This window comes from Lytechinus pictus, chromosome 14 (assembly GCF_037042905.1).
Source record: "Lytechinus pictus isolate F3 Inbred chromosome 14, Lp3.0, whole genome shotgun sequence".
NCBI classification, from domain to species: Eukaryota; Metazoa; Echinodermata; class Echinoidea; order Temnopleuroida; family Toxopneustidae; genus Lytechinus; species Lytechinus pictus.
Window position 1 is genome coordinate 11,624,877 of NC_087258.1, and position 72,089 is coordinate 11,696,965.

At 36.0% G+C, this 72,089-nt stretch overlaps 3 protein-coding genes and 1 long non-coding RNA gene across 10 annotated transcripts in view; 1 reads left to right on the forward strand and 3 right to left on the reverse strand.

Annotated features, from left to right (window-relative positions):
• LOC135156661 (uncharacterized) overlaps positions 1 to 2,155 on the reverse strand; it is a 14,681-nt gene extending 12,526 nt beyond the window's left edge. Inside the window, exon 1 of the long non-coding RNA XR_010295717.1 lies at positions 1,997 to 2,155. This is a non-coding gene — a long non-coding RNA (uncharacterized LOC135156661). The remainder of the gene's footprint in view (positions 1 to 1,996) is intronic.
• Positions 2,156 to 7,552: 5,397 nt separating this feature from the next.
• Positions 7,553 to 27,221, reverse strand: LOC135156677 (phospholipid scramblase 1-like). Of its 7 annotated transcripts, XR_010295729.1 has the most exons (13): positions 26,802 to 26,956; positions 24,781 to 24,851; positions 19,417 to 19,597; positions 18,826 to 18,903; positions 17,993 to 18,069; positions 17,341 to 17,477; positions 16,830 to 16,950; positions 16,514 to 16,616; positions 15,971 to 16,029; positions 15,184 to 15,232; positions 13,194 to 13,236; positions 12,532 to 12,580; positions 7,553 to 11,431 (listed from the first exon to the last, which is right to left on the reverse strand). XR_010295729.1 is itself a non-coding variant. In XM_064109628.1 (11 exons), exons 2-10 carry the CDS (start codon positions 24,784 to 24,786, stop codon positions 12,536 to 12,538), a joined length of 807 nt encoding a protein of 268 aa, XP_063965698.1. In that variant the 5' UTR covers positions 24,787 to 24,851; positions 26,802 to 26,995; the 3' UTR covers positions 7,553 to 11,431; positions 12,532 to 12,535. The 7 variants fall into 7 exon arrangements, 3 of the variants coding, with proteins under 3 accessions (XP_063965698.1, XP_063965699.1, XP_063965697.1); XR_010295728.1 differs by lacking the exon at positions 13,194 to 13,236 and having other exon boundaries at positions 26,802 to 27,221; XR_010295730.1 differs by lacking the exon at positions 12,532 to 12,580 and having other exon boundaries at positions 26,802 to 26,992.
• Positions 27,222 to 32,277: 5,056 nt separating this feature from the next.
• LOC135156728 (transcription initiation factor TFIID subunit 10-like) lies at positions 32,278 to 46,268 on the forward strand. The gene is made up of 5 exons (XM_064109782.1): positions 32,278 to 32,465; positions 35,567 to 35,718; positions 39,226 to 39,290; positions 42,337 to 42,448; positions 43,879 to 46,268. Exons 1-5 carry the CDS (start codon positions 32,432 to 32,434, stop codon positions 43,966 to 43,968), a joined length of 453 nt encoding a protein of 150 aa, XP_063965852.1. The 5' UTR covers positions 32,278 to 32,431; the 3' UTR covers positions 43,969 to 46,268.
• A 1,469-nt stretch (positions 46,269 to 47,737) lies between these two features.
• Positions 47,738 to 60,043, reverse strand: LOC135156729 (gamma-aminobutyric acid receptor-associated protein). Its single transcript, XM_064109783.1, has 4 exons — positions 59,648 to 60,043; positions 54,716 to 54,794; positions 51,107 to 51,225; positions 47,738 to 50,139 (listed from the first exon to the last, which is right to left on the reverse strand). The coding sequence occupies exons 1-4, from the start codon at positions 59,735 to 59,737 to the stop codon at positions 50,074 to 50,076; spliced, it is 354 nt and encodes a 117-aa protein (XP_063965853.1). The 5' UTR covers positions 59,738 to 60,043; the 3' UTR covers positions 47,738 to 50,073.
• Between the last annotated feature and the right edge of the window lie 12,046 nt (positions 60,044 to 72,089).

Sequence of the window (72,089 nt, forward strand, 5' to 3'; positions counted from 1 at the left end):
CAACATCTAAAATTCATGTTTGTTCAAAATATTTTCTACACAAAAATATGATGTATATTCTTGCATCCATCATTTCTTCAAGATTCAGTGTGCTTCTTTCTGTTTACAAAGGACATTTTGCTCATTTCCAGTAGAAAAAAATTATGACATCGATGGATTTCAATATAGTTGAGATTGATCAGCTGGGCCTCGTCTTGCAAAGAGTTACGATTCATCCAATCAATCATAACTATGGAAATCCACCAGTGTCATATTTTTTTCTACAGGAAATTTGTCTTTTGTAAACAAAAAGAGGCACAGTGAATTTTCAAGAAAACAATGAATGATGCATGATTATAGTTAGAAAATATTTTGAACAAACATGCATAATAGATATTGACGTAGCTGGCCGCAATAGTTGTGATTGATCGGATCAATCGCAACTCTTTGTAACTGAAGACGGGACCCAGTCCTATTTTACCTGACATTTTCCATAGTAACCATGCCTACCTCTTTAGCCAATAAAAATCGAGAAAAGTTGTCAGATCTTGTCGGTCATAAATGTTGATGAAATTCTCCCAACATGCCCAAGGGCGTCAAGTTGTCTCTAGCCAATCTTGTAAAAATCTCTATATACAGCAAATCTTTTATTCATCTATTTATTATGCAGGGAACGCCTTTTTGTAGTAAGGTTTCCTAATTTCATCGGAAAATAATGATTTTTAATCAGCTATTGGATTTTGGACCAAGAATCAGTGGGCCTATAATTTCTTTAAATAAAGAACGAGTGGGGCAAAAAAGGGTGTCTAATAAAAAAAAATCAAGCTGCACTAAAAAGAACCCTATCCCTAAAAATCCTAAAATTTAATAGGTATCTTTTCTTTCTTTCCAAATAGCTGCATGTGATTCTAGGACCCTTCCCAAAGCCCGTAAGGCTAGGGGTCACAAACCTAACTCATTCCCATAGTGTAGATTATCCTATAAAACTGGAATATTTTACCTATTTAACCATGGAGCTATTAATTATATATGGTCATATACACAAGACAGAGTCCACCATGGTTTCACATTCTTTTTATAGTTTATCAGTGTATACCAAATGAAATTATTAGCTTAATATTATTTGTTGCCAATAAATAATATTAAGCTAATACTTTCATTTGGTTCAGTGTAAACCCACATGTTCGCGTATTATAGCCAGATCAAGCGAATTAATGCAAATATAGAAATTTTAAGTATGATAATAACGTATGCGATCTCCTGTTCACAATGCAAGGCAGGCTATATCTGGTATGGGAATGGAAATGGCGGAACTTTGAAACAAGACTACCGTATTTAATTATGGAAAACCGGTGGAAAACACAATAATAAATACATTTGAGAAAAAGAATAGATGAACCCCGAGAAACGAAATCAAATGACTATAAATTTGTTATAGCCTGATCGAGTCTTTGCCTAGCTAGCCTTGTTGCATGGTATCGCAGTATTTTACAATAGTTCCATGATTTTACAATCGAAGCAATCATTTTGTATTATAAATTTATATTGCATTCTTATACTAGTTAAACCATAGAGCTAGAGCTATCTCTTAATAGCTCCATGGTTAAACCACTTCTTCTTCATGTTCTTTCATACTTCTCCAGCTCGATCTAGTATAGGCATGCATGATAGGGTGATATTATGATCTACATGTCGCACTTAATTTTCTCATGTTTCACTATATCTCCCTGCATTTTGCATGATAATTTCACTGATTCATCCGTGAAATACATCACTTCTGACCCCCCCCCCCCTCCCCATACTGGCCTTGGTCATTCTGAGCTAGGTCCATGGCGACATATGTCGTTATATATATATCTTTGTACATGTATCACTCAGATGAGATTAGTTTCACACGCAGTCAACCTTCGCAGTCATTCCTCTAGCTCTCAAAAATCAAAACGAATAATTTGAAGCGATTATGTTAAAATACAATAACAGCTTTATAATTATTAATACCAAATAATATTCGACTCACCTTTTCCATACACAGCTGTATAAATTATGACCTCTGGTTTGCTGTATTACACCCTGACCCACATCATCAGCATCTCAATACTAGTATATAATTTTACCATTCCCCGTTGACGACGTGCGTATTTAATATGTTCCCAGCCTTTTTCATTTCATATCAGTCAGGGAAAGCAAGGAGCTTGGGGAAAGCGAGATATCAACGCATAAAATGCATGTGACCAGCAGCTCTATTGATAGTCTACCGTTTCAGACTGTTAAATCGTGTTTATTGCTATTCATCCGTACGATTTGTATGACACTCTGATCCTTTCATTTCAAATATCCGATTGTATTTTGACATAAGAAACAAAACTGAAAAATTAGTTAAAGAATTTAAGAGACATAATAGTGCTAATCTTTTTTTTACCATGGACGCGTGATGCAGACTGTTTCGAGGATCAGCAATTTGCATGCAATAATGTCAACATATCGCATTACTGCCATAATGGTTATATATAGCAATGACGAATCGAGATCGTACACAGGCAGGCACTTCGAAGTGGAAGAGAAAGCTATTACGTAACCAAGGAACGCGTTTATTCAAAGAGCTGATCGTGCTTAGTCTTAAAATATAAACCGTAGTCGTGTGTTGGGTACTGAAAATATTCGATCCAAATACAACCAACCGATGCAAATGAAAGTAATCCAGAGCAGGGGCCGCGGAACGGTTTTCAAAGTGAGGGGGCTGACCATGCAGAAAATCACTATCGTATGGTCATTCTTACGTTTTTGTACATGGTTTTGGAAAAAAGTGTGGGGGCGCGGGGGCGGCCCCTGCAGTGTACTTGTGAATGGTGCAGGCCCTATAGGCATGATAGGCGTGTGTGTCATTTGCAATTCTCGGCTCCATATGAGGCCAAGTTTTTACCCCAAAAGAAATTTGCTTTAATTTATTTTTTGGCCGGAACTGATCTGATATATCAAGGTTACACACTCACTAATGTGGGCACCGGCCCCCGCCCCCGCTAAATAATCTTTATGTTAGACCATAGGTCCATGGTTAGACAGAATAAAATTACTTTATGAATGGATTGATCAAGAATGAAATAATGGACGAATCATTAAAATTTAAAACCCCAAAAAAAGCATGAAATAAAAGGGCAGTGCCATATTGAAGGGGGGAAGGGGAGGGGCTGGGGTCATACCCCTGTCAAACAAACCCGCCTCGATGTGTGTCGCACTGGCCCATGGCGATGTACCTCTAGATTATCGGGCCCAAAGCAATGGAAGCTTTAAAATGTCATAACTTATTCAAAGGTCAAGTCCACCCCAGAAAAATTTCCTCAAAATCGGATGTAAAATAAGAAAGTTGTGACATTTTAAGTTTTCGCTTATTTTTCACAAAACAGTTATATGCACATCTCAGTGGAATGCATGGAAACAAGATGCATGGAAACAAGAGTTTGTAGAATCTTGTGATAGAAATGCTCCAGTAGTAACTATGAGAGTAAGAGGGCAAAAAACACCTTGGGTAAACGATGAGTATATCCAATTATCATATAAACGGGATAGGCTAAAAAGAAGGGCAGAAGTTAGTGGACTGAGTATCCATTGGCAACAGTATCGCTTTTGTAGGAATCATATCAATAATTATAGACATGTCTTAAAGAAGGATTACTATGTAACTAATATAATTGAGCATAAACGAAACCCCGCTCAACTGTGGAAAATCTTGAAAGGTCTCAGTGGCAGTAATGTCCAATCTTCCATTGAATGTCTAAGAGTAAATGATGAGTACATTCATGAACCACTCGAGATAGCAAACGTACTAAACCATTCATTTGCAAATTTTGGTGTTATATCTGAGGGTGCCCCACAACATTATGATGACGGTAACTTGCATCGAGTTGTTTGTAACCATAATTTTGCATTCACGGACATCAACTCTCATCAGCGTGTACTAGAGATTCTGAAAGCACTGGACATTAAAAAGGCAACAGGAATAGATGGTTTGGACCCTAAATTGCTCAAAGAAGCTGCCCCAATTATATCTGAACAATTGACTCAGATTTTCAATGTCTCTCTCCAGACCGGTCTAATACCAAATGAATGGAAGACTGCTAAAGTCACACCTATATACAAAAATGGTGATAAACAGGATCCAAATAATTATCGTCCGATATCTATTATTCCCATCACCCGGGGGGGCCACTTACATTGACGAGTGGATACCATGCGCGACCAAAAAAACACGTAAAAAGGATGTCCTTTTCACGATAGGGCACGTTACGTACGTAACGTGATAAGGGTGTCAAAAACACAAAAATAATGAAAAAAGGGTGTCTATTTCGCTAGGAAAATTACGTGTTTAGGGTCGAATTTGCGGGAATGATAAAACAAAATTAAAATGTATTATAAAGGATGTCCATTTTGCCCCAACACTTCGTGTTTAGAGTCCGATTTGCACGAGGTGTAGAAGGTGGGGTCGTACTAAACCAAATAAGGTAAAGCCGACGACCGAAGGGCCCGTAACAATAAAACATTCCTGTACTTGTTTAGGGGTTCATTTCAGGGAATATTTGCCAAGATTATCGTTTTGTTTCCAATACTTGTTAAGGGTAGGGTTTCACACGCCAATACTTGTTAAGGGGTGCATTTTCAGAATATTGAAATTACGTGTTTAGGGTGCTTTTCGAGACCACATGGTCGCGCATGGTATCCACTCGTCAATGGAAGTGGCCCCCCCGGGTCCCATCATAATGAAGGTTCTTGAAAGAGTGGTTCATGATCAACTCCATGCCCATTTTAGTGATAATGATCTGTTTGTAAAACAGCAATCTGGTTTTAGGAAAAACCATTCAACGAATACTGTACTTACCTATTTCTCTGATTATCTTCTGAAGCAAATAGACCATGGCCGTCTAATAGGTGTCGTATATCTTGACCTAAAAAAGGCCTTTGATTCTGTCAGTCATGAATTGTTGCTAAAGAAACTTCCCTTCTATGGTGTTAAAGGCAGAGAGCTTACCTGGATTCAATCATACTTATCTGGAAGAACCCAACGTACATTTGTCAAAGGAACCTTGTCTGACATTACTAATGTCAAGACAGGCGTTCCGCAAGGTTCGATTATCGGACCTTTGTTGTTTTCAGTTATGGTGAATGATTTACCCAGCATTCTAGATAATTGTCACATTATGATGTATGCTGATGACACTATACTGTATTATAGTGCTGAAAATATCAATGATATTGAATTAGTATTAAACAAAGAACTTGAACTTGTGAATAAATGGCTGACACAAAACCATCTGAGGCTAAATTTATCTAAAACGCAATACATGATTTTTGGATCCCCCAGGAAACTACCAACCTGTGATGATATTAACCTAGTTGTTAATAACCATGTGCTTGAAAGAGTCAGTAATTATAAATATCTAGGTGTATGGATGGATGATACCATGACATGGCAAAAGAATGTAGAAGAATCAATGAAGAAGATTGGCTCACGGATAGCTCTTCTCAGTAGGCTTAGAAAATACCTCACGATTGACAGTTCAAAAGTCTTAGCTAATTCACTTATATTGCCGTACTTTGATTACTGTAGTAATTCTTGGAGCATGTGTGCACAGTATCTTAAGGATGGCTTAATCAGACAGCATAAGAAAACGGCCCGTCTAATCCTAAAAGTTAATTTTTCTACACCTATTGAACAGGTGCTCCATAGACTCAAATGGGTGTCGATTGAAGAAAGGTGGAAATACCATAGATGTAAAACAATGCACATTATCCTTAACGAGGAAGCGCCAATATATCTCTCTGAACTCGTAGTAAGATCTAGTAATGTCCACTCGTACAGAACTAGAAACTCAGTCCAGAATGGTGTAGTGGTACCGCTTGTACGCACACAGGCTGGAAAAAAGGCCTTTTCTCATAGTGCTGCCATTCTATGGAACCAGCTGGATAGTGGTACCCGTAGTGCAGTCTCGAGGCAATCCTTCGCTACATCTTATTGGAGAGCGAGAAACTACTGAATTAAAATAACTACCCCTATCTGGCTGGTTCCAGGGACAAGCAAACAAATATTTAAACACAAAATTAATCAATAATCATATGATCATAGGGAATATATAGTTATATGGATTTGCATATGCACAATATGTTGACTTTTGTTCTACTTACACACACATGTATTTCAGTATGTCTGTATGTCCTGCAGGTTGCTTGTCTCTTTGAACATATTTTCTTCCTTGTTTCTCATTGTTTGTATTTATTATATGTATGTACATGTATTTGTTACTTGTATGCAGGGCCCCCAAGAAAAACAGTGCTTAGTCCACTGATGGGGTTACCCTGGGTAAACAAAACGAAATAAATAAATAAAATAAACATGCAAACGAGACAGTCGATGGTGTCTCTCACTCACTTTTTCTTTTGTTTTTATTGTTTGAATGATACAATATTTCATTTTACCGATTTGAAAATAAGGGCCAACTTGACTGAACCATATAGTATTAAAATAATGCTAATTCCGCCTGTTCAGGGAGGAATTAATCTTTGTTTCACTTGACAATAAGGAGAAAACTAGAATATTTCATACTTCATATAACAAAATACAAAAGAAATTGTGAGTGGGTGACGTCATCAGTCTTCTCATTTGCTATATAGTCGACCAGGATATGCATATAACTGTTTTGTGAAATTAAGCGAAACTTAAATATGCCATAACTTTCATATTTATAACATCCGATTTTGAAATTTTCAGTGTTATGCTTAAAGGGATGGTCCGGGCTGAAAATCATATCCTAATACATAGAGTAGAATTCACTGAGCAAAATGCCGAAAATTTCATCAAAATCGGATAACAAATAATAAATTTATTGAAGTTTAAAGTTTAGCAATATTTTGTAAAAACAGTTGTCATTAATATTCATTAGGTGGGCTGATGATGTCACATCTCCACTTTCCATTTTCTTATGTTATTACATAAAATCATTTTTTTCTTCATTATTTCATAGTTGTGTGAATAATATGTCTCCCTTTTAATGAAATTAGTTGCAGCAATAAATATCTAATGCATTAAACGAGTTGTCAATCAAATTTTTCTAGTTCTTGCAGGAAATTTTTTTAATAAACCTAATTTCATATAATAAAACACAAAAGAACAAGTGGGGATGTGACATCATCAGCCCACCTAATGAATATTCATGACGACTGTTTTCACAAAATATTGCTAAACTTTGAAATTCAATAAATTTGTTATTTGTTATCGGATTTTGATGAAATTTTCGGCATTTTGCTCAGTGAATTCTACTCTATTTATTAAGCTATAAATACTTTCAGCCCGGACCATCCCTTTAAGTTGTTGGATTTTTTTCTTTTTATTTAAATCAACTTTTTGTTGGGGTGGATTGGATTTGTCCTTAAACATTCATCCGATTTCAGAAATTATCATATTGCTGTTATTGTATTCTCATTATTTTTTTTTATAATAAACTTGAACCAGGGGGTTGATATATTCGCTTTAGTCGCTATATTTTCGGTGATTCAAAAGCAAAAATGCATTGCAAGAAACACAATGTTATTATACAACACTATTTTATTAGTTCATGTATATACATTAATCCATTATACAGGCTTTGATAAATTAGACTCTACGACCCAAGAGCAAATAACGTCACTGCAAGAGTTGATTTCAATCATATAAATTCACAACTAAAACAGTAACTCTCTACAGATAAGAAAATAACATAAATTCTACTTTTGATTATAAATCACTATATTTTATTTACCATGCATACAAAACATATCAAAGAAATGAAAATATCGGTAATAGGGCCTACCACTTTAATTCTTCCAAAATTTTCGATATCAATACGCTCGAAAAAGCCACCCGACCTCTCTCTTGATGTACTGTGTTAGAACACATCATACCAGAACACTCTTCATACTGTAATAGATTCAGTCGATTTGCGAAAGATTTTTTTTTGCAAACTCATTATGATATAAACAACAAAAATCATAACGGAAAAATATTTCAATTATCAAATTCATATACAGAGGTTCATGTCGGCCCTTTTAATTCAAAATCGCATGATGACGCCATGTGCTGTCAGTGGTAGATTTGGTATATAGGAACTTTGTTTTTCATTAGCATATAATTAGGCCTCCTTTTACTTAGAATCATGCATTCCAAACTTAAATAAGCTATTTTGTCTTCAATTTTCATGTTTGACATTTACATTTCCCGGTTGTTCCAAAAATTCGGCCATCCAAGCGATGAACACATTCATTTAACAGTCAGCTTTATACAAATACATCATGGATGGTCCATCTCATTTCCTAATAATCCATTACAGAAGGCATAGGATGTAAAATATATAGGTCAATGTATGAAGAAACTATACATATATAATTATTACAGCATTGTGTAATTAGCAATCCATCGATGAATCTGAAAGACTGCGTAATGATATAAAATTTGCATTATACGTGAGCCAATGGAAGGATTTTAAAGCACAACAATCAATTCAAATCTCATAATCAAAGCCCAGAGAGAGAGAAGGAGAGGGAGAGGGAGAGGGGGGAGGGTTATAATACAGTCATGAAAGGCACATATCCTAAATAATATGAAAATAAATAACTAGAATGATAATATATCAAATTTATGTATTTTTGGTATAAACGAGCTGATAATAAGACACAAATTAAACTAAACCACTTTTAATATACAAGTTAAGATAAGATGACATTGAAGTGTAAAAGAATAAAATTACATAGTGTTGGAAAAGTACAAATTGGACAATTCTATAGGGCCTATAGTGCCTCGTTCTTAGGCAAAAGTGTTTAATCTATGCCATACAGAAAATACCTAAACTATCCCAAAGGACACAAATATTATGTTTGGTCAGATATTATTCCACATATGATTTAAAAGTTCAAATTCACATGGGAAATATTATTCAATCTTTTTATCTGATCGTACGTGTTCATCGACTATATGATAATATGCTACTTCGTTAAATACTAAACGTGAGATGTAGGGCATTACAAATCTAAAAGCTTTCCAAAGAAAAAAATTACATACTTTATACTAACGAGATACCAAATTTACCACAATAAATGTACAAAATATTCTACACTAATGTTGTCTACATTCGGATATAAGCTCTGGTCCTCTATAAAAAGGAAGCGCTTTATCGTGATTTTCAATAAAAACTTGCTATAAAAAATGTGGTACACGAGTGATGCGTGTGAGTGGGGTAAGTGTGAGGGTGGGGGTGGGTTTACATCCAAGAATTTTAATACTCAATAGGTATGTGAACGGTATCTTGTTATCTTTCTTTGTTGGTTTCAAGAACAAAGATATCAAAATTTAATTCTCAATGATTTTGGAGGCATGCATTATTCACTTAAAAATTTTCTACTATTCTGTGTTATCATAAAGACCTGCGATTCTCACGATCGAGTTGAAGTTCATCGCAAGTTTGGACAGACTTCAGTCATATTAACACAATCAAAATGAATATAATTACACCTTACACCCGGTGCTATAAGCACATATTTTGAATTCATATACTATAAAGAGTACGGTGTCAAGACGACACCGGTTAGTGTTGTGAGAATACAACACATGCAGGTGTTAAAAATAGACCTACACCAGGGGCGGATCCAAGATTCACCCCCCCCCCAAAAAAAAAGGGGGGGCACATTCTCCTACAAAAATTTGACATGTTCCCATTCAAAATATATATTGTGACTTTCAAAGGAGGGGGGGGGTACACTTGTGTATGAACAGCATATTTACATTAAAAATATTGCCTATGACTCTCAAGGGGGGGGGGGACGGGCCGGATGTGCCCCCCCCCCCCCGATCCGCCACTGGCCTACACCATGCAGTTTGAACACAACACCGGATGATGTTGAAATGAGAATGTGTTATGACGACACATATGGGTATAAAGTGCTAGGGGTGATTCTCTGGTGTAGTTGCAACACAACTGATTTTGCGATGAAAAATCATCTTTTGTCTTATCTGTTATTCTTTTTTCGGGTGGATGGAGGGAGGGGGGGGGGGGTGTATTGTTGAAAAATTAAGCCTTCTATAATGGTTATGGAAGTAGGAATATCTATAGTCCTATTATCAGCCCTGATTAACATGTCTTTTGGTTGTGCGCTAAAATTATTCTCATCATTTTTCTATCTTTACTTTCCAATCATTTGAAATTATACAACAGAAACTTATGAGAACCGCAAACCTTAATTCAATTCGGAATGATGATGGTGTTATATAGAAAACAGAAAACATGGAATAACAGTTTTATATTTACACAAAAATATCATATACGTTAGAAATAACCTTTACCCAAAGCCTCTAAAATACATTCTTACTATATGTTAAAGTCACACCAACGAAACCGACTCCAAACCGATCTCGATGGTATGCCATTGGGAATAATGTAATAGCTTTGATCGGACTGGAGTCGGCTTAGTTGATGTAACTGTACCTTAATACATCATGCACAACACGTCAGATGTTCATAAACTTCTGCGTATGTTCACCAAATGTAGAACAGTGTGTGATGCTCAGCCTCTATTAATATACATTTTAAAAGATAAATATTGTTTGAATGATATTTCATGACGTCATAAATACAGTTCCCGTAGTCAATCTAATATTTTAATGAGATATTAGATCGGATTAATGAATGCATCACTGGATATGAATACGAATTATAAAAAAGTATACCCATGGTGATTGTCTGTGTTAAAAGGTCACAACCACCTTTCATAAAATTTCAAGAATCTGGAGAAAAAACAAATGATATATTGACTTTGATGTTTATTTCCATTACAAATACCACTGAAAACAATAAATGAAAGCATATCTCCGCAAAACTCTTTAATTTTATGTTGCATAAATTACAGTTACCCACTATAGTAATAACATTTATCAAAGCCAATACGTCACGAGAACTAGAGATGGCGCTGATAATAATTACGAGCGGCATTAAAGAGGGGGACGGTCGCACCCGTTTATTCCGCGAGTGCAGAGTATTATCTAGGCCTTATATTAAAGGATTCATATACATTTTCCAGGTTCTTATATTTCAAAGTATTCTGATCAGTCTCTATCAAGTCTTTAGTTACATTTAAAAATGTAAATCGCATACTCAACTTATTTTGTTGATGTCAATCTGCCTAATCAAATTGGTGACTGCGAATCGATCGCTACCTATATAAATCTCGTGACGTAATGTCTTTAAGAAATCTATTATTCCATCACCTAGATGTTTCATTATCAGACAATATAATGTTACAATCATTGAAGAAAATAAACCGCAATTTACAGACAACATGGCACATTTGGAATATCGTAATCGGTATCGTGGATGCTTGGTGATCATTCTTCTTAATTATTGTTGTTGTTGTTGTTTGATGTCTCGAAGAACATGAAATCCTGCATTGAAAGGGAGAGGGATGGGGAAGAAAGATGGATTGTTAGCATTAATTATCATTATTAGGTCTGGCGACAACGAAAAAATAAGGTCATCTATGACTATGAATAATTAATACCCAATCGAGTTCTCGTTGAATAACATATCACTATTATTTTGGTTCTACAAAGTGGGGGGAGGGGGTTTCTTTGAGATTTCTTTGTTCATGTAATAAGAAAAATAATGACATAGAGTGAATATCATCATCGGAGACCTGCATGGTATAATGGACAAAATTTATTGTTTCACTCATTGCCAACATATCTAATCTTCATAAATTTACAAGAAAACTAATTTTGAATGAGGAAAGATAAAAAAAGTTACATTTTGTCCGCATTTTCAAAATTGGATATAAGGTGGTTATTTATTTTGACTGCCATTCATTCATAATCACCACCAATGACACTGAGTGACTACATTAACATCGTTTTTATGAATAGTGTTTCACAAATTATGAATATTGGAATTATCTTGCCATTTTAATTTATTCAATCAACATCAGATAGCGTTTCACGAAAGGACTTGTCAGACGTTCAATATCCGACAAGTACTGTTTTATCCGACAGTTACTATGGTAACCGTGCCCCTCAGCCAATCATTATCAAGGAAAGTTGTCAGACCTGACAACTTGTCGGACGAAAATGTTGATGAAAAGCCGCTCCCCAGAACCATATTTGGAAAGCTATACAGACCAAAGAACATTCGTTGCTACTAACTTATAATGATAAACGAAATGAAGGACAGTCACCCATATTGAGCAGGGGAGACGCCGCGGTATTTTGAAGGAGGGGGGGGGGGGGTGTCCATCCAAGAGAAGACGTCACTTTTTTCTCCGTTGAATCAGGGAATTCTCACTTACAATAATCTTGGATTCAATAATAGTGGTATTATAGATCATCGACCCAAACTCTTTAAAGCATTCTTTCTTCGTTCTTTCTCTTTAATTATCCATTTCTCCCCCCCCCCCCTTTCAATATACTTGAAAATTCAGAGGAGGGTGGTCACCCCTGTCCTCCCCGTGGCGTCGCCCTTGCAGTCCCGACAGAAATTCATTCACTTTTACCTGTTTAGCCACTGTCGCCGTTGTTCGATTCCTCGAAGAACATAAAGTCCTTCAAGAAGTAAGGAGGAAAATAATAAAAACAAAATAGGTTGACAGGAAGAAGATTGAAAAGAAAAGCTAATAATGAAATATGCATGCGACAAAATTCATCATGTTCATGGTGATTGGAAGCTTTAAAATGCCACTTGCTTGAAAAGATAGCGATATATTCCATATCTTACCATATCGATTCTACAACATCATTATGACGACATGGTTTATAAATACAAATTATATTTTTAGGTCGACTTAAAATTATATAAAGTTATATGTTACCATGGAGATGGCATCTCCTATGTTATATCGCAAATTCCGCCATATCTTACCAAAACGACATCTAGATATTTATAAGTAGATTATGTATCTCGCCATGGCGACATATATAACTTTTAGGCCTACATGAGTCGTATTGGCAAAATAGCCTGACTCGCTACGTAAAAAAAGTTTGATTTTCATTTTTAAGTCGACATGATGTAGATGGCACTTTAAAGCTTCCGTGCAATAGTTATATTGATTTTGGAAAATGAATACATGCATGTTACTAAATTGCCTAATTATCATGATTGACTAATTTAATTAATGAATATAGAGAGCATCTGATAGACACTAATACACATATTTACCTGATCAATTTTCATTGTTTGATGACTCAAAGAACATGAAATCCTATAAACACACGTAGTATAAGTATAAGGGCATAGATTATCACAACCGAAAGAGTTTGAGGAAAACATTAAAAAAAAAGAGAAAGAGAGAGAAGGAACATAAGACTATTAAATGACAGGGTGAATGGCAATATAGATCAAACAAAGTCATGCATGTTAATATGCAAAAAGAATATCTACAAACTTAAAATGTTGGGCAACATACTGTCCACTGTGTTGGGTAATGTATGTTGGTAAAAAATATATATATTCTGGGCAATTATTATCCACTTGAGCAAAATTACCCAATTATCAGTTTTTATTACCCATTATTTGGACAGATTTTAACCAATAGTTGTGCCCAACTATTTTTAGAGTGTTTTACATTTTGGTCTCATCGCACTCGTCTAGTACATATTTAATCTCGTCCCACATGTTAAAGCAATATTCGTCAACAACTTAAACAACCATTAACATTAACCATTAACATTTTCATTTGATTCATTACCATTTGTCTATAACTAAGACGGAACCAATTGCTCAATCTGATGAGATATAAGACAAACTGGCAATTCGTCAAATATACATTTTCAGTAAGTCCCAAAGAAAAATGATAATTCAACATATTACAATGAGCGCGAGCCGAATGTGTACTTGGACAGGCATAATATTAGACCAAAGTGATATTAGACCAAAGTGATATTAGACGAGATGGATTCAGTCGGAGTGGTGTTTAATTATTAGAAAATAATTAGACAAGCCAGTATGATACCCCTTTCATAAACCCATCCTCCAATTAGCCGCCTAAGAGTAATGCGGATAATTCAATAAAAATTGCGTTCACAAACTCCGAAAATAATCCGCACTATTTTTACGAGCGCCCGTCCTGAAAAAGGCGGATAATCGTCATGACAACTGCACACGCCCCTCCGATGCGGTTGTGTTGGAAAAGGGTGACCTTGTGACCGCACCATGGCAATTATCCGCATTATTTGGAAATGCGTTCATAAAGTCAAAATCTGGTCCCGATGCCGCTATTATGCGGATAATTGCAGCATCAAAATAATGCGGATAACTTTGGTCCTCCTCCAAATTTACGACCAAATTATGCTGCTATTAGCCGCATAATTGGGTTTATGAAAGGGGCATGAGTCGTCTAAAGCATAGTCTAGTTTTGAGATACATTTTTTTATTGTTATATACTGGATTCACGTTTTTGGTGAACGAAATAATTCGTAGTCGGTGGATGAAGAAAAAATGATCAAAGAACTATAGCATAAATAAACCACGGACAAGTTCCGGTTCAACTCTGAATAAGTTTTGGAACTAGGGGAAGCAATCCAAATTTCAACACCAACACCAAGGCTAACACCGGACTTGAAATCACATATTATGTGACAGGGTGCTATATCAGGAATTTACTATAGACAGAAATTAGCATGACCATCCCCTTCAGATAACCATAAATTCAGGACTATAGTAGCGAATTTGTAACGAATGAGCCCTTGCATAAACATAATAAATTACATATTATAGGCGTTATTTATGCGATATTAAAGAAAATTCAATTATTCATTTGTAGATTTCCGCTTGGTTTTCATTCATATCATGCCCGCCATTTTCATCAAAGATTTGAATCATTTTGACTCGAAACAGCAAGAGTAAACATCTTTTTTTAAGTTTTCAAAAGGTTAACGATATAACTCCATTGCAGGGATTTAAAATAAATCAAGGTGGACTGTAATTAGTGCTAAATCGAATTTGTGATTTAGTTTTAATTTAAAAAAAAAAAAAAAATCATTTTTAAATCTCAAAGGATTCAAATTCAAATCCCTTGAGATTTAAAATTATTTTCTTAGGATTGAAATTAAATCCAAAATTCGATTGGTCACTAACTAAAGTCCACCTGGATTTATTTTAAATCCCTTCAAATTTAGAGTGCATTATTTATTAATATTTATAGTTTTACCTGGTGATTAATTGTTGTTATTGTTTGACGTCTCAAAGAACATGAAGTCCTAAATGTAACACACAAAATGAGAAGAAATAGAAGTAGAATAGGAGGTATATATAGGAGTTAACATAGAGGAAAGAAGCGAAAGAGAGAGGGAAACACACACACCCACCCAAACACACAAGGAAAGACATGGAGAGAGAGAGAGAGAGAGAGAGAGAGAGAGAGTGAGGGGGTAAAAAGGGAGATAAATGGGGAATAGGCAAGAGTACACATTGAAGGAAAATAATTGTTATTGTTAATACTCAGAAAATGTAAAAACAACACTACTTTTTACACAATGTTAAAAGATATTTAAACAAATCAAACAGTTCGTGCATTCAAGAAAGGAAAACTCTCATCGGAAAGAACATAATAAAATTTCAGACGAATTTATTTCCCCATCATGCTCATGAAATGAAGAAAAAAAACACGTGTTGATGGGAGGACCAATATCGGGATACATTATTCACCCATGATGCAACTCGATCCCGATAACGATATAGACATATTGTTCACTCATCTATGTCAAGGATGACGTCATCCGGGATTAAGTGTAGAGTGATATGGAAATACACAACACAATGTTAGTTTGGTAAAGAAAGAAATAGTTCAATATAAAATAAGAATTCACCCAATTTAACTGAAATAATGACTCTAAAGTAACACATAACACCCATGCACTGTATTATACAAACAGATGAGAATGAAAGTGAACAGCAAGATAATTAAAAAAAAGAAAATATAAGTATAAAGCACTTACAATAAGGAACACAGCCGCCAAGAGGGTCGCCTTCACGTTCACATGCAGATCGACAGGGACTATAAAAAATAACAAAATAAAACATGAAGTCAAATGATAATAAAATAATTGATGTACATGTAGCTATTGAGTTTTGAAACTCAGGTTCGAATGCTCCCCTGGAAATGGATGCAACCTTGTATGCGGGCAAGCTCGGATCCAGTGATCGGGGAAATAATAAAATCATGTAAAAGCGCTAAGAGACGTGTTCCGATGTATCTAACGCTATGAAAAGAGGAAAATATTATTTTATTATTATCTCTAAAGTGTTACACTGACTAATCTTTTTGAAGTATACTGTTAAAACAAAAGAATGCCGGCAGGTATATTCAATTTCATAAACATTATCCATAAACTTTTGAAATTGTGTATGTGAATCAGAGGAATTACCTCAGGAATAAATAAAAATATACAAATTCATCGATCGATGATACAAATGTGCGAATAAATCAATAGATTGTTAAATTAAATGCGAAAAAATTACAAAAAAAGAGAATATCTCACATGTCACACCAAAGTTGTCAGCGTCAGTCCACGCGTGCTTAAAACATCCTGGCCATTGTTTTGATACTTTTCCAATCGTTGAAGCCATGTCACCGGTAAAGACCTGAATACAAGAAAATGGAATATATCCAATGATGTAAGTAATGAACTAAACATCAGGGGCCCGTCTTACAAAGAGTTGTGATTGATCCGATCAATCGAAAGTATGGACAACCAGCAAAGTCAATATATAAAATGCATGTTTGTAAAAAAAAAATGCTAGATATTATGATGTATATTCATAAATTCATTGACTTCTTGACAATTTGTAACTTACATCGAATTCGATATCTCCTTGGCAACAGATGTCTTGACACATACAGTAGGGTCCTTTGATCTTGACTACGGGTTTCCTCTCAGCATCAAGAATGTCAAACTTGGGCCCAAGGTAATATTGCCTGGAAAAATAAATATAGTGCGATAGTATTCATTATTACCTTCTTCCAGTGAAGAGTCCAGAGGGTGGGACCCCAATGAATATACATGTATAGTTCCATTGTAAACAGTGGCGCAACAAGCCCATGATTTTGAAGGGGCACAAGTCATGAGCGAGCGAAGCAAGGGAGCAAACACTTTAGCATTTCTTCAGATTGAAAATCAGATTTTGTGATAGGTTTTGACATAATATTAAAAGAAATAATACATGAATCATCTCCCCTTTCCCCTTTATTTGTTTGTTTTTCTCTTTTTTTGCCTATTTTTGATCGTTGAACTTTTGAGAGTTCAGTACTCCAAGCGCCGCCATCTTTACGCAAGTGGGTATAAATATAAATTTCAATGGAACTTACGCCTGTCTTACGTATCCGATGATGTTTCCCACTGGGGCTTCGACCCTGACCTCAAAAGAACAGGTTTCACTGTCAGGACCAGCGCACCATCCACAACCAGCACAGAACTTGAATTCACGTTCAAGACGCATCACCTCCTGTAAAGAGTCAGTGCATTGACGCAAGAAAATTTAAACATTGACGCAAGAAAATCGAATCATTGAGAGAACGTTGAAACACAGATGCAAGGTCAAAACGCAGGAAAGTTCAAAAATTGACGCAAGGAAGTTAAACAAGGATGCAAGATATTGAAAACATTGACGCAAGAAAGTTAAATATTGAGACAAGAAAGTAAAAACGTGGACGCAAGAAAGTTAAAACATGAATAAATAAGCGTGATTTCATTGCTTTCATAAGATTCACGTTCAATACGCATAACCTCCTACACATTGACGCAAGACGCAAGAAAGGTCAAAGAAATTGAACAATATAATTATAATGCGTCAATTATCTATCTAGGGTTGCACAAGCAATTTCCATGTACTTTACATGTATAATTATCTGATATTTAGGTATTGGCTTGGCCAAATGTTGAGCGACAGGTTTGGCAATATGTAATTGTGACAGAATAAGTACATTGATAACGATCTGACGCATAAAATATAACACATACCTGTTGACTATTGTCTGTGATGTGGATGATAAAGCCACGCTGGGGTCCACAACATTGACGCATGCAGAAGTCTGACTCTATAAACAAAGAAAGAAACAAACTAAGAAGAGCTGTATCGCAAATCGTTTTTCATGAAATTTGAAATCACTTCATGATACACCCTATAAACAATTCTATGAAAATATCACAGATTTATAATTGAACTAAAGTAATCTGGGAACATGTATATCACATGCACAAGTTGTGCGACTTTAATTGAATATATAACCCATTGTTCGAATTAGAAGGAGACATTTCAAATGGAAAATGGCCAGATGGTAAATGTATACCTATTTACGGTTATAAAATAAGCTATTATCTATGCACGCCTTGAATGAATGTCGTCTGAACACTTTAAAATTTATATTGGACAATTATAGAAGTATCAATTAAATAAAGAATAGTCAACTCAATTCAGTTCTGAATATACATGAAATTATTTTGCGATGTAAAGTTACGTGGAAATAAAGTTTGACACAACCATGTTCGCGGGAGAGAATATAAAATTATGGAAATGAGAAGAACGTTGAAATATATCGAAAAGACGTTTGCAAAGCGAACTGATGGGCTTTATACGTGAATTTCTTCTAAGTTACACGTGATTTTGTATTAAAGGGCCTCGCTACCCTATGAGTTAGATTGCTGTGTAATACTTGAAAGGTTATATGTAAAATAAATCATCTAACATAGAAAATGAAGGAATATTATTGGATTACATTCCATTATTTTTAAAAGAAATGCTTAAGACCAATAAATTTCTAAGATACAACGTATTTTGTAAATGAAATGCATACCTTCGTGAGCAAAGTAGACCTGTTGACCAAGACTATTCTTGATGGCATATCTGTTTGCCATCTCAACACCAGTGAACACTGTCAAGAAAGAAAATACATTTGTACAGTCAGTACTGTGTACAGTAACTATGGCAACTACTGTATCAAATTAACTATTAATTCAAAAATGAAAATGAGAGGACAAAGAAATATAATATAGAAAGAAATCAAGATGATTAAATCAAGCTGTTAAAAAAAATTGAAGTAGGAATAACATAATTCAACATTTAAATCATATTGAATGCAATATGTACCTCATATTGAAACTACTATAATGTGCCAATGCTCAATATCCTCCCATATGATTCTGAAATCTGGATCTGTATGTGTGTGTGTATGTATGTCCATGTACGTATATGTACATATCTATTACATATTTTCTTGTCACATCATGGGCACTGACGAAGAGTGTGACATTACCTTTCATTTTTGAGAGCTTTGCTCCTTTTAAGATCTACGATTTTATTTCTACGACATTTTCTAAACTATTTGTGATTATGTACATATCTTTCTATCTATCTATCTATCTATCTATCTAAAATGATATCATACTTTCGAAGAGTTCGACGATCTGGTGAACAAGCAGCTGATCGACTTGCGTGAGGTATTCCAGACCTGGCGGGCATCCTTGAGGTGCAGCAACTGTGGGGGCAGGCATCCAGTTGACAGGGGGCTTCCCGCCCGGCTGTGCCCCTATGGGGTTCATTGCCATTTGTGGTGGTGGTGGCGGTTGCTATGAAGGAGAAGGAGGAAGAGGAGGAGGAGGAGAATAAGAAGAAGAAGAAGACGAAGAAGAAGGAGGAGAAGAAGAGGAAGAGGAAGAAGAAAAAGAAGAAGAAAAAGAAGAAGAAGAAGGAGGAAGAGGAGAAGAAGAAGAAGAAAAAGAAGAAGAAAAAGAAGAAAAGGTAAAAGAAGAAGACGATGATGATGAAGAAGGAGGTGGAGGAGAAGAAGAGGAAGTAGAAGAAAGAGGAGAAGAAGGAGGAGGAGAAGAAGAATATGTAGAAGAAGAAAGAGTAGAAGAAAAAGAAGAAGAAGAAGATGAAGAAGAAGAAGAAGAAGAAGAAAAATATAATAAGAAAAAAAGTGGATGCATAGTTATAACTTTTTAGTTTTAAATGTTCCCTTAAAAAAAAACTACCGCTGTGCAGTGAGTTTTTAAACATTTTGAAATTAATCTTTTCAATATTTATTTTTATCATTATGATTTGATCTGTTTGTTTTAGTATATAGGCCTATATATACTTCAATTTATATTTAAAATCAAAGGTAAATAATATATAAAGATTTCAATAAGATATGCTATAATGAAGTCCTTTCAAAGCACTTCGTAAAAAAATACTTGTTCATGCTCCTACGATGTGATCATGAATTTCAAAACTTTTCATCTGAAACGGCCCAGGATCAGAGTAGATTTATTGAGTATATATGAAAGAATCGAAGTCGTTATCACATTCTTGCAAAATTATTATTTTAGCGTATTCAAGATTTTCGGGGATAATCCCAGTCGATACAAAAAGGAAGTTATAAATACCTATAAGATTATAATGTTGTAAAATAACATCGCACCGAAAAGCAAGTATTGAAAAAATAAAAAGACACAATGAATTATCAATAAGATCATGAATTATATGGTAACATAATTTATTTCACATTCAATACCAAGTCAAATGAGAAATTGCTATAATAAATCATGATTATATTAGGGCAATTCGATACCAATGTTACAGGCCTATTTTATTGCTCCTTGGGGAGAATCAAATAAATTAAGTTCCCATTGTAAATTTGAATGTTGGTTGAGAGTTGCACGTTATAAAACAAGCTGCAATATTGGCTTCAATAGGCACAATCGCACTATACTTTTTTATTATGTTAATTTTTATTTTGATTCGATCTTTATCAAGACTTGGAGTAATCCATACATAAAATCGGACAAATACAATATAGTGTTTCAACGGGCCTCAAAAAGCTTCCCTACATGCTTGTTAACTATACTGTAGATTGACTTTCTCAAACTAACTAAATACACCTATATATGACTTTCGTGTTCCACAGAAGCGTTCAAATAATGCCTTGAACAAGATGAGCACTTGTACAAACTAAAAATAACGTTCGGTTTGTTGAAACTGGACCATGTTACGTAACGATTACATTCATTTGCATGGGTGGTACACTTTTGTATTGTTGAGGAGCAACGCAACGCCATGGAGATGGTGGGCGATGTTTTCTTTGGTCGAGATTCAATAGAAAAGAACTATAAGCATGTACATTAAACGTACCTGTTTCCATTACACAATCGTTTCACAAAATGAAATACAAATTGCTGCATTTTGGGTGGTAAATGTTAATATTTTCATTAATGAACGAAAGCAAAACATATTTGAGATCCATATATAGGCATGATAGGCCTACATAACAAATCAACGTCAAAGTTATTTCACCTCAACATCGATTTGATTTAAATGAATTAATGAACATTCAAATCAACATCGACGAAGTATAATTTTGGAGTTTCCCCTTTTCAAGAAAAAAAAAACAATTATAAACATGGAATGATGATCCTTGACGGAAATAATGTCTATCCAGTAATGATATTTTTACAGATTTTCAAAGATATCCATTTCATCTATTATCACAAGTTATATTACAAAACAATACAAAATTATTATATACATTATCAGGGTTAATGGAACACATATTTAAACATTTTATACCAATGTTCGATAAAAAATGAAATATATAGTGGAATAAAACATGTTCGGCACGAACGCCATTATGTTCGTTCCAACTAGATTATGCATTATTTAGACCTATATATGAAAGAAATATCAATAAAAAGTTATAAAAAAACATGTAATTGATGAGATTTCATAGTGTAAGGTATATAGCTATATTCGTTTGATTTTTCCATATCAATTCAAATCAATACTATATACATCAAATATGCTTGGGTTGTCTTGCTATCTAATGAAGATAGAAATGTTAACGTATGTCATTAAAAGATAATGACTCTTCTGCGAGGTGGACAAAACTGTAAAAATTCATCAGCAATAAATACTTGTAGGTCATATCCATTCGACGTGTCAGTACGAAGCGGGAGGGGGGGGGGTGACAGGAGCAGTTGCCCTCCCCCCCGAAATTTTGAAAACTTACATTTTATACTGACTATTCTCACAATAGCTCAGTCGGTAGAGCGGGGGATTCGTATTCCGGTGACCCGGGTTCGATTCACACTTGGTGCGCTATTGCCCTTTGGTAAGGCATTAATCCTCATTACCAGGTCCTTCGGAGAGGACCTTAAGCCGTCGGTCCTCTGGTTGCTTGCTTACAAGCATTCATGCTTTCTTAGCAATCAGGTAAAAAATCCCAACCAATCAAACAATATTCACCCAAAGTGTGTACGAAATCGTTAAATTTTACTTTAATAAATGCAAAATCACCCCCATGACAAGCTCGGTCAATTCACTCACTCACTTTTGAGTTTTTTCGATTTTTTTTTCAAGCGTCTTGCCCCCCCCCCCCAAAAAAAAAAAAAAAAATTATGCGTACGGCAATGCCATTCGATCATAACCCATTCTATTCAACAGTGTAATCCTAGCCCATAAGAGGCACATAGAGCGATCATTGGAGGGCTGATGTCAATATAACATATCAACACGTAATGATCTCAAAAGACTCCTCAGAAAACATTATTGTTCACACATCATTCAATCAATCCAAGTATGAAATGTACGATTGTAATACCACAGAATTTCTGCTACCCATGAAAAACCTTTGTAAACTTCTTTCGATGAAAGTCTAGCAAAGTACAATATGATTACGTCACAATATCATTTGGATGCTTACGTCACGTCAAGACCATAGGTCACAAGGTCACAATGCTTGAGGCACTCACAATAGTTTTCTTTGCTTTGTTCCCGGGCTTTGTTTAGAGTTCAGTCAAGTGTATTGCCATTGGAATTCAGGCTATAACAATAACCATTTATCATCACGACTATTTTCTTTTACAATATTCTGATAGTAAAGCTTTCTGCTTTGAATCAAGAGATGAATCGATTTCATTTATGACAACCTTCATTTCCGGAAAAAAAATATGGATCCACGAACAACCAACAATTTTGAATGTGCATTTTTGTTGTAATCTTTAAACTATAGGCCTACATGTATATTCAGTGAATAATTTTGATCTTTTGGATAATAATGAAAGAATATATTAAACAAGATTCTAAAGTAAATATATAGAGGTCTATAGGCCTAATTATGAATGAATTATGGTTAGATCAAAGTAAGTAAACTAGATGTGTTATGACAACTTATTTAACTGAAGGACGAATTATTATTGATTCATTGATATGAAAATTCAGTAGAACCCCCCGGCTCCCCTCCTCACTTCCGCATGAATGTAAAGAATATGAATAAAAACATGAAATGCGATAAATAATAAGTCTATTACCTCAATGTTAATTCAATACATGACACAAGTTGAATTTCATAATCATACAAATTAAGATAAATGCCGTACAAAATTCTACGTCCCAAACTTAATTCACTTAACATATTTACACACGGGAAGTTCAATTTTGACAGAACAGACCCCTAAACGACAGCCTACATACAAGATGGCAAAATGCGAACGCATGTCATGTTGTGCCAACGCAAACACAAATGCTCTGGCGTTAGGTAGCTAGCCATTGGTGAATGCCAATATTTAATTTGCAAAATATCGCCATGAAATGGTTCCTGATGATATATCAGGAAAAAAGGTATAAACCAAAAAACCCATGTGTATTAAAAACTTTACATGGCGGACCATACCATTCAATTCTTCTCAAAATTCGGTCATATTGGAAAGTTTCCATGATGACTAAGTTTATACATTTGTATTGTATTTGATTTTCTATTTATAGCGATGATGGCAATTTCATCGAATCGATGTTACATTGCGGCGTACTGCGTTCGAAATCATGTCCTCCAACCATAAATCTGAGAGCACGATTAGGCTGGCTTTTATTTGTGTTCATCAATGAACTTCTTACTTCTGAATGGGAGTTTCTTAAAGGAGGCATGGCCCCTACATATTAATATGAAGCAGAAATGTGAGCGAAACCTATAAAACATAATTATGACTACATAGCCGGCTACATAGGTAGTCATTCCGGTGCAACTGATGTTATAATATCAATACCGTGTTCCGAGTCAAACTGTAGTACTATATAGAATACTAAATATGCCTAAAATAATATAGATGTAGGCCGAGTCATCTTACCCTTATTATAATATGTGGTCATTTTCAACTACATGTAGAAGTTTTTAAGTTTGCACATGCATGCACGTCTAAGTGTGCATCACAAATTCATCTATATTATATTCCATTGGAATGCAAAAAAATATCAATTTTTTTTCAACCCGGATAGGGTCCATGCAATCACAATTGGTAATTAGCCTACAAGATGAACTTCGTCGCGGATCAAATTTCGATTTATACGGGAACGTGAAGTGGTCCAGCGATGTCTATAGAGCCACAGTCACACTACGAAACTGACTCCAAACCGACTGGTAATATGCCATTGGACATAACGTTATAACTTCTATTGGTCTGGAGTTGGGTACATGGGTGTGACTGAAGTTCTCTATGGTATGATAATTCTTCTTGTCGGAAGTCCGTATTCGATCTTCCGGTGAACATTTTTTTCTTCAAAATTCGGCCACGCCCCCCCCCCCCAAAAAAAAAAAAAAAAAACCTGAAAAATGTAAGGGAAGTTCGACGATCTGAGTGAGGCATCTTATTCAAATCCTCATTTTCATCTCTCATACGAAAACAAAGAAAATTATGAAATATATCTCACCCCTCTACATGGTTCTTTATTTCAAAAATAAATGACAAGATTATTGTACAAAAATGAATGATATACTTACTGCCATCTTGATGTGGTAGAATTATACTAGATGATAATGATCTCAATTCGGAAGTAATATGTGCACTTGATCTGTATTTGAGATATCGTAATGGAATAAAAAAATTATTTTCATCAATGGGGATAATAGAAGAATCATCTGGGAATTGAAATTCCACGAAGCAAAGTTGCTGATTTAGTCGAAAAACATCTCAACCTACCCGATACTGGCCTATATTCGTCTTTTATATTCTCCTATGAATAAGTACAATTATATTACATCACCATCATCATTGTCATCATCATCATCATCATCATCATCATCATCATCATAGTCATTATCACATCATCATTCATCATCATCATAGTCATCATCATCATCATCATCGTCATCATCATCATCATCATTATCATCGTCATCATCATAATCATCATCATTATCATCAATATCATAGTCATCATCATCATCGCCATCATCATCATTATCATTCATCATCATCATAGTCATCATCATCATCATTATCATCATCATCACAGTCATCATCATCATCGTCATCATTATCGTCATCACCACCATTATCATCGTCGTCATCACCATTATCATCATAGCCATCATCTTCACTACCACAACCACCACAATAATAATAATCATCATCATCATCCTCCTCCTCCTCCTCCTCATCATCATCTTCATACATAACAATCATGACAATCACCCTCCTCCTCCTCCTCCTCCTCATAATCTTCATACATAACAATCATGACAATCACCACCCTCTTCTCCGTTATCGCTGAGAATCTTTCCTATATAAGTCTAAAATCCTGAACTCAACCGAGTACCCGACCTTCGACAACATGAAATATAAACCACACTTCCCTCTGTAAAGAAACTTTCCAATCATATAAATACCAATTAAACCTCTCTTATTTAGGCTTCATGTTTTAAATGATGTTGCGTAACACATGAAGGGAAGAAAATCAATTAGACATTTTACTTGTGTAGGCTTATTATGGGGCCATGGGGTCTGCTTTGATTATCTTAATTTGTACAGTTTTTTTTTTGCAATACTACTACACTGTACATACAATTACCATTTATTACGTAATTCATAAATCACTTACTTTGGTTTTTTTTTATCAATATACTCGATTGCATTGTTGATGTTGACATGGCGCATGCAAAAAAATCCCCATCATGTCATTCGACTACAACACCTATCATTGCCCCCCTCCTATTTCTTATCATCATCATCATCGTCATCATCATCACCATCATCATCTTCATCATCATCATCATATCATCACTACCATCACCATAGCATTTACATCATCACAAATACTTATCATGAGCATCTTCATCCAACATCATAAACTGTATTTATCATCCATGCTTTAATTACATCAAGTACTATCTCGATGCATATGAGCTTGATCGACCCCAAATCATATTGTTTATTCTTCTGTTATATATTTTTTCTCCATTTTGGGGCAGAAAATTTTATTACGTGAGGCCAGGCGTGAGGCCCAATATAATGAAAATATTCATTATTCATAATTATAAATTATTTCTAAATGATTAAATTAAGGATTATAAACTCGACTGAATTGAATTCACATTATACATAGGCCCCAACTATCACATTATTTAGAAGAGTTACTGTATGTAAAAAGGCATTGTAAAAGGACGTGATAATATTTTCCTCGATCACAATCAGGACAAAAACATCAAGCTAGCAGGACTATGACATTAAATCAGTTTATTCGTCGAAACATAAAAAATAACAATTATAAACATGCCATACGATAATACAAATTCATATGCGTGAGAAGAACAATGCAGCTGGGCGCAACCCCGTACCAGCATGTCCATGTCATCAACGCAAAAGTATAACAAGTAATACATACTGGTAATTAATTTTCATGATCATGATTTAAAAAAAATCTAATCATAGCGATAATCTAATTTCACCTTTCTATTTCGTCCTAATTTTCTCTTTCATGCAAACAAACAGATTCGAAATAGTTGAATATTTTAAAACTTACCAGCGTATTTGCAGTAGATAGAAAGGGATATTACCGGTTGCTATCCTGCACACAGTGATTATAATATATAGTCGATCCACTGTTGTTGAGGGAGATAGTGCATTTATGTAATGGTGTAACAGTACACCTATTGCTGTATTGTGTTGAATGGGTGTGAGCGCTGATCGCACCGAACATCCAAACATTTGCATAATAATAAACACTCTCCCTATTTTATGAATAGAATATATTTGCCGAGTGTTAAATGCTAGTCTACGAGTTCTAGTCGCCAGTAGCTGTATCCAACCATGGAGAAATGACAACAATTAAAGGAGAATGAAACTCTTGGAGCAAGTTAGCTTTTGTGAAAGCAGAAAAATCAAAGAATAAGATCAACAAAACTTTGAGTAAAATAGGACTAGCAATAAAAGAGTTATGAGCATTTGAATATTGAGATCACTAGTGCCATGTAGATCCTCCCATCGGCAATGCGACCAAGATCTGTGATGTCACACACGTACAACTCTCCCATTCGGACACTGAAAATATACCCCAAAACATCTCTTTTTGCTCATTCTAATCATATGACAAACGATTCATCAATGATATAATGTTGTGAAACCTCTGTACTTGTCATCTCATAAAGAAAACACCTAACCTTGTGATAGACTCTATAAAAGTGAGAATGAAAGTGAAATAAGTACTAAAGTAATGAGGGAGTTGTACGTGTGTGATATCACAGATCTTGGTCGCATTGCCGATGGGAGGATCTACATGGCACTAGTGATCTCAATATTCAAATGCTCATAACTTTCTTATTATTCATTCAATCTTTCTCAAACTTTCAACAATATGTTTCTTTGATTTTTCTCTTTGATATGGATTCAGCTAGTTTCAAGGGTTTCATTCTCCTTTAATAGAACTAGTCTAGATTAGGAGGCGTTGAAACGTTTGGACCAAACATAGGATCGGAGGAAAGAGTAATTTCATGGGAGATGGGGCACAGGGGATACAGGGGAGGGGGGGGGGGTAACCTGCCTGTGGGCTGTTGACCCACAGTAAACATATTTACATCTGGAAATATATAGGCCGTAGCTGTAAGTGTGACATCCGGAGGAAGAAGCATTTACACTCTTCATTTCACAAAACAGTTATATGCACATTTCGGTCGGTATGCAAATGAGGGAACTGATGACATCACTCACTCACTATTTATTTTGTATTATATTATATGCAATATGAAACATTTTGATTTTCTCGTCATTGTCATGTGAAATAAAGTTTCATTCCTCCCTGAACACGTGGAATTCCACTATTTTAACATTTTGTGGTTCAGGCAAGGAGGTTCTAATTGTCAAATTCGTAAAAATTGAAATATTGTATAATTCAAATAATGAAAAACAAAAGAAATAGTGAGTAAGTGACATCATCGACTCTCTCATTTGGATATAACTGACTCGTTCATATAACTATTTTGTGAAAAATAAGCGTAACTTTGAAATGTCATAACTTTCTTATTTTACATCCGACTTTTAATTGATGAAATTTTCAGCCTAGCATTGTGCTTGTCTGATTTTTCTCGAATGATTCAAATCAACAATTTTCTGAGGTGGACTTGACCTTTAAAAGGGAAGTTCACCCCGACAAAAGGATAGAAGAATTATTAAAAAAATAGGTTAAAGGAAAATCCGTCAAAGATCTAAAAAAAAGTTATCAGAATTAGATTTTTTTTTATTTGTGACGTCATATACGAGCAGCTTCCCATGCATCGTGAAAAAAAATTCTAGAAATGTCATTTTCTTAAAAAAATGAAAATGGATTTTATTACACCTTCAGCATATCAGCAGACAAATCATTTCATACTTACTCCTGAAAAAAGAGAATTTTTGTCATGAACCATTAAAAAAATGAAATTTATGCATTTCATATTACATAGCATATGGGGCAGCGGCAGCTGCACGTAATGTAAACGCGGATCACAAATTAAAAACTTAAAGTTATAATATTTTTCAAACTTTGATGGATTTTCCTCAAACCTTTACCGATATTTTTTTTTCTATTTTTACAACAAACTTAAAGTGACCAATTTCGCTTAATTTGTCCAAAATTGTGTTTTGGCAAAAAGGGAACAGTTATAATTTCTGTGCCCGTACCCCGGCCATTCTGAAATCTGGCCTGGATCCGCGCATTGGTGGCGGAAGCATAAAAATAGCAAATGAGACGCAGGGGCCGATCCAGCTTTAGCCATCGGGGGGGGGGGGGGTGGAAAAATACCTTCATCCACATTTTCCCCGATCGGCCGCTAAAAAAATTAAAAGCTAAATATTTTGTTTCGTTTTGAGAGGGGTATTCCTATGACTGAAATTTTAAGTGCCTCTTAGCTTTATTTTCACAAACAAGATAAGATACTCAAAAGGCCTAAATGAATAATTTTTGGAAATTTCATGTATGAACAAGATGTGTAGGCCTATATACACAAATGCAAACACAAGCCATGGCCCTGGGAAGCGGGGGTGCAGGGGATGCTTCGATCAGCACCACCCAAAATTTTCTTGGGCCCGTGCTGCATGTATTATTTTCCATAGGCAGCACCCGGAGAGGTATTCTGGGAGATGTGTAAAAATGACCTTCATTTTGTAGTGAAACCTTGCAGTGAAAACTCCTTTTTCTTTTCAAATTTACATCAGTACTCTTAGTAAAAAAATCGTTCCAAGGGCCCCGGCGCAATTCCAACCGGAAAAGGGAATACAAATTTTTGTAAAAAAAACGCAAAACGGCGCGAGCTGACTTTTTTATACTCTATTTTTAAAATAGTACTATAGGCACATTTTTTAAAAAACAAGTTGCGTTTCTTAATAATTAAAACGTACGAGCCCGGATCGCGAGCTAATTCCTGTTTTTTTTAAATTTATATATTGACTCGAAAGGAAATCTTTTAAGCACTTTTAACATTCAGGAAAAGAAGAGAATATGGGTTTCATTAAAATTATGATGCCGGCAAGAAGCGCGTGCTGATTTATTTATTTATTTTTTTTTTTTTTTTAGGGGGGGGGGGCGATTTCGACCTATGAATTTGACATTTGAGCAAATGTTATAGGCCTGATCATGAACAGGATTCGTATCTAACTATAAGCAACTCATGCGAATGTAAAGCGCGAGCCTGAAATATTTGATAGAGGCCGGCCTACACTGACTTGAAAAGTGTGCATTTCTGAAGGAGTGAAATAAACACATTTAGGCTTGATATAGAAAAAAATGATGTTTCTATTATAATCCCCCTCATAGTATAAAATCACTTTCAATTTCTCGAGAATGAATTGGGAATAATATCACACGAAAAAGGCTCTATAATCAAATCATGCTAATGGTGGAGCTGCTGTACAATCAGCGGCGTAACAGGGGTCGGTGGCCGGGGGGGGGGGGGGGGGGCAAGAGCCAAAAAATTTCCCGGTCATATCATGGTATGAACAGGTGTAATGAGGCGACTATTTTGAGAAGGCCAGACATTGCGTATCAGGCAGAATTTATCTTGTAAAAAAAGTTGCGAGCGAGCGAAGCGAGCGAGCAAAAATTTTGACCTTTTTAATACAAAAATCCAATTTTGGGATAGATTTTAACATGATATCCAGAGAATAATATATTTCACTCTTCTCTCTTTAGATTCCTTTTTTGTGGTCTGTACGCCACTGTGAACAGGATTCTTTGCGGCAGTAGCGTGAAGAGTAAAAAAAAAAAAACGAAGGGCGCAGTATAGCACATGTGCTAAAAAGCTGCTTTATATAAGTCCCGAGCGAGCGAAGCGAGCGAGAAAAAATCACCTTTTCCTGAGAATCTAACTTTGAGTTATTTTTTATTCAGTAAATAAAATCATATCCTACACTTTTCCTTTGCTTTTCTTTCCTCCTTTTTTGTTGTTCTTGTTTGTAGAACTTTTTGAAGCCATGGCCCAACCCTTCCATACGCTGTGCTGTGCGGTTGGGGTCCGGGGCGGAGCCCCCGGAACTTCTTGATATCAAAGCCATTTAAACCTCGCAGATTGCCGCTATTTTAATCAAATCGCGGGCATATACAGAATGTAGCTTTATTTTACACAACACATTTATTCAACCCAGTTGCGTAATGAACCAAATATTTTGAGGGAGCAAAACATTGCAATGTGGGAAAAATTTGTAAAAAGTCGCCAGCGTGCAAAGCGAGCTGGAAAAAAAAAATGCCCATTGTAATTAAATTCTAATTATGTGATTGATTTTTCCATTATATTCAGCAAATAACACCTTTTATTGTTTCCATTCATTTCATACGTTGTCTCCTATAATTTATTTTATTTCCTTTTGGGTGTGGAACCAAGACCCCCCCCCCCCGCCTGTCTGCCAGTGATTGAACGGGGGGCGTTATAGATGAATGTTATAAATGAAGAGCCCCCCGGTAGCTTATTTGCATAACATTTAGCAAGCTTAAAGCACAATGTTGTATGCAGTCCATTAGCTTTTGACTAATTACATTCTACCTTCGTTTCCCGCAATTGTTTGCCATTTTTTCATCTTTAATTTATTTCCCACCCTGCTATTGCATTACATAGGCCTATTTCGGAATGATTTGCTCTTTCTCATATGTTTTTCTTTCGTATATTTTTCCGCTTTCCTTCCTTTTCCATTTAAAAAAAAGTTTTTTTCTTCGTTTTCTTTTCACTTTTCCCTTTCCTTTTCCTCCTTTCCTTTTCCCCTTTCCTTCCCCTAATTTCCCTTTCTTTCTCCCACTTTTTTTGTCTTTTTCCCGTTTTTCTTTTATTTTCCCGGTGAAATCCGCCAGGGGGGGCAACTTGCCCCCCCCCCTGCCCCCCCGCCTGTTACGCCACTGTGTACAATGTGACGTTACCGGCAATATCAAAATTTACAAAATTCATGCTCCGTTATTCTTTAATTGTCGTATTTTCATCAAACTTTCAGCAAAAAATTTCTCTATATTTTTTTTTTGGCATTCATTAAAAACAACTTATCGTCAAAGTGTATATACTCCCCCTTTAATTCAAAACAATTTGAGACGTGAAGAATTTTTTATATTAAAAAAAAATGTTTTTATTCCTTTATTTATAGCTGTGCTGATCAGCCAGCATGTATGCAGCAATTAAGTGCAGTATGCGGAAACGCACTGAACTAATGGTGACGTCCACTGAGATGTGATTGTAGAAAAAAAATGATCAAGTAGAAAAAAATGATGAAGGTACGGTATCATATTCTAAATTTATCATGAGAATCAGATATTAATTTTGTTGTCACGCAACCAAGAGTAAAGACAGATTATCAAAGTAGGGTTTCCTTTGCTTCAGCCCCCCCCCCCCCCCCAATTTTCCAGAACCGTGTACAAAAACGTAAAAATCATACCATAGGATTGTGATTTTTTGCATGGGCAGCCCCCCCCCCCCCCCCCCACTTTGAAAACCGTTCCGCAGCCCCTGTAAAATCATGTTTTTTTAAGTCGAACCAATCCCAAGTGATGCAGGGCAACCAAATTCGTATCTTTGGTTTCGGTCGGCCGGTCGTCGGCGGTCGATATAGCCGGCCTAGCCTAGCCTGGAACGCGCGGCACGCGCCGTCTCTTTTTACTGGGTGATCACTGACGGGCAAAATTGCGAAAGGAACTCTGCCATCAAAATGTCAAATTCTAATTTAAAGAATGTGAAAGAGGGTAAGAAAACTGTTAAGTTTTATTTTAATCTAGCAACGATGCCACGATGTGCATACTGGCTACTAGTAGAGGGGTTAATCTTTGTATTTTTGTGTTATTCTACACTATCTTTTTTAATTACATTCACCTCAGTCCGACATGTCCATATTCATGTCGGACGAGACACACTGGCCTCTGTTCTGAGCCATAGCCAGTGGCTTCCAATTTTTCAAAACGTAACCTCTTGGAATTTACTCTGAAAGTTCCTGGAATTTTACAAAATATCTCGGAATTTAAAAAAATGATCTCTAGTCTTTCATAATATGTTATAGATCTAGTAGTTCTCTTCTACACACAAAAAAGATGAAATTCTATTTACTTTGGTCTTTGCTGTATTTTTATTTTAAATTTAAATTTTAATGAGCCAAAAATTTTGAGGGGGAGAAATATTACTAAAATAGACGTATGGCAAGTTCCCCCAAGTCTGCGTAGTCCCCCTTGTCTGCGCACACGCGTATCTGCGCGATTCTAGTAAAAGAAGATACGCAATGAGCACGAACTTTACACATGCAATACTAGGCCTAGCAATACATAGACAGGTATTCTTTAAAAAGTCCGACTCAAAATGGTGGAAAAATAATGAATTTAGGGCATTTCATATGATGGCCTCAAAATGCAGCCTTTCTCATCAAAATCCCAGAATCGTGTGCAAAGTGAATGAGTGCGCAGACAGGGGGTACCGTTTTTTTTTTCAATCTGAAAATGACTGCCCGAGGTTTTTTCAAGAAAATCCTATATTTTCTTTCATTTTTTTTAATGAGAAATTTGGTACACTTGCTCTTAATAATATAAGGAACATTATTAACTGAAAAGTTTTGTGAAATAAGAAGAAATTCATGTTAAATCTTAACTCAAATTGTTAGGTGCACAGACTTGGGACCCACCATCATAGCACTCCTAGTACCAATGAGGTCCAACATTACATGTATGGACCTCATAGGCGACATCAGTAGTATTTTTGGTTAGAAATCTCTGAGAACAGGATATTTAGGCAATTATATCACAAGTACAAGCTCTATTCCTTTCTCTTATTTAAATTATAATTTTATAGTGTAAATGCATCGTTAGCAACAACAAAAAATGAAAGAAATGAAGGGGAACTTACATTTTCACGGCTTTTTCCTGATTTTCTGGGCAGCTGCTCTTCTCTTCTGACTCGCGATCGAAGCTGATATGAAGATCACGTGATTCGCGTTCTCGTCAGCTGATCGGTTGGTTATTCTTTTCGTCAGACGTTAATAATATATATTTTATAATGCTAGCATTCATCGCTAATTTAGGTGAAAGAGATTGAAGTTAAACAGCGCCAGGTCGGAATCATAATTATTTTGGAAGAGTGTATTTATACACTCGATCTCATACCTGACGTAGACGGCGCTATTCAACAAATGCACAATCTTCAATATAAAAAATAAAACAGAAAGAACGCCTTGAACACAGGCCAAAATGCCTAACGATTTATCCGCGGCATTAACAACTATCGTAAAGGGCGCTCCATTTATCAATAAAGATGGACGCTAAGCTGTCTATGGCGACAAAATTTGCCGCAAATATTTACGAAGAATTGTGAGAAATGGTCTGAAAATGCAACAAAAGAACCGGTGAGTACCGATTAAACATTATTAAAGTTATAAATAGATTATACATACCTTGTAGATTTAGTTTTTAAGGTGATATTAGTGCTTAGTTCTAAGCTAGGGAGGCCCAAACGCGCGTGAGTGGAGTCCCAGTTTATTAGCACGGGTAAGTATTGGGGTGTCGCCTAGAGTGCATCATAGTTCTATAGACCTATCGGGCAAAAGAATTTCGAGCGAGAGATCCAATTTTGAGATAAATTTTTACATAATATTCAGAAAATATTTCTGGAATTGAAATGATAACTTCCCGGAATTTCTCACTTCCCGAAATGATCTTGGAAAATAGCAAAACTTCCCGGAATTTCCTGGATTTTGGGAAGAGTGGAAGCACTGCACTGCTCTGAGCACAACGAATCTCGCGCTCGCAATAACGTGAGTGGGCAGAGCTGAGCTGCAGTATTATCAAACAATTTCAGCATATCTGTATCTGTATTGTTGAGTCAGCAAAATAAGTCATCAAACTGCCACCATAAATAAACGAATAGGTCTAGATCTACCTACTAACATTTTTGCCCGAGATCAGTTAGAATCTAGACCTACCTGTACTTCTTGATCTAACGTGTTAGATCTACACTTTAGTTTAGTGTACTCTACACTCACAGTTCTAACTTTTTTGTTAGACCTTTTTTTTATAATGGGGTGACCATAATTTGTGCACATTTTAAAAATTATGAAGAAGATTTAAAAAACAAAATTCTCACAGTTCACACAAAATCAATCAAAATCATGAATAGATCTTACAAACAAAAGGCAAGATCCCAAAATCAAAATTGCTTGACGGAATTATGAAGTAGGTCAAGGGTTTTGCTGGTATCGCAATCTCAAAATTCCATGGCAATTGACTCATGCATGCTCGGCTGAATAAGTGTCATAAAAAGTGTAACCTTAATTTGCGCACAATCGTTTTTGCAAAGCTTTAGTAATTAAATCCAACAGACAAAGGTAAGATAATTGTATCAGATGGAGGTTAAAATGCCTAAATTTGGTTGGTATCACATTTTACTTACGTATCTGGAGACCTCTGCTTGCAAATTGGCGATTTGTCGTTGCTTGTCGAGAAGTTGGATTTTCTCAGAACAAATTTGCTGATATTTTTTCAATATTTTCACAAATTGATACGGTCTTACCTTCAAGAAAATTACCACACTGAGATTTTCAACCATGTGCAAAATTAGGTGATGCGTGAATTAAGTTCACACTACCATACAAAAACTTATCAATCAGCTGAAAAAGGCTTGTTTCACAAAAGGCTTCCAAACTAGTTAGGCTCTACTTGATGACCGACGTGCATAACCTACATAAAAAAGCGCTAGAACTTCAACTACGATCTGTATTTAGGGATGTAATGTCACAATAAAAGTAAGTTAATTCGATGTGTAAGTTGGCGCAATTAATTTTGATTGCATTAATTCTTGTGTATTTCAGAAGCGATGGACAGTACATCGTCAGAGGGTGGAGTGAATCGTGCCACACCCAACGGCTCAGAAGCAGAGATTGAGGCAGCAGCACTGCCTGTTAAACTGGCTGGAGACGCCTTAGAAGAACTACTAGAGCATATGGAGGACTATGCACCTACTGTAAGTGTTCACAAGCTCCCCTCTTTAAACTTAAAGGACAAGTTCACCCCAACAAAAAGTTGATTTGAATAAAAAGAGAAAAATCCAAAAAAGAATAACACTGAAAATTTCATCAAAATCGGATGGAGAATAAGAAAGTTATGACAAATTTTTGAGTTTCGCTTGATTTCACAAAACAGTTATATTCACATCCTGGTCGGTATGCAAATGAGGGGACTGATGACATCACTCACTATTTCTTTTGTATTTTATTATATGAAATATGAAATATTCAATTTTTATCCCCGCTGTCCTGTGAAACAAAGTTTTCTTTCTCCCTGAACATGTGGTATTACCATTGTTTTAAAGATAAATTCCAGTTTTGGGAACGATCTCAAAATGACTTTTTACAGAATTTAATATAATGATCACCAAAGTGTCTGTTTGTATGAATAAAAAATATGTGCCAAAGGATTCTGGAAGAAATTGTGTAATTGCTGAGAAATAAGCAAAATAAGCGCGGATTCGGTCACTTCCGTCGGGTCTTTATTCCAGCAATAATAATACACTGTCCCACGTGTGCCTATCTGTGTTGGCGATCTTCAGTGTGATCGTTTTTAGCCAGATATTATGATTTCACAATGTTCAGTTTATGTAACTGTACCAGATCTAGATCCACGATGATATAGCAATACTTTACCTTGGTCTTACAGACTTTCTCACGAAATCAGTGTTTTACTGCAACTACGTTCATTTAGCTTTAACATTTTATGGTTCAATCAAGTTGGTCCTTATTGTCAAATCTGTAAAAATTGAAATATTGTATAATTCAAACAATTAAATACAAAAGAAATAGTGGGGGACATCATCGACCCTCTCATGTACGTGTCACTGAGTTGTGCATATAACTGTTTTATGAAAATAAGCGAAACTTTAGATTGTTGTAACTTTCTTACTTTACATCTGATTTTGATGAAATTTTCAGTGTTATGCTTGTTTCATTTTTCTCTATTGATTAGAATCAACATTTTTCTGGGGTGGACTTGACCTTTAAAGTTGGTCTGTGGGATTCTTTCGAATAGACTCAGCTACTGTAAGCTAGTCTTGATACACATAGTCATCCAGGTTTTAAATTCGGTTTAGTCCCTGACTACGGGGGTGGCTGGATTTACCTTGCACTCACAGCGATCATCCTCACCCCCTTCCCCCACTTTATTCAGTGCTTCTTTCCTCAACCCAACCTGCCTACTCCCCTCCACCACTTGCTTTTCCATGTCTTCTTTGGTCACCACCTTTCCCCTCTAACCTTACCTGTTGATAAAACAATTGGAAATGTATCCCTAGAACATACACCTTCTATAATATGCTTTTCACATTGCATTTCCTTAACCCCATCCTTAACCCCGGACTATCCTTAACCCCATACTATCTTTTTTTGGATTCACACTGTCTTTCTTAACTCTTTGCCCGCCACGGACGACTCGCGGCACATACAGCGGACTGCCAACGACGACTCAAGTCACAGTTCGCACACAATGCATACAGAACGCATTTAATTGTAATTGTGTGCACATACATACAATAGCGACGCGTGTATTGCATTGTTTACGAATCTAGCATTCGTGTTATAGCTTTCGCCGACGTTGTTTACATAGAGATTTTTCGCATAAAATTGAGTTTTTTTAACTGCTTTAGGATATATTTCGATGAGCTTTCAATAGCTTGCACTGCTTTCCTTGTAATAAAAGAATGATACAAATTGCTACCTCCCTATAACAATATTAGGATCAAAGTATCAATAGACGGGAAGTCTCCCAGGACAGGAAGTCTATTGAGAAGTAGCCAGGGACAATTACAATAGAAGAGTTTAGTTCATTGTCAGTTTACTCTTTTTGAATGCCCCATTTCAATCCTAAACTGCTTAGCTCATAATGACCATAAAGACATGGATTTGATATGTAATGAAAGCTAAAGAACACATCTTTTCAATGGACTAACTTAGAAATTTAACCTTCATTAGGAAGTATTGAATATAAGAGGTATAAAATACCCTCCTAAACGAAAAATTGGAAACAGAATATAAAGTTAAAATTCTCAAAATCTATGATTTTATACATAGCAAAAATGATACCATTGGCAAGAGTATTCATTTCTCTAAAACTTTGCTACACAATTTTTTTCAATGCGACAAACCAGTAAAAAGTTATTGCGAGTTGAATAAGACAGTGCACGCAAACCCCCTCTGAATGTGGCACCCCAAAATTAATGTGGCGCAGGGGGGATAGTGTACGTGGCGGGCAAAGAGTTAACCCCATACTATCTGCTTAGCCGGGGTTAACGCCTTTACCCCGGACTATCCCACAGTTCATGAATATTGATGATTTTACCATACAGAGCGTGATTAACGTGCAATTTCGACTTCTGTGATTGGCTACTGCTTAGCCCCACTTTTGCTTAGCCCTGTTTCGTTTCACACTGCATCTCTTAGCACCGCAATTGTGGTGCTAGCACCTCAATAAGCCGGCTAACCCTGCTTTTTTGCAGGGCCAGATAGTACCGTACTATTTACCGTGCTAGCCCACTTTGCTAAAACGTAGTGTGAAAACGAAGTGGGCTAAGCTTAACCCCGGGAAATTGGTGGGGCTAAGACCCCCCCCCCCCCCTTAGCCCCACCAATTTCCTGGGGTTAAGGGAAAAAATGCAGTGTGAAAAGCATATAAGTGTTCAACTGGAACTGTCCTCTGATGAGATCAGTTGCCCGGTAAGGTCCTCTCGATTGGACTCCCTTACTGGAAACGAGTCTTGATACATATACCATTTGTTAGAATAATTGAAAATGTAAATCCTAGAGCATATGGAAGACTATGTATGCAGCAACCGTAATTGTTCACAAGCTCAAAAGTTTAATGCGGGACTGTCCACCAATGAGGTCAATTTGGGTTTAGGTGTGTTTGTAATTTAGCCTTTCCATAGGTGTATCAATCAGGTATATTTTATTCATCTGGAACTGACTTTTGGTTTTAATAAAAGCAGAAACAAAGGTAAAAGTTTGTTGAAAATCCATCAAACAATAACAAATTTGTGAATGACTAAAGTTTTTATTAAGTGTGATATCAAAGACTTGCAGCTTCTCCCTACATGTATGTTGTGGGTGTGTCATGGTCTAGTGGTTGTGACTCTCGCCTTTCAAACAGAGGGTTATATCCTAGCCATGGCATGTCTTTCTTCAGCAATGAATTTATCTACAGGGTGAATTAGTATCGGCAAGTTTTTCCCCCATCTCATATTATTAATAGTATTATATGAGTTAAAAAATATATATTATATCAACAGATTGAGAGTGATTTTATTTTTGGGCAATATAGACACATCAGTCTATACCCCCTTTTTCTATCAGAAAATATGTTTATTCATCATGTTCCATTTAAAATATTGAAATTTTTTAAAATAATGTTCAAATTGAGTTTCAATATACATGTACTGTACTTAATCCAATTATGTGAGTCCCTGCAATTGTTTTTTTTTCAGATTCCAGACGCAGTGACAGGTTATTATCTGAATAGAGCTGGATTTGAGGCCTCAGATCCTAGACTGTAAGTGGATGTGGATGTATCTAAATTGTTCCCCCTTTTTCCCCCACTAATGTGAAGTAAAAATAGTAGCAGTTCAATGCCAGAAGTTTGTAACCTCAAATCAAGTTGTTTAAGATGCATGTATAGGCACCTCTCTCACATTTTTGTTCTTCATTATGGAATTGGTGTCCTGGTCATAATAACCCAACAGTGAAGAGCAAAAAGCTGGGTACTTATCTGAGCATTTAGCTGCAGCGATCAGTGCACAGATTCCACAGAAAAGTATGTATGTTGGGGGGGGGGGGGGGGGGGGAACAGGCCAAAATCTTTTATCATTATTATTTTTGGGTAGTGGGCCTTCTTTTCACAATGAAATGTCTACATCTGCAACATTGTAGAAGCTTTAACATTGCAGTAAATGGGGGGATTACAGGGGCTCTTTTTGTCTCGCCTGCATAGCAGAGCGAGACTATAGGCGCCGCTTTTCCGACGGCGACGGCGGCGGCGGCGTCAACATCAAATCTTAACCTAAGGTTAAGTTTTTGAAATGACATCATAACTTAGAAAGTATATGGACCTAGTTCATGAAACTTGGACATAAGGTTAATCAAGTATTACTGAACATCCTGCCTGAGTTTCAGGTCACATGACCAAGGTCAAAGGTCATTTAGGGTCAATGAACTTAGACCATGTTGGGAAAATTATTTTCAAAATCTTAACCGAAGGTTAAGTTTTTGAAATGACATCATAACTTAAAAAGTATATGGACCTAGTTCATGAAACTTGGGCATAAGGTTAATCAAGTATTAGTGAACATCCTGCTTGAGTTTCAGGTCACGTGACCAAGGTCAAAGGTCATTTAGGGTCAATGAACTTTGGTCAAGTTGGGGGCATTTGTTGAATTACTATCATAACTTTGAAAATTTATGGATCTAGTCCATGAAACTTGGACATAAGGTTAATCAAGTATTAGTGAACATCCTGCCTGAGTTTCAGGTCACATGACCAAGGTCAAAGGTCATTTAGGGTCAATGAACTTTGGCCAAGTTGGGGGTATTTGTTGAATTACCATCATAACTTTGAAAATTTATGGATTTAGTTCATGAAACTTGGACATTAGGTTAATCAAGTACCACTGAATATCCTGTGTGGGTTTCAGGTCACATGACCATGGTGAATGGTCATTTAAGGTCAATGAACTTTGGCCATGTTGGGCGTATATGTTAAATTACCATCCTAACTCTGAAAGTTTATGGATCTAGTTCATAAAACTTGGACATAAGAGTAATCAAGTATCACTGAACATCCTGTACGAGTTTCAGGTCACATGACCATGGTCAAAGGTCATTAAAGGTCAATGAACTTTGGCCGTGTTGGGGGTATTTGTTGAATTACCATCCTAACTCTGAAAGTTTATGGATCTAGTTCATAAAACTTGGGATATAAGAGTAATCAATCTTCACTGAACATCCCCTGTGAGTTTCAGGTCACAAAACCAAGTCAAAGGTCAGTTAAGGTCAATAAACTTAGGCCATGTTGGGGTAATTGTTGAAGTGCCATCATAACTTTGAAAGTTTATGGATAGAGAATGAATGAAATGTGGACATGGGTGTAGTTGACAAGTCTTAAGTCACCGTTCAAATGTCATCTATGGTCAATGAACGTGGTATTATATCATTATATGAATGGTGTTTTTGTGAATGATTATTTTATAGTAGTTTTCAAAGTTAGCACTGCTGCTATGTTAAATTGCGTAATGCAGGCGAGACTGCCAGAGGCGTTCCACTTGTTTAATTTTCTAGGGCTCTTTTGAGCATTTCGGAGGTGAAATCACCGGGAGGGGGGGGGGGGGATATTTTATGGTTGTTTCATCCTTCCACTATAATTCTCTGAGCATATTTCACTTGCTTAAAAATTGTTTTTGTTAATGAATATAATTCAAGCCCTATATGTATGCTCATTACTAAAAGGGAAAGCTTATTCTGACATCTGATGTTTTGTTAAAAATAGTCACTAGTCACATAATGGTTCGTATTCTGAAGTCGGGTTTAACTTAAACTCGGGTTTAAAATTGTGGTTTAAGTATGGGAAGCCAAAAGTATCAAAATTTTTATAAAGTTGTATGTTTCCTATGTTTGCTGTGCTTTTTCCTGATTCATCGATGGTGAAGACAATAATCTTTTTATACTTCCTAGACAATTATGAATGATTTGAGAGCCAAATGAGCTGAAATGTGATATCTCTGCCGTTAGTGATTTATGTAACAATTGGCTGTCCATAATTAAACCACAACTTTAAACCTGAGTTTAAGTTAAACCCGACTTCAGAATACGAATTCATCTTACTGGTATGCCACTAGCATATATGGAAGGGGAAATATATGTGGCAATAAATAAGGGAGAAATGTGGCAGAGACTTTGATGTTTAGATTTTATGTGCATGTTTCATATTTTTTAAAGCAATTTCTTCACCTTTATATTATATCCAAATTCCATACATTGCAGGGGTATTATCACCTTAAGCGACTCTAAATTCATATACTGCTCTATAAATTGACTGTATGCGATCAAATATCCCTGTGCATGTCTATTCATGCCCCTCCCACCCCCTTGCCCATGACAATGAAACAATAAATGTAAATTCTGTGCAATTCCGTAAAATAATCATCCTTTTTGTACATCTAACCCCCAATTTTCTCAAATTTTACTTAACTTCATAAACTGACCAAGTCATGGTCCTTTGACAGCATTTAAGACTGTCAAAAGAACCAGAAATCAGGGAAAGAAAATTTCATGAAGGTCCCACATAAAAATCATATGGGGGTCGGACGTACATTCTTCTAATTCCGATGTCTCTATCACAGATAGCCATCTGCTAGACCAAAAGCTTCAGTCTCTGTATTTTGGTTGTTCCGCTGAACTGCGTTGGCTCACTCATTATAGTAAAATGTCAGAAATTGTTGAATAAATCCCCATAAACGATGGTTATTCCTGTCTAGCCATCTGCCTGCTTTACTTTTATGCAATTTACATGTTTTCTTGTGATATTATTTTGTGTCTGCGTGTAGGGTTCGATTGGTTTCCATAGCAGCCCAAAAGTTCATCTCAGACATTGCCAACGATGCCCTGCAACACTGTAAGATGAGAGGATCGGGTCAAAGTTCAAAGAAATCTGTCAAAGTATGTATTTCCCCTGTAGATTGAATTCACAAAGTTTTGGCAGTTGAAGGAAGATTGATATGAAATATTAGTATTATGTTGGATGGCTTAGAATGGAATACCAGAAAATATTCCAACAGTTATGGTAAATATTTGCCCCGACAAGTGTAGTATTTTTTCCATGAAATAAAGCCATCCAATATAATAAATATCTATCCCACCCCCCCCCCCCAAAAAAAAAAAGAGAAAAAAGTTTGCTCGAACAACTCATGTCACTTACCACAATCAGTTAATATTGCCTCACTTCGTAAGATTATAATAGAAATGCGACTTAAAATGTGGTTTATTGTGACTTCCAGTGGTGGACCGTGACCCGGAGGAGACAAAGCATCGGAGGGGCACTGTATTGTTTGTGATCAGTGCTGTGCCCCTCCAATGCTTTGTCTTCATTTGTTATTATTGTGCTCTACGCTGTGTATCGCATTGCATTCAATGTTGTACGCATTGTATATTTCACGCATGCGCTTTAGATTGTTGAATACGGTCGCATATTCAACAGCAAGTTTTGTACAGGAGCCTATGGGATATTCACCGGATTTCGGTCCTTTTAGGGATACATACGCTCTGGTATTGAACAGGCATTTGATTCAGACCAAAATATTTATTTCTAATGCATCGCTACAACACTCTATATAGATAATAATAAATGTAACCTATTATCCCACCTTGTGGGAGTTTCATAAAGCTGTTCATAAGTTAAGAGCGACTTTAAGAACGACTGGTAAACCTTTCTTACACCCTAAATAATCACCATTGAACATTTAATGGTGAATATCATTTACCACATGAAAGGATCACCAGTCACTCTTAAAGTCACTCTTAACTTTAATACTTAAAGCTTTAACAGCTTTATGAAACGGCCCCAGGCTTATAGTAAAACGCTAAATGAATGGGGAGGGGTTAGGTTTGCCCCTAGATATTGTTCATGACAATTTTAGGACTTTAAGCTCCCAAAGCAACATTTCATGACCCTTATCTTTTGAGTCAGGTCAGGAATTTCCGAAGTCAAATTATGCATGATTTTGTACAGTATGCTTACAGACCCCAAATCGCTACAAAATTTGACTTCATGTACAAATAAACTTCAATTGAATTACAAAAGATGTACAGTGTAGAGTACAGTACCAGCTGCACAGATACATTGTTAGAGCTAACAGAGCACTAACAGGAGGCCCAGCCATGTCTTTTGGATTGTGATGTCAATGTTGATCCAGGATGTTAAAAAAACGTTTTGTTATGACATAGGCATCGCTGCAATATTATTGGTTGTAACAGGGCCATGGTTAGCACATTGTTAGTGCTAACAACGTTTCTAGTCCGTCGGTACAGCTTTAAAATGTCTAATTTGCTTGATTTCTTTTTTATTTCATTTTTCTTTTCCCTCTCTGAAGGACAAGCGCTACACTCTCACCATGGAAGACCTGAACCCTGCATTAACGGACCATGGAATTAACGTCAAGAAACCATACTACTTCACATAGCAGCATACAGGAACATGCATGAACCATGGAACATTGCACATGTATGCATGCAGGTACATGTGAGAAGCTGTTGAGAATATTTATACTGGCAATGCTCCAAGCTATGCGTTTCATTCTATGTGAATATCAGACATCAAGTTCTATTAGAGTGGGTAGCGGTAGGCAACTCCGAGAGGTCCTTGTGAGAAATATGAAGGTTTTTTGCCCTCCAGCTGGAAGTGAGAATTCATAAATATCCTTAGCATTACCCATGTTTGATGGTGATTTACCATGGATTGCCCTACAGTATACGCGCAGAAACAATTATATGGGACCACACACATATTATATGTGGTGATTTGTTGGATGTTCAGCCAACACTTTTCAGCTATTTCTTGTCGGCAAGTGACCATGGATTGCCCTACACTCAAAATCAAGCATTGGGGACCGCATACAGATCCTGGCCCCTTAGCACAAAGGTTAGCAATTAATCGCTAAATGCAATGGCCTATCAAGATCATTGTTGCATGCGCATTTTGCCCAGTAGACTGACCAGGAACCAATCAGATTTGCTCTTTCAAATTAGTGATTAATTTTTAACTTTGTTTACAGGGCCCAGATGGGATTCTCACTTGACCAGATCCAAATTCATCTAATATTCATTTTGACTCATTCAACATGGCCCCATCAGAAAAACCCAATTTGGCTTACAGCCTGTTCGTCAAATCAGCATTTTATTTTACATGTACAGTATATATGCATCTAATTATTCTAATATATTACAAGTATTTAATTACACACTTTACCCATTTACTATTTTCTCCAGTTATGAGTTTAAATGTACGATGGTTTGTCCATTTTGTCTTATGCTCATTTGGTCTAACACTGTAGATTAGCCAAACTGATGGTAGACCAAATGGTTCATAAAATGAAACGGGGACAAAGAAAGCAGCCTAATGGGAGATCGTTTGATGATTGAATTAAGTGATGATTGGTTTAGATGTGTATGAGACCAAGTGGCAATTGGAACCCATGGATATTCGCCCAAATTGAATGTTTCAGGGGACTTGAATTCAGACAAGATACTTGATGAAATGCTTAGAATCATTAAGCTATAAAGGTCGTAGGACTTAAGCCTTATAATCATCACCCTTCATAAATTTGTGAAGTTAACAAATGCTTTATTCTTTCATATTTTGTACTGGTATGTGATTATATCTAGGTAGATTTGTTTTAACATGATCACAAAGTAAACAAACAGTATAAATTCAATATACTTCTATGCTTATCACCATACTTAAGTTAACAAGTATTATTGTTAATTAATTGGATCATAAGAAGGCTTTTCCTTGTCACCTGTCAGTTGCAGTTGTAGAATTTCATTCATTGTGAGTCTATGACCACAGTCACCAGACGTGTATTGTATTTCCTCTTTTTCCTTTTTGAATCGAGTATGTCAGGATCTCACTTTTTATGATTTCACATCCTTTTTGTTTTTTGTATCTGTATATACATGTAGAGTGTATAGTTAATTGTTTCCTGGTACAAGGAAATTACATGTATACTATAATAATTGCAGATTGAAAAGAAATTTTGGCAAAAAAAAAATTAAGAAGGCTTGGTAACATGAAACTTTGAGCTGCTTATTTAGTATCAGTGTACAGAGTTGAGATGAATCACTGAATAAATTAATGGTTGTATTGTATTACATCCGCAAATTTAAAGACTGCCCCTTACCACCCGCCAAGTACAATGCCACCAGTATAGAATTTTCACTTAGAAGTGTTTTTTGTAATAACAGCTATGTCTCCATGTTTTGACATTTCTGAATTTGAGGAATTCCCAATATAAGCCTAAGCAGAATTTTCAGACCAGATCGTGTGATCGTACACATGTAGTTCTTTTTTTAATAGAGTTGTACAGATTTCTTTATTGTCCCTTGTAATTTTCTAATTCCTGATATTCTGGCTATTTGATGATTTTATTTAGAATCATACATTAACTTTACTGATCTATGAAATAAACTACCACAAAGTTACCAAATCTTTTTAATGTATATAGTAAATGTTGTGAAATGTACTTTCAACCTATCGTACACTACGTGATACATGTAGCCCTTCAGTGCCCCGTTGCACAAAAGTAAGATTTATGATAACTTTGCCATCCAGTGGTAACTACCATGTTTATGCTGATCAACAGCCAATCAGAGTCAAGGATTCCATGCAAGTTATCATTTGATGGCAATACCATATTGGTAACTTTGAGGCAATGGGACCCACATACAGCATGTTATTAATTAAACTGATTATAATTGATTTAAATGTTTGAATCTATTGTGGAAATAATGAGGTGTATTGGGTTATTTAATTGTGTGTGTATATTTAAGACACTATTTCATATTTGGAACAAGGTATTGCATATGACCCTGACCCCAATTATCCCCTGTGGAATTTTTCCACTTGTGAAAAATGTAGTAAATCTTGCTAAAATGTAATGGGCACAACTAACAAGAACATTTCATGTTTCCTCCTTTTACCCTAGTACAATAACTCAGAATCAAAATTAAGAGTTTGACTCAAAGCTTGTCCACAAATCCCAGTAGATCCCAAATGGGCACTTAAAGTAGTGTTTTTTTTTTAAAATGCCTTTGTGACTTCGACAGGTATATTTTTTCATTTTTTTGCACCCCCCTCCCTCCCTTAAAATTCCCTGAAAAAAAGATAGCGGTTACATTGTAGGTTATGATTTGAGAGAAATGCGAATTGTATGTAAGAAAGACAAAGAGGTAGAAAGGTGAGAAAGGGGTACAAAAGAGAGAAGGGGAGAGGTAGAGGGAGGGGAAAGAAAAGAGAAGGGGGGGGGAGGAGAGAGACTGAAAGGAGCATATGGAGAGAGATAGGGATGTAGAGACCTAACTATTTGATATTTCTTTTTAATTTTTACTTCAGCAAAGTTGACTGAAATCGAGCATCAGAGTGGGGGCGGCTGACATTGCGATAAAGCCATGCAACATTTTCAAAATACCTTTAAGTGTTCAGTCATATTGATACAAATTGATCCACCCTTGCTCGCTAACGTACATGAATAATATTTTTTTAAAGTTCATATCTTTATAATTACATTATATTGATACAAATTGATCCACCCTTGCTCGCTAACGTACATGAATAATATTTTTTTAAAGTTCATATCTTTATAATTACATTAAGAGCTAGGCAACTCTCAAATTGTTTTGAACCTTTGCCATTATTTTTGATAAATAGAATTCCATCAACTTTGGACAAATGTTGATAGGCTAATTTGTTACCAAGATTTAATTAACAATGCTTTGACTCAATAAGCCTTAAAAGCACCCTGGGCCCTGTTGCGTAAAAGTTAGCTTGCCATTCAATGTAAACTACCATGGCAACATGGCCCAACAGCCAATCAGAATCAAGGATTCCATGAAAGTTACCATTGAATGGCAAAGTTACTATAATTGTTATCCTTATACAAGGGCCCGGACCAATATTCTGAAAATTATCCAAACTTTTATCTATTTTCATTGTCGGTCATAAAACGGGTACCCTACTGGCTAACATCATGCACTTAAGACTTTCATGGTAGTCAGTCTTGCGCACTTTGAACCCATCATTTCCAAAACTTGTTTTGACAGTTATAATAATGAAGATAAAGAGATAAAATGATTTTTAGAATAACAGCCTGGATTGTCTATGTAGATAATGCTGTGAATGTCAGAGTTGCAAAAGAGAAGATGCACAAATATGACTCCAAAAATAAATTCTATAGCTAAGTTGTTTACATTATTGTAATTTTATTTAATGGCACGATATACACTACTTAAACTTTTTTTAATGTCTATAATCCCTTCTCACATATTCATAATTTACAGGCTGCTTCATTGCGAAAGAGAGAAAAAAACTTAAATGAAATAAAACAATATTTCTTAACCATACATTTGTAGATACAAAATAACATCAGTGATTACAACTTTCTGTATGCTACTAGAAATGGTCGTGGGGAGTTGCTTATCGTGTGAATCCAGTCACAAGAAATATTTCAAGTAGTTTAAAGCTACTGGCCTGTATTCTGAACTCTGGTTTAATTCAAACTCTGGTCTAAAGTTGTGGTATTACTATGGAAAGCCATTTGTGATGCATATCTTTCACAATAGCGGTTCAATTTACCAGCTCATCCGTTACTTTAGATCTTTCATAAATGTCTAGGAATGAAAACTAAATTAGTTTTCTTTGCCATTATAGCAGGTGAAAGAGCACAGTGAGAATTATAAACCAAAAATGCTAACACAATTCAGAGATTTTTTGCTTCCCATAATTTTATCAGAGAGTTAGACCATGGCTTAAGTTAAACCAAACTTCAGATTACGGGCCAATGACTGCAAACTCACACTGGTTTTATTTCAGAATAACATAAAAGGGGTTGGTTGTCTCATACACTGTATGGACAATTTAGCCAGCACATGCCGACATACCTTGCTATTGAAAGCGTTTTATTTATTAAATCCTGATTCTTGACATAAAAAATTGAAATTCCTATATCGAGAGATTAAATGCTTGTTTTAAGAAGAAATCGTTTTGTGTTGCTAGCAAACTGCAAATCTTGAAATGAAGACGAAGGATTAAATGATAAAACAAGTTTCCATGAGTAGTGTATGTATGATGGTATACGCTGGCTAAATTGTCCACTTGAAAGTTGCAAAAACCAACAATTTAGGTACACTTTGCTTAACAGTGGGGTATTCACAATCTGTACGCACAGAGATACATACAGTGTTTGTCTTCTGAGCCTTATAAATAATCAGATTATTATTAACATTACTACACATCGACGAAGGAATACTTCAAATTGATTATGAAATGTACAGAAAGATATTGACCATTAATGAAAAATTGTTTAAACTATCAAATCAAACAAGCCTGACGAAGGCTATGCATGCATCGTAAAAATAAAAGATATATATATAATAGAGGTGCCTAAAACTGCTAAAACATCCAAGTGTGAAAAAAAAAGTAAAGGAAAGTAAAAAGGAGTAAAGGAAACGGGTCAAAAGAGACAGTGTGAGATTCAATATATGAGGATGATGCAGCACAAAATATATTTTCACTTTTTTTCCCCAAATAATTACACTTTCATAATTATCAATGGGGGGGGGGGGCGTTGGGGAGAGGGATGTCAAAATAAAATATGGAGAAAATCTATACTTTTTCTCGGCTATTAAATTTATGCAAAATAACAAATGCAAATGACCTGCATTTTTTTTATAGGGAAAGTGCACAGAAATTAGTGACAATTACTTAAAAATGAATTTCATTCAACATTCCAACTCACTCATGTCGAGTAGGCCTTTTTTTTTTTACATATACACGACTATTAAACCCACTTTAATGCAGGGCAATTGAACCAAAAATTATTGTCAAACTGTGCATTTTTGGTTAAAAGGCAGGCCATGGGACAAGTATTGGCTGACTTGGCTGCATACATTTATCTCCATGTTCGCAGTATGGCATGCTGCGATATGTTTTCCATTCACTGTTGTACTCTGCTGACCATGAGCCTCTAAATTTTATGCATTGATAATTTAGCGTAGACGAGCACAATCATGCACAATGGCTGTATAATGTACATGCTGTCTTCCTTTTATTCTCATGCACATACCGTTGTAAATGAACACAGACAGACCTCCTTAATTCAAGATTTCATTATTTACCCAAGATAAACAAAACAAGAGATAATTTGAAGATAAAAGTTCAAATTGGGTAAGCTATCAATGCATCCATTGCATTTATATAAATTATACACTTATACCAGATTTACAGAATAAAAGTGAAATGAAAAAATAACACCACAATAACTTGGATGACACAATGGCATTGACCGGACAAAGGTATACACAATGTCAGTGCAGATTAAAACTATCTAGTGCTTTAATACCGCTATAATACATTAAGGTTTGTTTGTTTTTGTTGTTGGCTTTTTCTTTATACTTTCAAAGATTTTTCATTTTTATGTATTTTTTGTTGTTCCTTTCATTGAAGGGCAGATAAAGTTCATAAATCACATATGAGCAGGCATCCAGCCTCATGGGCTCCGGCGTGCAAGGACGTCCTACGCTCCATAGACACTCTCATCACTGTATGCTATGTACAAGAAGAAGTCCTCTTCATGGTGATCCTACATGGTGAAAGTATTGACAAAGTAGTTTTGTTAGGTACAGAATTATTTATAAAAAAAAATGAAATTGATTCTTTACAAACTTCCCTAAGCGGTACATGCGTATCAGGAGAATTGTTAAAATACATGTTGTAATGTAACTGGCATTTGTTAATTATTTTTAGAAAATCTCTTTAATCAAGACATTGGTAAAATAGACCAGTTCATAGTTACTTCTGGGACAATTTTGGTCAAATGACCTTTCATTTCTTTCATTAAGATAAGTAGATTTCAAAGCAAGATATTACGTATGCATGCCTTACATAGCGGGATGAAGAAATTGAATAGACCAGGTGACTAGAATAGCACATCAATGAACACTCTATGAAGTTATTTGTTGCATTTCTACTTTGAATGCATACTAGAGGATGTTGTACAATGTACTTGGCAAACTGTGAAATATACCAGTCATTCGTGGACGCATTTTTTTGTGGATGTGAATGAAAAACACAATTCAAAAGAATATAATGAATAATCAAGACATCGAATTTGGTGCTTATCTCATTAAATTTTAAACCGCCATGTCACTTTAGTACAAATGACCTTCCTCTGATCATGCGCAGAATCTTCTGATCATGCGCAGAGTGGAACTACGAACTGGCTTATTAAAAAGGTCAAAGTATCCAGGAAGAAAAAAAGAATATGTAGAGTTGTAGACATTGCCAAGAGTTCTATGATTCAAAAATCATAATTTAATTTATTTATTTATATGCCAGGGATTATAATTGCAACACATGTAGTAAATGGAGTGAAATTGGGATGGGGTTGTTGTTCGTATGCATACTTATTTTAAACACTTTGAATTTTAACAGGGCTACAATTTGACAGCATATAACACAAACAGGCAATAATTGGGAACCAACAATGCCTTTAATTATTGAATTTCAGGACCAAAACTAAATTTTATCTCGTAAATAAGATTCTTTACCTGGTAGAGTTGTCCCATCGTTGCACTGGTTGGAGGAATGACATTATTCACAAAGAAAAACAGCGCATCCTCAGGCCTCAGCTGAATTCTTTTCCTGATCAGGAAGTAGAACTGTCCCACTGAAAACAGCAATATCATTAAAATAATACTGTTAAAAAACATGCGAAGTTTTTTTTCTTCACAAAGTGAATTTCAAATGGTCCAAGATTTGGAAGCATAAGTCGCAGAAATTCTTGTCTTATTAAACATGTTGTATTCAACTAGAGTACCTGAACATTGTTACAGGTACTCTAGTTTAGGGCTAGCTGTAGGGTAGAATTTATCATTTATCTTACAAGATCACAAATCAAAAGATAAGGGATGTAGCTCATTCCAAGCTAGGCATTACACTCGGGCCAACTTCCATCGATCGTTCACATAGAGTGGGTCCACCTCTGGGTAGACAGTCTGGCCCAAGGGCAATTATAGTGAAATTTACCCAATATGATGTAAGGCAGAATGTGATAAAGAACCGCAGAAAGCTCAAGGGCTCACGGATGGGAATTGATTATTATTATTTATTATTATTATTTTGTTTGGCGTCACCTGTGCCTGGGAGGCGAAAAGTGAACTGAATCACTTTGACCCGCAGGTCTCTCCTCCCGATATAACTGATTGGGGGGAATGCAGGTGGACCACTACACCGGGGTTTCCCCCTACTCTTATACGAATAGTGCAGTGGGTTCTTAACGTGCAAAGGTGGTGACTCTCCTCTACACGGGGCCTCCATTTAACGTCCTATCCGAGGGACGGAGTGTTTTCCATTGTAACATAGCCTGCATCTATGAAACATGGGAGAGACGTTTACACACAACGCACTGGCTTCAGTCATGAAGATCTTACTTCCAGGAACAGATCATTACTTGAACATGTAAAAAAAGCTGTTGAAACCAAGGACTATCTTGATGCAGCGTGGTCTGTCGATGGGAAGATTACCGTCCTTGTGAAAAAACCTGGTTGTAGACCAGAAAAGAAACGTATAAAATCTGAAAGTGATATTACGAAACTGTTACTACAGTGAATAGGACATTACATGTATCTGACTACTTGGCAGAGTCTGTACTTCTGTCTGTGCCTTGCAGTGGGACCACAGAAATTAATGAACATAATAGACTACTTGCGGACTTTACATGTGCACATTTTTAACACATTGTATTTTGTTCATTTCTTGTTTACATGTGTGCTGATTAATACCCCTGTTTTCATTGTGTGTCTGTTGGTGGTGTGTGTGCCTGTTGATGATGCATGACTTCAATTTTCCCTTTTCATCTCTCTCTAACTTTGAGTTGAATAATTTGTTTAAACCTGATCAAGTTTTCCATTCTTCACCTAACCAATTACTTCAAGATGATTCCATATATGATGACCATGATGATGTTATTAATGATATTGATCCTGATAGGAACTCTAATCTATTTGATGTCTGTAATAAATATTGGTTGCCAAATGAATTTAATGCAAACCCAGATTTTCAAGACAGTAACATGTTTAACTTACTGCACTTTAACTCACGTAGTCTGTATAAAAATTTTGATTCTATTCATGATTTTATCTGTCAATTAGACCAAAAATTCTGTGTATATGGATTTAGTGAAACATGGATTCACAACAATACCCCTGTTTCATTATTTAATTTATATGGTTACACTTTTTTTCATAGTGATAGGATGAAATGTAGAGGTGGTGGTGTTGCAATGTTTGTAAAAAATTCTTTCAATGTGTCTGTAAGAAAAGACCTATGTTTATCAAATGCAATTTGTGAATCACTCTTTCTTGAAATTTGTATGCAAAACAAAAGAAATATCATCGTTGCTGTTATATATAGAGATCCCCACTCTAGTGTTGACGACTTTAATTGTGAAATTGATTCTTGTTTACATAAGCTAGGGAAAGAAAGTAAAGACATTTATATAATGGGGGATTTTAATATCAACCTATTAAATTATTCAAATGTGAATCAAGTCAATGACTTTGTAAATATTTTTTATAATAGATCTTTTCGACCATTGATTGATAAACCTACAAATCATCAACAACACTTATAGATAATATATTTACAAATGTCTGCAGTAAAAGTATAAATTCAGGTATATTTTATAATGACACAACCGATCACTTGCCAATTTTTTCTATTACTTATAATACTCTGTAAGAGAAGAGAAATACAGATGTTGATAGAGAAAGAATATGTTTTAATTCTGCTATTATTGATGCTATAAAAAAAGAGTTAACTCATCAAGATTGGTCTGATTTTACTTTATTTGACAATGTTGACCATGCTTATGATCATTTTGTAAATAAGCTTAATAATATTGTTTGTAATGCATGTTCAAAGAATGATTGTAAAAATAAATCTTCACCAAGAAAATCATGGATCACTTTCTCTTTATTAAAATGTATCAATAAAAAGAACAGGCTTTACAAAGCATACTGCAAAACACAGAGTGATATTAAAGTCTTTTAACAAATTCAAAAAGTACAGGAATGTACTGAATGGTGTATTGAAAAATGCTCGCAAAAAATACTATTATGACTTATTACAAATAAATAAAAATAATCTTTCAAAAGTTTGGCAAATTATTAATGAGTTAATACAGTAGGGAGAACTAAACAAGACAGATTTCCCACATATGTTCAACTGCCTCCTCATTTAAAATTTTACTTAAAAGACAATTAATTAGTGGTTATTCATCTTGATTCCCTTTCCCTTTTCTAAACATACATGTACCCTCCTCCCCCTCTCTCTTCTCTCTTTCTCTCTCCTTTGTTTGAGTGCAATGGGTCATGGATGTGTGTTGGGTGTGGGTGATTCTGTGTTTGATGTATGAATATATAATGATTACGTTTGATTATTAATGATTATTTGAATACCTGTAAAGGGGCAACTGCCTAACAAGATTTTAATCTTTTTGGTTGCCTTTTACCATATGTTGATTTTTCTTTTACATGAATGTATAAATTATATTTATTTTTTGTATGTTTTGTTACATTTATGCATTTATATATTATGTTATTTTACATTGTAATTGAATATTTTTATATGGTTAATAAATGAATTGAATTGAATTGATTATTTTCCCTGCAATCATTGGGTTATTATTGAACTATTTGAGGTTATTCTGTTCGCGAAGGAGAACTAAAATTTTGCGCAAATCACATGTTTACATAATGTACAGAGTTTTTGCTGTAAAAATATAGACTTATCATAGGTCTATCACAAATCGAGGAGCGTTCCCATAGATAAAGTTGTACTTGTCGAAGAAAAATTATTTCAAAATCTTGTGGCAGATTCAGCTGATTTGTTTAAAATGGTGGCCCCCAAAAATATGATTTGGGGGCATTTAATTTTAAGGAGGAATTAGGACTACAAAAGGGTCAAAATTATCCATCCTCCAGGGGCACTTTTTACATGGTAGGACATACATACATAGCCACATAAAAATGATAGTAGCTTTGTGAAAACTTTGCATTTTGATTTTTTTGTTAAATTTGTTTGCAAGTTTTGCAACTCTTCTACAGAAGGCTGAGGGATTGATTCTGGACTTAATCGTTCATAACATCCACGGTTACCTGTTAAATCTGATGGTACAAGATATTTCTTCTTGTCAAGGTCTCCTATTCTTGCTTTGGCTGCCTTTTCTACAATTACCTGTAAAAAAAAAAGAAAGACGAGAGAAGTTACTAATAGTGTGAATAATCAACAGTTTTCAACTACATTGTACAAATTGAAAACAGTACTCTACAATATCTTGATATTTATGACAGCGCGCGACACTGGCACTGGTCCCAGACTGGTAAAAATTGCTGTCGGGACAGTAACTTTTCAGAAAAAGCCAGATTTACTTGTCCGACATGACCAGTAAGATTATATCTCACTGATACAAAATATATTTTCTTCTCTTTTGTAAATTATAAAAATGGCTCTGGCGTCTAAAAAAAAATGGCTCTCATGAATTATGTTGTGTGTACTGTTTTTTTTTTTTTTTGGGGGGGGGGGGGTAACAATAAGCAATAAAAGACAGCAAAATAAACTCAAGGCTTTTTTATATTTTTCTTTATTTTTTGGGACCAGTAAATTTTAGGTTCGGTCCAGTAAAAACATGGGTATGTACTGGTCCGACCTGATCATGTCGGACCAGTAGAAAAAAGGATTAGTGTGGAGCCCTGTTAATGATATCAAAATGATAGGCCTACAGTGAGAATGAATCAATGAAACATCAAAGCATACACAATATTATATTATATCATTGATCGAACAATTCAATGATTTAAAGTTTTAACTGACAAAGTAGTAGACTAGTACAAATCTATGGCATTACATGTAACATGTACACTGATGTCTGACAGTACAGATTTTTGTGTTCATTTGAATTTGAACAGAGTACATGTAACACTTGTATGACATTAACTAACTCCAACTGAGAAAATGGAAATGAACTGGCATGGTATTAATCATAAAATGCGATTGATTGCAATGTGTCTTGTTTTCTCATGGCGCTAGATAGTTGTCAATACTATATAAGGCAAAGTTTTGGTGAAGGCAAAATGTTTTTCGTTGAAAAAACACATTAAGGTAATAGAATGTAGTTGCAGCAAACAGATATTTCATGAGAAAGTCTTTGAAATCATGTTAATTGTCACCCCATTATCATAGATTAAGAGCTGGTATGTTCTTATCTTTGTGAAATCGTGAAATCTTAGATGAAAACTGACAACACTTTTGACCACTACATGTATATTGCTTGGAAAAATACCTGACATTTGATGGAATTCCTTGTTTATTTTCTAATTTCTAAGCAATTTCTTCAAGAGCCAATCAGCTAGTAATCAGCCCATATACATACCAACACTTGGGTAGTAAATTTATTGGATTCTGTTCGAACTCATTTCGAGACTGGCATTTCTCTTTAAATGTCAAATCCACCCAACAAAAGTGTTGATTTGAATCAATAGAGAAAATCAAACAAGCCTAACACTGAACCTTGAAGTAATAATCCCTTTTGCATCTCATACTGGAAGCTAAACTGGGATGGGTGCATGTGCAGTCAATGGCCGACAGTGACGTTGGAGGTTATTTACAATAAAAAGTGGAGGGTGCAAGTAAAAACATGGCCATTCAGTTTACAATATAAACCAAAGTCCAGCAGGTGGCTGCAAACTTCTGATAACTGGGAAGGCAGCCGCCTGGAAGGTAGTGAGGGAAGGTGTGTTGATAGCTGAAAAGGGAAGACTGTTCCAGATTCTCACAGTACGAGGATATTTGAAAGCGTCTACGGAAGCATCAGGTATGGTGAGCTTGAGAGGAAGATCTTGTCTGCTTATGAAGAGAGCTGCTTTAATGTTGATAGGGAGTGGAATATCCACAATTTTATGATAGATTTTGAAGAACATAAATTTCATCGTGATCAGATGTAAAATAAGAAATTTATGACAATTTAAAGTTTTGCTCATCTTTTCAAAACATGAATGCCCAACTCAGAAATGAGAGAGCTGATTATGTCACTCATTCATAATTTTTTTTCTATTGTTTTAATGAATACAATAGACCTAGCTCTATTTATTATTTTTTATTATAGATTCGACAATAAATTTAAGGACCCTCTTGACCGAACCACAAAATCTTAAAACAATGGATATGATCTTGTCCATGTACATGTAGATCTACACTGGATGAGTGGATATTCCAAAGTTCTGGGAGGAATAAAACTATGTTTCACATCAGGATAAAATTCAAATATTTCATACTCTCTCTCATCATACAACATGGGCATGATGCATGGATTTCATTTTTTTTCCTTTACCTTGATCTGTTGATTGCAGACATTTTGTAAGCCAAATCAAAAGGCCAACTGCTGTCCCAGCAAAACGACAAAAAGAAGCAACTCTCTGTGACGATTGGGAGGAACCCGAATTACTTTTCACAAACAGGAGGAAAAAGCCCCGGGGTAAAAACATACCTTAATTTCACGTAAACACGTTTGGCTAGTCTTAAAAAAAAAGCTTTTGGGGAAAAACACATATCCTAAATACGCTTCAACTCCGCAATTGACCATTGACCAGTCTTTCAAAATCACCTTTTTGTGTGGAAAATCTGTGTTTTTGATACCCTTAATGAGCGGGGTCTAAAAAACGAGTGCATGTGTGGTCCGCATCCAAAACTGAAAAAATACCCTTAAAGAACGTGTTTTTTGGCAACGTATGTGTACAGCAATATATTTGACTGCCCCCCCCCCCCCAGTGGAGGCGCACGACCAATATGGGAGACTGTCTCCCATGAGAGAGATTATCTCCAATATCTGAGACTTTTGTAAAGAATTTGGAATTCTTATTTCAGAGACAGTCTCCAGTTTGGGAGACCAATTTCCTTTGTTAACATTTGCTTCAAAAGGATTACCTTGCTCTTGGCGGCAAATAAAAGCAGAATCCTCATGAAAAATTACCCCTTTTCACCATAATCTACTTTTGTTTTAATATTACTAGGATTTTTGTTGTCATCCACACACACAACAAATGGGCTTCTGACTTCAGTGAGACAAAATTTTGGGTGGAAAAAATTACGCTTTTGACTTTTTTGTATAATTAATTATAAAAAAATGTTTCTTGGACTTGGCATGCATGCAGTTTCTTTTGTTCTTGTTTGCCTTTTGCAAAGCAAGTATGGGAGATTATCTCCCGTATTGGAGAGTCTCCGGCATTATCGTGAAATTGGGAACCAGTTCCTAATTTCCAAAGGACACTTTTTCACGACAAGACATGACCTACCTACCTTTTCGAGCTTGTTCACTGCTTCACCGCAGCTGGCGCGCTGATTCTAGATAAAGTAATCCTTCAAAGAGCTTAGATCAGAAAGATTGATTTCGTCGCCGTCTTTTCTCTACTCGCTAAAATGGGAACCAGCGCATACAACTCTATGGAAAATTCTCAATAGAGTTGTACACGCTGGTTCCCATTTCAGCGAGTAGATAAAGACAGATTACTAGTGATATTTATTTCGTTAGTGATGATTCTCTGACGAAATAAAGCTGATTAATAAACTGTCTTTATCTACTCGTGAAAATGGGAACCATTATAATTCAGGAGAATTTTCTTAGATGGTTCCCATTTTGAAGAGTAGATATAGAGAGAGAGAATGCCAATGAGATTTATTTGGTCAGTGATGATTCTGACGAAATAAATCTAACAAATTGTCTTTATCTACTCGTGAAAATGGGAACCAACATGTATAATTCATGATAATTTTCTTAGATGGTTCCCATTTTGGCGATTAGATTTAATAAACTACTTTACTCTACTCGCCAAAATGGGAACCAGTGCGTACAACTCTATGGAAAACTCCCCATAGAGTTGTACACACTGGTTCCCATTTTAGCGAGTAGAGTAAACTAGTTTACTCTACTCGCTGAAATGGGAACCAGCGCGTACAACTCTATGGAAAACTCCACATAGAGTTGTACACGCTGGTTCCCATTTCAGCGAGTAGAGTAAACTAGTTTAATCTACTCGCCAAAATGGGAACCAGCGTGGAAAATTCTCAATAGAGTTGTACACGCTGGTTCCCATTTCAGCGAGTAGATAAAGACAGATTACTAGTAATATTTATTTCGTTAGTGATGATTCTCTGACGAAATAAATCTGATTAATAAACTGTCTTTATCTACTCGTGAAAATGGGAACCAGCATTTATAATTCAGGAGAATTTTCTTAGATGGTTCCCATTTTGTAGAGTAGATATAGAGAGAGATTGCCAATGAGATTTATTTCGTCAGTGATGACTCTGACGAAATAAATTTCACTAGTAAATTGTCTTTATCTACTCGTGAAAATGGGAACCAGCTATGCTGGTTCCTATTTTCACGAGTAGATAATACAGTTTACTAAAGTGATTCATCCCCAGATATATCTTGTTTGTGATTTATTTAGTGAATCGATTTTGTAATATAAGTTTTTGTCAACATTGTGAAAGTGGCAGAGTGGTCTCGAAGAGCAGGAAAATGCGGGGTAGATGGATAATTACAAAAATTATAATTCCGCGGAATCGTCGATGTCATCTGAAAACTTGTCCACCCATGGCAAACTGAGCCCGTTAAACATCGCATGAGGAAAGAGGTAACCAGTTGTGTGAGGAGCTTCGCATCGTAAACAAAGTCTCTCGCATCAATTCTTTTCAAAATCGCCGAAGCGAAGATTCTTTACATATCGTGGTAAAAGGAGGTACAAGTTCAATTTGGCTACCAGTTCCCAAAAGCACGGAATGGCCGAGTCTCCCATTGGCCGTGCGCCTCTACTGCCCCGAGAGAATGATGTTAAGGTCCCTTCTCACTTTAAAATTCTGTTTCATTTGCATGCATTTCTATTGCACTCATTGCCATTGGCTTATAAGTTATGCCGCCCTAGTAATGCCATTGCTGCCAATGCACCCCCATTGCAATTGCGAAATCAACAACAAACCGAACGATTTGTCACTGCCTGACTGCACTGATGACTGGTCATTTCCTTACTTACCGGTACTCTATCGGGATATTTCTTCCTAATTTTTTCTCCTTCTTGTCTCCTCTTTTCGAAGGGGTGTTCTTCTTTATATAACCACTTCATTTCAATTCGTTAACCTACAAGTTGAGAAGAAAAAGATCTTTATACCAAAATACAATCGTCGTCTATCGTTTCACCATTTGCTTTTGTTGACAAAATGGCGAGCCGAAGGTCTCCCTCATCTCGAGAACCATGCAGGTAAAATATAGGTCTAAAATGTGATTTTCAGGAGATTGGAATGAATTTTTTTCATTACAAATACATGAAAATTTCGTTTTTATTATAAACCGTGAGTTATACAGCAAAAGAGGGCATTTTTCTTTTCATTTACCAATTAAATATGAACGCGGAAGGATATTATTTTGATCAACCTAGTGACGAAATTGCGTCACTTTGGGTATTCCCATCCCGTACATTATTGTACGCATCAGCTGGTGTACTGTTACTAAAAATAGCAAAGTCGTCATACGTTCGACACCCCTCCCCCGGCCCCAAAACATCGTAGTCATAAAGTTGGCAAAGCTCACCCCGGCCCGTAGCTCACATGCATTGCCAGAGCTAGACAGCTGGCAGCCGTCTGTTTCGAGGAGTTTTTGAACATTTTTAATTTTTGTTTAAATTTCTCCTCGTACACATTTTGGTGAGTGGAGCCAACGGAGTTCAGCGGAACAACCAACATATAGTCCGGGAGCAAAATCTCATAGGGGCCCTATTTCAAGGGATGGGCCGGGCTGAAAGTATTTATAGCTTAATAAATAGAGTAGAATTCACTGAGCAAAATGCCAAAAATTTCATCAAAATCGGATAAAAAATAACAAAGTTATTGAATTTTAAAGTTAAGCAATTTTTTTGCGTAAACAGTCGTCATGAGTATTCATTAGGTCTGATGATGTCACATCCCCACTTGTTTTTTTGTATTTTATTATATGAAATTAGGTTTATTCAAAATTGTTCCTCCAAGAACTAGAAAAATTGGATTGACAACTGATTTAGTGCATTAGATAATTATTGCTGCAACTTATTTCAATATAATTAAAGGGAGACATATATTCACACAAGTATGAAATAATGAAAAAATTATGATTTTATGTAATAACATAAGAAAACGGAAAGTGGAGATGTGACATCATCAGCCCACCTAATGAATATTAATGACGACTGTTTTCACAAAATATTGCTAAACTTTAAACTTCAATAACTTTATTATTTGTTATCCGAATTTGATGAAATTTTCGACATTTTGCTCAGTGAATTCTACTCTATGTATTAAGATATATATATTTTCAGCCCGGACCATCCCTTTAAGGAGTTCGTACAACCCACACCACAGAAAAGGTTTGACACCATAGGGGGGTAGTATGGACCCTCTAGCAAGCCTTGAAATAAGCAGCTGCAGACCAGGGGCAATTTTTCAAAAAAAATTGCCCCCGGCTCACGGGCTTTTTACAGGAACCGGGGGCAATTAAAAAAATATATATACAACGGTGAACCACACCGCAAATTTGTTTATAGTAAGCGCAGCTCCTGCAATTTTTTTAACATGAATAGCATGCTAAGTATTAGGCTTATTCAAACATTTAAGAAATCAGATTTAAACGTTTAAGTGTGTTTTGACACCCTCACTCCACATCCCCTTTACAACCACACACACATGGGCTTATTTATTTTTTCATCTTTAATGAACCATGAACCCCCCCCCAAAAAAAAAATCTAAATAAATGAATAACATAAAAATATTTAAAAAAAGAGAGAGAGATGGAGAAAGAGAGAATTCAGATCAAATGATAAATTTAGAAAAAAAAAATAATTTTTAAGGTTTTTTTTTCATGGTTAGAATCACGGGTGTGGGTGAGTGTTTGTATGTGATTGTGACTGAGGTGCATGTATTGCATATAAATTATGTTAAAGAAATGAAGAAATGAAATCAATATCTAACTCAGTCTAGTCAAATTCCAGCACATAGCCCCCGGGGGGGGCCACTTACATTGACGAGTGGATACCATGCGCGACCAAAAAAACACGTAAAAAGGATGTCTTTTTCACGATAGGGCACGTTACGTACGTAACGTGATAAGGGTGTCAAAAACACAAAAATAATGAAAAAAGGGTATCTATTTCGCTAGGCCCTTACGTGTTTAGGGTCGAATTTGCGGGGATGATAAATTAAAATTAAAATGTTTTATAAAGGATGTCCTTTTTGCCCCAACACTTCGTGTTTAGAGTCCAATTTGCGCGAGGTGTAGAAGATGGGGTCGTACTAAACCAAATTAGGTAAAGCCGACGACCGAAGGACCCGTAACAATAAAACATTCCTGTACTTGTTTAGGGGTTCATTTCAGGGAATATTTGCCAAGAGTATCGTTTTGTTTCCAATACTTGTTAAGGGTAGGGTTTCACACGCCAAAACTTGTTAAGGGGTGCATTTTCAGAATATGGAAATTACGTGTTTAGGGTGCTTTTCGAGACCCCATGGTCGCGCATGGTATCCACTCGTGAATGGAACTGGCCCCCCCGGGACATAGCCACACTAGGCTATGTACATGAATTGTAGGTTCATGTACCTTACGTTTTTCACAAGTTATTTGAAAACGCAGATCTCCACAGAAAATGCCCTTCATTCTGGGAGAGTCTAAATTCGGTGAAAATGTATTCATTAATAACTTAAATATTCATCACAATGAAGAAATCATAAAGTTTTTTGACAGTTTTCAAAAATTAACATGAAATCTAAACTCTATCTGAAACGGAAAATCACCATCACTTAGGCCATTACTGATAGAATTCTCACCCAGAGCTAGCTCTGGCAGAGAACATGAGCTCAAACTGGCTAGCTAACACCACACTCAAGTGCACGGCGTCCTCCTATTCTTTTTTTAGATGGAGCCTTGTTTGATGATTTATTGTCTGATATTTACCCCTCTCCAATAAAGAAATTAAAAAGCTATAATTCACAACTATAAGCTAAGTGATTTTGGATTATTAAGGCTCCGTTTTGACAAGCAAAGTCGGCGACTGTGAAGAAATAAGACTCGCACATCGTATGTGCTGTGAACAGGGATTTATCTCCTGTGCAATTCGAATTACTATATCACAGTATTGTGATATCCCAACTGGAAATGTATGCATTAGAAATTGCACATGGTGAAGTATAGAAAAACCGCTACCGGAAGCACGCGCGCACATGTATTACAGAAAAAAAACGGACGTAGCTCACTTTTTATGGTACAGAAAAAAAGACGCACTTGGCAATTTGAAACTGTGCTTATTGTAAATTGAAAGTTACTTGATTTTGGCTTTTCAGATATTTAAATTAAATGTATGATATGGCTTCACTGCTCACTCACGGCGGGCCGGCGCAATTACCTGGAAAATATTTGCGCCCGGTCGTCAAAATTTTGATGATTTGGGGGCTTTATGGGCGCAATTATTGATGGCTTTATGAGCGCGAATTTGCGCTCAGCGCCCGCTTATTTCTAGGCTTGCCCTCTAGATTACTGCTAGGTAGGTAATAGTCTCAAATTGTGGTATCACTTTTTTTCTACAGTCGAATTTAAAGAGCAATGTAAAATAGCAAAAAATTGAGAAAAAAAATCAATAACCTTTAAGGGTATAAGGTTAAATGTAAGTTGCCATAGGCCTATCTCCGCTTGTATATGCCATAAATACGTCATTTATGTATCAACATGTTGCTGGGTGACAGCTCTAACGTAACAGTAACATTTAAAAGTGAAATTGAGATATCAAACCTTCAAATTACGAATACATGCACTCATGGCCAATATCCACTTCCATCTCAAGTAGATATGAAAAAATTGATACGATAAAGTGATTTTGTGTTGTTAAACATGAGGCGCTCTATATAACTACAATGTGACTAAATATGCGTTATTCATAGCAAAATGAAGATTTTGGCAATATTTGTTAAACATTTCAGATATGTTTTAACTACCATATATGGGCTACTTTTCACAATCTTGTAGTGCCGTCAGTTTGAGATCCAACGCTGCATGAATCAATAATCATTTCTTGTTCACTGGGGATATAATCTGATCCCAACCATATTCCATTTTCTTTCTTCAAACTCAATTTATTTCTAATTTCTTTAAATTGTAAATTCTTTTGTAGGGTTTATTGGCAGAAATGCCTCCGGGGGGGGGGAATGGGGGGTGGCTGCCAAAGTCAACCCATCCTTTTTCCGAAGTTTTTATATTTCTTGGAAAATTTGCCAATTCGAAGTCCCTATTGAGGCAGATAGCATTTCTACTATGTAGTAAACCCTCTTTTATTCATTTGAAACCACTTTAAGACAAAGGAGTAACCCTTTATATATCTGTTTTAAATAAAGAGGTGCTGGCAACCTTCTCGCGCAGGGGGGCTGCCAAAGTCACCCAGCTAGTTTCAGTATTTTGTCTATTTATGTAAAAATCTGCCATTTTGAGGCCCCATTGAGGCAAATAGAACATTTCTGCTAAGTAGTAATGCCACTTTTATTGTCATGAAATCACTTGGGGACAAAATAGTAGGCTTTTCTCTAGCGGCTGCATATAAGGATGTGCTAGGGAATTTGAGCCTACCCCCTCAAGGGCCTGCCGAAGTTACCCACCCCTTTTCCGTATTTTGCCTATTTGTGGGAAAATCTGCCATTTTGGAGCCCCCATTGATTCAAAAAGCTATTCATGTTGTAAAACAAGCCACATAAATCCCCTTAATACTATAGGGAGGTGAAAGAGTAGTCATTCTTCTATCAGCTACATATAAGGAAGTGCGATAAGTCGAAGCCTATATGTCCCCTCACGGAAGTGCCTAAGTCACCCACCCCTTTTTCGAATGTTGCCTATTTATAGGGAAATCTGCTAATTTGGAGCCCCTAATGAGGCAAAAAGCTGTTTCCGCTGTAAAGCAAGTCACTTTATTTGTCTTATAACTACTTGGAGACAAAAACATACCTATTTCTCTATCAGCTGCATACAAAGAAGTGCTAGGAAATTGAAGCCTATCCCCTCAGGGGCCTGCCGAAGTCACCCACCCCTTTTTCGAATTTTGCCTATTTATAGGGAAATCTGCCAATTTGGAGCCCCTAATGAGACAAAAAGCTGTTTCCGCTGTAAAGCAAGCCACTTAATTCGTCTTATAACTATTTGGAGACAAACAATTATCTCTTTCTCTATTAGCTGCATACAAAGAAGTGCTATAGGAAATCGAAGCCTACCCCCTCAGGGGCCTGCCGAAGTTACCCACTCCTTTTTCGTATTTTGTTTTTTTTTGGAAAATCTGTCATTTTGGAGCCCCCATTGAGACAAAAAGCTGTTTCTGCTGTAAGGCAAGCCGCTTAATTCGTCTTACAACTATTTGGAGACAAACGAGTACTTTTTTCCCTATCAGCTGCATATAAAGAAATGCTAGGAAGTCGAAGCCTATCCCTTAGAGGCCTGCCAAAGTTACCCACCCCTTTTTCGTATTTTGCCTATTTATGGAAAATCTGCCATTTTGGAGCCCCCATTGAGGCAAAAAACTGCTTCCGCTGTTTACGATACAGCAAAAATGCCCTTTTGCTCCAATGGGGATGCCAAAAGACGATATTTCTAAATACATGTCAAGTTCGAAAAAGGGTGAGGTAACTTAATTTAACAGTTTCTTGTAAAAATAGGCTTTTAATATGCCAGGATAATATTTTGAGCAAATATCTCCTCAATGATATTTGCAGGAGATCAATAAAAAAAAAAGAGCTGCTTCACTAAAATATGCGTTAAATCTACTCCTAGGTCATTTCCATCATAAGTTCATGCCCTTTCTTATTCTACTTGCTTGCTCGCCTCTCTATATGCTCTTTTCTACTCCTCTCTTTTCTTCCTTTCCCTTCTCTTGCCCTTACTTTTTAATTGTTGTTTACTCATGGTTTTAAAGGTATCCCGATTTCCGACAAAGGCATCTGCTTTCTGGGTTTTTGTGCATTCTTCCATGTACAATTTATATAATAAATGTCAATTGGAATAAAATAGATGTTTAATTGAATTGAAATGAAGTTAAATAATACAACAAAACCTGCGACATTCCTTCAATTACTTTACTCATTTCAAATGAATGGGAATACTGAGTATATAGTAACATTCATCTGAGAATTAAACTTGATCATCAGAATTTGCAATGTAAACTTCTTTGAAAATTATCACGAAGTAGAGATTTTCACTTCGAAATGTTTGTCGTATCACTGGGCCTATCATCCATGTAGTATCATTTTAATACTTGTTCTTTAGGTGGCGGAGATCATCTTACTTATTGGGGGGGGGGGGGGGTTGATATAAAAAAGACTATGAGGGGGAAAACGACTTGGAAATATTTACATTTTATGATGTTCAGTAATGAATACTGTTGTAAAAATGGGGGCTCGTGGCCGTTGACCCCTAAACAAACTTCATGATAAAAAAAATAAGTTAGAAGAAAGAAAAGGAAAGGAAAAGGAGGAAATATAATATTTTCTGGATAATATGTCATAATCTGTCAAAAACCTAATCAATTAAAAACGTATTTTTTGGCTCAATCGCTTCGGTCGCGCACAGTTCCTTAGATATTTTCCCCATACTCCATGTCTGGCTCCATCATTTACATTTTTGAGGGCGGGGTCCTACGCCAGTGGTAATGAATTTGGTGTGGATTAGATTATATCGCCAGTAAAAAGTAACTCTAATCGATTTAAGCAGAGTTGGATCCCAAACAAACGGCACTTCAAGATTGTAAATAGTAGCCCGCAGGCTAGTGAGAACATATCTGAAAATGTTTAAAAATCTTCATTTTTTATGAATAACGCATATTTAATGCAAGTATAGTTTTATAGAGCGATACATAATTATTTAAACACAAAAATTAATTCATCGTGTCAATTTTTTCATATCTACTTGAGATAGAAATGGACACTGGTCATTAGTGTATTCCTAATTTGAAGGTTTGATATCTCAATTTCACTCTTTAAATGTTGCTGTAACGTAGCTGTCACCCAGCAGCATTTTGATACATGAATGACGTATTTATGACATAAAGCGGAGATATGGCAAGTTACATTTCACCTTCCCCTTAAAAGTTATTGATTTTTTTTCATTTTCGAATTTTACATTGCTCTTTAAATTCAACGGTAGTAAAAAAGTGATACCACAATATTTGATACTACTACCTACCTAGCAGTGATCTAGAGGGTCCATACTAACTACCTATGGTATCAAACCTTTTCTGTGGTGTGGGTTGTACGAACTCATTTTTCACAGGTCCTTGCTCCCGGACTATAACAGAGACCGAAGCTTTTGGTCTAGGCCAGAGCCTAGTCTGCAGGCACAGACCCTAATTGGAACTTTGATAAACAAGTGTGCCTCAACGCAAAGACTAGCACTTACAAAACTTGCTGTTCCAGTAGGCATGAGTAGGCTGCACATTCAGACCCTTAACTCGAGTGAAGGGTTTACCCAGCAGACTAGCCATGGAGCCCGGGCGGGGCCAGAGCCAAGCTTGCATTCTCATTGTACTGTAAACACAAAATTGTTTCACTTCTCCTGATTAACTAAAAACAATGATGAACTTAATTGGAGCATATTTATATTCATTATTTGGTACATACTAACTAATAGAAAAACCATTGAGTGTGGTGACCCGAAAGAAGTATGATTTTATGTGTATTTCTTTTACCTCTACATATCTTTTTGTGAAAGTAGCTGGGGAAATGGACAGGGTCGTCGATCCATTTTTCAGATGGGGGGGGGGGGGGGCAAAATAATGGGTCATAACAAAGGCGCTCGATCGCACAAACAAACAAACTTACACACACACACACATATATATATGTACATATAAACGTCCTGAACAAGATGCGTATGTAACTAGCGCGAGCAGAAAAATTTGCCATTCCGACCTAAAAAAAAAAAACCAAAAAACATGGAAATTCTAGGCACTTTTTGTAATCATGAAAAGGATAGGTATATAACTAAATAATTGATGCGAGCATGAAGCGCGAGCGGGAAAAAAAATCACAGTTAGACTGAAAATAGGACACTCTATTAATGTTTTGGAAATCATGAAAAGGATGGGTAATTGGTATATCTTCATACTGCGACTTGGATTCTTTTATTCTGAAAGTCAATAATGCGGCTGAAAAAATGATATTTCGATCTGAAGAAGGGTCAATTTATGCACTATTTCAAGCACTGTGTAGCGAATTGAGAAGTGGACATGGATCGCAATGAATAAATGGTGCGAGCGCGAGGTGCGAGCTCATATATTATTTTTATTTTGATTTAGGACCGGGATATTATAAAGACATAATGGCATCATACATGAAAATGATGACTATCTTCCTTTTCCTCTTCCTAAGCTCGAGATGAAACTGAAAATTAAAGGGACAATTTGGAAATAATATCTTATTGGTTAATCTAATAAGGCTCATGAGAGCGCGATATTTGTTACTATTAAGGACTGAAAACTGGACATTTTAACCCCTTTTATAAGAATATATAGGATGCATGGGTTAATATATTTTTTACAATCGATGCGAGCGCAAATCTCGAGCCGAAATTTTTGATCAACTTTAAGGTTTTTTTTTTAAAGTAGTTTGTTAGAATTAATTTAGAGATATATAACTCACCTGGATCCGCCTGTGGAAAAAGGGGGTTGTCATTTTCTTGTTTATTCATTGGTAGAAAATAATTCTATGCCTATATGATGAGATTCATGCGTAAATGTAGGGCCTACCTAACAAAAGTTGCAATGATAGATGGAATCTTTTCCCGCGCGGAGAAATCATGATTTTTTTTTTACTATACTATAGATGTACTTACGGAATTATTGAGGGGGCGGAGCACAACGATATACTTGCCACCCCCAATATTTTCATTGGTGGGGCGATCGCCCCCCCCCCCCAGGATCGACGCCTCTGGAAATGGAGAGATCCCGAGTATCGAAATAAATTAAGTTACGAACACGAAGTGTATTTACATTAAACTTGTTAACGGGGAAGTTCACCCTGACAAAATGTTTATTGGAAAAATAGCAGAAAAAAATAATAAAAAAACATTGGCGAAGGTTTGAGAAAAATCCATCAGAGTTAACAAGTTATTAGAATTTTAAAAATTTGATTTATGATGTCAAATAAAAAAAAAATGGTAAAAAAATCAATGAAATGTAATTTTCTCAGAAAATTGAAAATGGTTTTACTGTACCTTTTGTATATCAATAGACATAATAATTCACCCGATCATGAAATGAAAACAAAAATAAATCATCAGGAACATGGGCCGCTGAACCGTTTTCATGGGGGGCTGACGTATATTCACAATAATATATGGTCACTTTTACGTTTTTGTACTGGTATTGGAAAAAAGTGGGGGGGGGGGGGCTGAAGCCCCCAGCCCCCCCCGTTTTCGCAGTCCCTGAGGAATCATTAAAAATTCAAATTCATTTTTCGCTCTGGGACGCAAGACGGATTCAAGAGCACAGTAAATGTATTGAGTATGCCCGTCAAGCGACACAGAACAGTTTGGAGCCAGGTTTTTAATAGAAAAACGATGAAGCGGTACATCAGTTTCGTCGTAAGTTTCGGAGCTGACAAAATTGCAAATTATGTCGTATGTCCAGAGTCCAAGACGGACTCAAATCGCTGTTTTGATTCACCAATCTTCGACAAAAGACCTTTAATTTGGTTGTTCATTGTTTTACGATATATTTTTCTATGTTTTTGAATCCGTCATAAATGGGTCGTCGTGGAGAGAAAGCTCCATCAAGATAATGCCAATATAATATACGATGGCAGAATTCTCCTCCATATCTTTCTGGACACACAATTTGATAAACAAAGACCGTCCGATCGAGTTCCTCCATTCACACACGGGTCTGGGTCGGGGTCATATGAAATAATGCACAGAGCTCCAAGATCGAGGACATAAATAAAACGCATGAGGTATCGTTGAAACATTATTGTAACACACCCCGAGGTGTTAAGACCGTTTCAAAGGCAACAAGTTTCATGACCTTACGCAGAGGGGGGGGGGGGGGGGGGGGGGCAGTCCGCCCAGAAATAGGAAAACTTCATTTTTCCCCTGAAAATATATACCAATGTAAATTTTCAGTAAAAAATATAATATTTCAAAATTTCTCGGGGCAACAGTTCCCCTTCCCTCTGCGTACAGTAAAAATATTTACATCCAACTATAAAAATGAGTCGGGTGTTTTTCATTAAGAGAAACTTCGCTTAGTGCATATTAATCAAGAAGAGAGAGAGAGAGAGAGAGAGAAAGAGAGGAGATCATGTTTCTGATAACATTACTCATTATATTACTTTTCAGGATGAAATAAAATTCAAGGAAGGAAACAATTTATATTTTAAAACATTATGTACAAGAAGAATGTCAGAGACTTTTATCTCTTCTGATATATTTAGGCCCCCGGTGTTTTGCTACAATCATGACAATCGTTAGGTTGTAAACTCTAGACATTTTGTCAGAAGCAGATTGAGGTCAATTTGTTGGATTGTCAACTCAGCAATCAAAGCAAACGCTTGCAAACATAAACAACAAAAAAACATTTAATGAAAAACAGAGAAAGGGAGAAGGGAGAGGTGGGAAAGTGAAAGAGGAAAGGGGGAGAAATAGAAGTGAAAGTGAAATGAAAAAGAAAAGAGGAAAATGAAGTTTTCATGTCCTTTTCCCCATTTCCTTTTCGAAAGTTTTCGTTTCACTTTCACTTCTATTTCTCCAGCTCTTAATTTCCTCTCTCACTCTTACTCCTCTCCCTTCTCCTTTCTCTGTTTTTCATTCTGTTCTTTCATCTCTCCTTTTTTCTTTGTTTTCTTCCTCTTTTCTTTTCTTTTATTACCCTTTCCTTTGTTTTCTCATATCCATTTCCCCTTTTCCTTCACCTTTTCACTGTCTTTGTCACCTTTCTTTTCTCTTCCTCATTTTCCTTCCCATTTTCTCTCTCTCTCTCTCCCTTCCCGTCCCCCTCTCTCTTTTCCCTTACCAGACTCCCTCTCTCAATTATTTTTCTCTCATGTCCCTTTTTTGCTTTCACCTCTCCCTTTTCCAATTCTTGCCTCTCACTCTTCCCCCTTTTTTCCTCCCTCCCTTTCCTTTCTCTTTCCCCATCTTTCCTTCCTTTCTTTCCTCTCTATTCCTTTCCCCCCTTTATTCTCTTTCTTTTCCCCTTTCCTTCCATTCCCCTCTCTTTCCCTTATTTTCCTTCCCTTTTTTCTCTATCTCCCCGTCCTTACTTTTCCTCTTCTCTTCCTTTCTTTTCCTTCTTTTTTCTCTCTCATTTTCCATTCTCTTTTCCCTTTCCTTTCCTTTTTTCTTAACTAGATTTTAATCAAATCCTCAGTGTTTTTTTTTACTTTGACTGCTTTGCCCGCCCATTTTCTTTTCCCATTTTTTTACGTCAGGTTGGATGATGCCCTTTTTACCGTTTTACTATATAGCAACATCACTGTGGTTATCAACAGTTGATTAAAAAAAAGAGAAAAGGCGGTATGATTTGGTCTAATTCTAAATCGATTCTTTCGACAGAACAAACAATTCGAAGCATCATCATTGGCACATCGTTATCATCTCTCTCTTAGCTGATTCTGAGCTCCTCTTATTTTGGCGATTCCTGGAGTCCAAATGGAATATACATGCATTTTTGTATGCATTCACATATCCGAAATTAGGATATTTGAAGAGAAAGCATGGAAAGGGAGGCACGAATTTTGTGAAGATAGAAGAATAGAGTTATATAGTAAGAGTAGGCTATTGTGAATTTCAGATGACATGCAAGCTAGGATGGTAGGTCAAAAAGGTGGCACAAGTAAATTGGTGGGGTAGACCACTGTCGTAAAAGGCCGAGACAATTTACTCACAGCGCTAATTCGTAAAACAAAATCACAATATTTTCTTAATGAATTTTTACTCAATAAATCCAATATTAATCGCACTTGGAAAACAATTGATTTACTACTTAATAAAAGTAAACCAAGTGAAAATTCTGTGTTTAAACATAACGGGAAAACTGTTACAGAACCGAGCACTATATCGAATTCGTTTAATAACTTTTTTACTAATATCGGTCCATCTTTGGCAAACAGAATCCCTGAAACTCAAACGGACTATTTGAAGTTTATCAATGATCCACCAACTGACTCCTTGTATCTGTATCCCACCTCGGAGAATGAGATTTGTAACATTGTTAAAACATTCAAAAACAATAAAGCGGCTGGTTTGGATGAATATAGTCCAAGAGTCATCAAACAAGTCGTACCATATATTTGTGGACCTTTGTGTCATATATTTAATTTATCTTTATCAAAAGGAATATTTCCTCATGAATTAAAAAAGGCCAAAGTGACACCAATTTTTAAATCTGGGGACAAAGGTGAATTTACGAACTACAGACCTATTTCTGTTTTATC

Bases quoted from the DNA above. Each gene is read 5' to 3' on its own strand.
- LOC135156677 (XM_064109627.1), bottom strand. The intron at 18,070-18,825 runs GTATGCATTTCA...CTTTGTTTATAG, and splicing joins GGTCTACTTTGCTCACGAAG to AGTCAGACTTCTGCATGCGT. The intron at 11,432-15,970 runs GTAAGTGCTTTA...CTTTCAATGCAG, and splicing joins TGGCGGCTGTGTTCCTTATT to GATTTCATGTTCTTCGAGAC.
- LOC135156728 (XM_064109782.1), top strand. From the start codon at position 32,432: ATGTCAAATTCTAATTTAAAGAATGTGAAAGAGG. The intron at 35,719-39,225 runs GTAAGTGTTCAC...TTTTTTTTTCAG, and splicing joins TGGAGGACTATGCACCTACT to ATTCCAGACGCAGTGACAGG. The intron at 39,291-42,336 runs GTAAGTGGATGT...GTCTGCGTGTAG, and splicing joins GAGGCCTCAGATCCTAGACT to GGTTCGATTGGTTTCCATAG.
- LOC135156729 (XM_064109783.1), bottom strand. From the start codon at position 59,737: ATGAAGTGGTTATATAAAGAAGAACACCCCTTCGAAAAGAGGAGACAA. The intron at 54,795-59,647 runs GTAAGTAAGGAA...TTTTTTTTACAG, and splicing joins AATATCCCGATAGAGTACCG to GTAATTGTAGAAAAGGCAGC. The intron at 50,140-51,106 runs GTAAAGAATCTT...TTCACCATGTAG, and splicing joins CGATGGGACAACTCTACCAG to GATCACCATGAAGAGGACTT.